This window comes from Eschrichtius robustus, chromosome 18 (assembly GCF_028021215.1).
Source record: "Eschrichtius robustus isolate mEscRob2 chromosome 18, mEscRob2.pri, whole genome shotgun sequence".
In the NCBI taxonomy this organism is placed as follows: Eukaryota; Metazoa; Chordata; class Mammalia; order Artiodactyla; family Eschrichtiidae; genus Eschrichtius; species Eschrichtius robustus.
In genome coordinates, this window is record NC_090841.1 from 54747171 (window position 1) to 54819259 (window position 72089).

Consider the following 72089-nt stretch of genomic DNA (forward strand, 5'->3'; position numbering starts at 1 on the left):
TCAGTAGTTGCGGCACATGGGCTTAGTTGTTCCACAGCATGTGGGATCTTCCCGGACCAGGGCTCGAACCGGTGTCCCCTGCACTGGCAGGAGGATTCTCAACCACTGCGCCACCAGGGAAGCCCATCAGAGATCATTCTTGATTAGAAAAGAGACCTCGAGCCTTTGCCCCCAGGGAACATATTCAAAGCAGATGTTGTCCATTATTCTTTTTCTACAGGAAAGAGATGGAGCAGTGACATTTGGATTACCTTTCTACACCAACAGGTATTAGCTGAACAGGAGAAATTATTTATTCCTCTTTAAAATTGGCTACCCAGAAACCCTACATGTCATAACCATGACTTTGCACTGCATTAGGGAGACTTATGGCAATATGTGGCACTAAATGACCTGAGTGACAAATTGTGGCTTCATTGGCCCAGGAAAAAATATCTCATGTTTTGGATTAGATGGCTTATTTTAGGTCAGAAAAGGGTGCAGGTGAATTAACCAAGGCATCAAGGGATTTGAATGCTCTTAATTAAGTGGTCACTTTGGTAGAGTTCTTTATTTTAAAAAGAACTTGTTTGCTCATAATTTAACACTGTAATTGCTGGGAGGAAATGCTGTTATAGCGGAAAGTTTATCTACCCTGCCGCCTGCTGCCAACTGTGAAACGCTGTTCTGGAAACTCAAGAAAGCTCTGTAAACAAAGCTGGATTAAAATGCTCAGGAACGCTGGATGCAAAGGAAACATTTCCATAGCGGAGTTAGTTGGGGCTTTAAATCCTCTATCAATTCTCCTGGAAATTAGAGGGTGTGAGCTGACTTTAAATTATAGCTAGAAGTAATGGCTAAAGAGACCATTTGTGTTTCTAGTTCAGGCAAATGAGGCTCATTTCCTTTTTATTGGGGAAAAATATATCTTGCCAAAATTTGTCTTGTTGGTAAAAAATGCTTGTCAGCAAAAGAAAAATAATTTTGGAAAATAGAAAAGCTTCCTTTTCTGCCCTCCCTCAAAGTGTCTTAAGTGTTGTACACGCGTTCCAAGGTCATTGAAAGTTATTATGCCTATTTCACAGATGAAAAAAGTACTGAGAATTGAATAGATCTTTTATGTTCTAAGAAGGAGAAAAGAATCTGCCTCTTTTAATCTGCAAGACCTATATCCTTAGTTTCTTTTCCTTTTCATGGCCTGGTTTGTAAAGTGATGTATTGGCTCTTAGCCTGGATTCTGGGACCTCATTTACTTGAGTCAATAGTTATATTGCTCTGTGCTTTATTCTCATTGGTTAAAAAAAGAGATGATGGTAGAGTTATATTACAGCTATTCAGAGATATAATTAATATTTTCAAAGTGCTTTAAGAACTTTGGGTGAAAGGAAATGCAATGGAATGCAGAACATTATTGTTTGTTCTTTTGCATTTTTATCAGGTTTGAATAAAACCTCCTCTTTATGAAAGAGTATTAGCAGCTGAGAGTGACAAAGACATTTTCCTTAGGAATCTAGAGGACTTGAAATAGATTATGTGGTATTAAAGGGCAGAAAAGGAAAGAATGCATTTTTAAAGTATACTAAAACATGTTTCAGATAACATGATGATTTTGCAAACATACTTCCTGAACAAAGAAAAGATCCAGGGACATTCTGGGTCTTAGAGTTGAGTCTGTGTCCAGATGGAAACCTGCCCACCCAAAGTTTGGATCTATGCACAATCACCGATGTGTTCTCCTCACTTCTCCCTGCTTATACCTTCTTCTTGCCACTTCGCCCTCATGGCTGCTGTCCAGCTTCATTCCGTTCATATAAATATCCCTCCACCAAGCTCAGGTTGTTGCACCAGCCCACTGGCCCTTTCTAGAGTTCTCAGATCCTCAGTAAGCTCTCCTTCTGGAAGCAATTATTTCATGAGCAATCTTCCTGCATCCTTGTATATTTTCATTGTTATGTTCTTTTTTTCTGGTGTTCGTTTTATCTCCCTACCCTCATCAGATGCTCACTGAGGCAAAGATCATATTTCATTCCACTTCTAGTTCTATCATGAGACTATATTATTTTTTAACGTACAGGAAAAACAGTTAAATTTATCCACCAATTACATCCTCTATACTTAATAGGATGTGAATAAAGAGAAAGAGTAAAGAGAAAGAAAACGTCTTCCAACAATATAACATGGAGAACAAGTCTCTACTTCTACAAGGACAAATTGCTGCAATTTAGGGGTTCAGGGAAATGGAACTGCCACTAGCTGGTTTTCTGGCTGGTTTCCTTGAAATGTGCTGTGGGATCTCGATCATTTTCCTAGTGTCAGTTTGGGCCCTTAGCTGTAGAAGTGGCCTTATCAGCCTTGGTGATGGGAGATATATCCGGGAGAGCCCATGTGGCTTCCTTCCCTGTGACTCCATTGAGAAAGCCCTGGGCTGCCTGGAGGAGCAGGACGACCACCACCCACCAAATGGCCCATCTTGTTCTCACTGAGCATCCAGGGAAACGACCACAGGATATGCTCCAGTCTCACTACTGGAACACAAAGGAGGTGAGAACATTAACAGCTGGCTATTCTACCTTAGCTAGACCTTCTTCTGCAGGGAGTGTGCTCTAGAGAAACTTGCCATGATGTACCATAATTTCAGGCCTTGAACCCATTCCAAGAAGTCTATTCACATAGCCCTTTCTCAACATTTCTAGTCACCAACTCCCAATACGTCTCTTTCCAAGTTCTTGGTCATGGAACCGGATCAGTAGCCGCTTCCTAGGAATCAAAGGAGTTCATGTCCTTGGACCTGTTCTTCTAGGCAAAGTGGAGAATGAAATGTGCACTGAAGATTACTCTGTACCCCACTGTATTTCAGGGTTAGCCTTGGAAAAAACTTCCATCCCATAGCACTCTCCTTTCACCTAGTATGTGCCCACATCACCTCTAAGCCAGGCCAAACTGGGCAATTCAGTGATAATCTGATAACAAGCAACGTACCTGCCCATTCAGAGGCTTTTTAATTGCACGAATCTCTTCAATGTCTCTCAGGGAGCAGTATTGCTTCATGTACTCATTGTGTAGGGAGGAGTTGAACCAATGAATTCCACTAAGCCATTACTTTAAGGGCTAAAGGCCACTGTGGGGATTCTGGCAGTTATTGAGGATATCCATCCATTTCATCTAGACACTGGAAACTAGGGCAATGATCACAGGATATGTCTGAGTCTCCCTATACCTGCTGCAAGGACAAGGGAGATCAGTGTTAACACCCAGCCAAAAGGAAGTCTGACAAGTGAAACCCATAAGTTTCATTCTGAGACCCCAGGTCTCAGTGCTACCTTAGAGGCAGTATCCAAAAGAAATCACAATTTTTCAGGATTTCCTTGTCTGGGTAAAGGACGGGAACAAGATTCACAGTATAACAGTGTGGTGGTAAAAGAGAGCTAACCCTTGGAGCTGCCCAGCCTTTCTTTTATGCAAGCTGCTCTGGGCTTGAGGACTGACTAGGGTCTGGCACCTGGGGAGGTGCCAGGACTCTCTAGAAAGGCCTCTGTTTGTCACAGCTAGAGGTTCTGCCTGTCACATAAGGCCATCAACTTAATACCTACATCCCCGAGATCAAATAGCCACAGTAGGACACATCTGCAGGTCAGATCATTTTCTGAGATCTGATTTCCAAATTAGGCGCTCTGCCTATTTTTATGATTATACCCACTTTTCTTCCTACTTCTTCTCTTCTCCATTTCAAATGAATACAATCAACAGTCCCAGCACTAAACTCAGTTATTAAGTGCATTAAAAGGCTGGATTGCTACCCTCCTAGTCTTTTCCTTATGGTAAAGAAGAAGGGCCCTCCTTGGGCCCTCTTGAGGGACTGATGAGAAAGTGGGTTGAGCGTTCCAATCTAGTTTGGGAATCCAGAAGTTCTCTAAGTCCTTTAAGGCCTCCTTCCACATAAACATAAGGACTTTCTGGCCTTTTGCTATCACCTAGTGCAATCCTGTGCTTAATCTTGGTTTGAGTTAGCTAGCCCAGCAACTGATTTGAACTGTACCCAGCTGCCTAGGCAAGCATATTGAATGCAGACACTATGGCGATTACACTTTTATCATTGGTGGTTGCCACCCTATCCAAAGTTATGTTCTATCCTCTTTGGTTGAACATCTTCAAAATGTATGACATTATTTCCCCCCAGATTTTTGAAAATATAAATTAGAGAATTGCTGTCATTCTGTCTGGGAATAGCTCCTTATTTGGTGGCCATGCTTTATCTTTTGGACCACACTGAGGTCCAGGGCTGGCCACCCAATTGGCAACAATGAGGAGAAGGTCTTAAAGGAAATTAACAAATAAGAAGCACTTACATATGGGTTGGAGTGCTCTTTAAGTCCTCTGAACTCTTGTAGATAGCCAGTCCTATTCCAAATGTACAGATGCCCTATTTTTCCAGTCAGTGCCTTGCCTTTTACACAAGAGACCTAGTGAGTTTGTTATTTTGATTGGAATCATAATTTAGCAATTTATAATTTTGAGTCAGTATCTAATTTTGGCTTCTGGAGTTCCCAGACCAGTGTCTACAATGGTAAGGAATTCTTTTTGAATGGTCGCATTTTCTCAGAATCATGCTGGCTGCAGGAAGGGACTATGGATTGAGGGTGGAGGTGGGGAAGAGTCACGACAAGAGACAGAAAGACCAGCTAAAAGACCATTTCAGTGGTCTGAACGGAAGAGGATTTTGATTTAAACTAGGGTAGTGGCACTGGAAAGAAAAGGTATGTATAGTAGTAAAAGATGTCTGGGAAGTAAAATCAGTAGGACTTGATGAGAACTGGATACAAGGTGTTCAGAAAGAAAGAGGTTTCTAGCTTGGATAAACAGAGTGGATCTTTGCTGAGGCAGAGGACATAAAAAGAGGAGCAGAATTGGCAGAAAAGGTGATGAATGAATTTAGCTTTAGACATGTTCAATTTGAGATGCTTACTAGCTCTTCTCGGAGAGAATCTCAGGGAAGGTCTGGGTATTATATTTTCATATATGGACTCCTTAGCATATGGAGGACAGGACAAAGCATGTGTCCTCAGTTCCCAGTCAAAGGATGTCACCTATCCCTATGACCCTGTTTTTCCTTCTGTTTGGACACAGAGGGGTTCCTACAGAAGATCTAGAAACTTTTCTACTAATTTTGGTCCAATATTGAACATGGCTTGGGATTCCCATATATGGAAATTTTCCTGTGACAGCCAGTCATTTTTATTAGCTTAACCAAATTTTCCAGGTACCTGTAGCTGGTAGGAAGTTGATAAATTAAAGAATTTGGGATCATCTTGTGCACAACACATTTCTTCACAGACCTTGTGTTTCTAAGGCTGTTTCCCTTTCTGATTAGTGGCTTTGAAAATTCAGCTTCACCCTTTAGGGATCTCAGATGCAATTCTTTCCTTCAGCCTAATTGCATCCTGACTCTCCCTTGATTTTGAAGCTAACAAAACTTTCCCCAAGCACAGTTTACTTCTAAATATTTTCTCCTAGACACTGAAAAAAGCTGAAAGCTTCATCTTGCCGTTCCCTCAGTAACTTCACAATGTTGTCAGCGAGAATGACCCTGAATTCTGTTTTGGCTGCTGGTTCTCCCTTGCTGGTCTTTAACATTCACAATCCTTCACAGAGGAAGCATGAGAAAAAAATGCGGTGTATTGTGAAAAGTTGTGTTTCATTCATCATATTCTACCTTGGCACATAGAGAAGTTTGACCTGTACACACCACGCAAAACCACTGTGGGTTTTTATATATGTTTCACACAAAATATTTCTGGTAGTTGAATTTGTTTGGCTGATAAAAGATGTTTGTCATTGATGTCTTTAAAAAGTCTCTGCAGTATAATTCTTTCGGTGTTAATGCCTGGCAACGGTTTTGGAGAGGGAGAATGAAATCTGGCTTGGCTGGAATTTACAGATCGCAAGCACAGTCTGAGAAAGGGCTATTCCTATGTTCTCCATCTCAAAAAGATTGTCACGTGATTCTGCACCCACCAAGCCAGGATGCTGAGAGCCACGAGAGAGGCAGCCAGGAAAAACATTCCCCCTCTTTATTTCTTTTGGATTCAATTTGTCCTGAAACATCTAGAGACAAAAACGACTTCTGTTGTTTTAGTAGCAGTATGTGAACAGCACTCTTCTCAATACTTTTCTGTAAACCATGAGCTACGCATTCTCTCACTGACCGCTATTCAAAAGGTCAAGCCCAATGCACAACTCGTGCTGCTAGATTCCCGCCGACGCAGTTCTTTTTCGAAAGTGTTTGCTTTATTAAAAAAAAAAAACAAAACATTTTTAATGAATCTTCTCTGGAAATGTATTGAGGGTGGGGTGCAGCAGTGGAGGGGTCCTTGCATCTACAGTGAGCACTAACTACATCCTGGCTTAAATGTGTGGTTTTTGAAAAAGAATTTATGTTTGTGGTCAATGGCTCATAGAGGCATACTTTTGGAATATACATACTAAACATGAAATAAATGTCGAGGAACTTTAGGTCGGCTGCCTGATTCAGCTCTGTCTATATACTCAGACCACTGCTCAAGGTCATTCGAAGGTCAATCTTGGATTTTCCCATCCCAGCCATTTTCTGTAAGGCCCTTAAAACTGGTCTGTATTTAAAGCAAAAGTGAGTTTTTCCTTCTGTTGAGTGTCACTGAACCACAGAGAAAATAACTAATAATGAAAACCGCACAACTACTATATTCTAGGCACAGCACCAAACACTCTCCTTGCTTAATCTTCTTTAACTGTGAACAAAGGCAAAGGGTCACGATGTCATGATGTGCCGCCCAGGATGCTCAGGTGAGGGTAACATTTAGATTTGGGTGTACCCTAGGGTCATGGGAGGGAAACGTTGGGAGCTGACCTGGAAAGGCAAGCCAGCTGACTGTTAAAAGACACCCATGACCCATGCTAATTACCCCAGCCCATAGGGATCACTTTCTCCCCATTTCGTCTTCTTTTCTTTGGTCCTTATCGTCTCATATTTCATTTCTTTAGTTCCCATTCTTTCTTCTGCCAGTGACTGTGAACCCTCAACTTCCCTGATTCCCTCGGGCTCTGTATCACTGTCTGTGGGTTCTGATGGCCGTGGCCGCTCCCACTCTGCTCAAGCCGTTTGCGGTGAACTGTGTCAGTGGAGCTGGACTCTACATAACGTCATCTTCTCCTACAGGGATTGTGTATGATATTTGGGTGGAACTATATTCTGGCCCCGAAACATTCCAGCATGCTATATGCCTTGATAAAATCTTCCCTTCAGCCATATTTGGAGCAGGAAAGTAGATGTCCCGCTGTACTGACATTCTTCACTATAACCTCCAGGGCAATGGAGAAAGGCCCACTAGGAGGAAAAGATGCTGTAAGGTTTGCAGATGACAGCAAGAGACTAGAAATACTCAACTTCTGGTTTTTTTCTGATTTTTTTTTTTTTTTTTAATCTGAGAGATGTTCTGCGGCTGAGGGTCACAGGTGTCAAGGTTAAAAGAGAACTGATGTTCAAGAAAGGTGAGCTGATTAGAAGAGTGATAGGCTAAATATTTAAACTGTTCTATTATTTTTGAGGGTAACCAAGGAAATATGGCCTCTGAAGCACGGTCAATAAGCTGTCAGGGTAGCTGTACTGCACACGTCATGTGGAGCGTAAAAAGATGCAACAAACATAAACCCTGAGGTTAGAGAGCTGTGAACTTGGTTTCTACTCCCAACAAAGCAATGCTCTGGATTACTGCAGAGGTGGTTTGTGATGATTTACAAAGAAGTTGTGATCACTAAAAACCACATTCTCTTTCACTTAGATTCACTTTGAATCCACATTAAACCAGCTGCATTTCTTATTTTGGAAAGCACTAGGTGGGTTAATCAGGAGAATCATAAAAAGTCTGTATTTTTTGCATGTCATTTGATAAAATCTCAATGAAGAGTTAGGTGGACAGGCTCTGGAGTCTTTGTGAACTAAGTTGAAATCCTTCTGCCACCACTGTCTGACTGAGCATCTTAATTGCTCTATGTCCTAGTTTCTTTATGGGTAAAATGAGAATAATAACATGGCCTACTTCATAGAGTTATTACAAAGACTAAATGAGCTAATGCACGCAAACCTCTTAGAAAAATACCTAGCCCTGAAAGACTCGCAATATACGTTAGCTGTTATCATATAAACATGATGCAGATGCTATTTTTGTATACCACCTGAAGAAATGAGGGCATTACTATGCATTCCAGAGAGTTATAGCTCCTGAATAGCGGTAGACCTAAAGAGTGATGGTTGTTTCCGTGATAATCAACTTTACGTGGGATTCTCTGGTGACCCTTAGTCTGACATTTTTCCCAGTGATTTGTATTATGGTATAGGAGGAGAAGTAGTTATCTAATTTACAGCTGAAGAAAAGTGGAGGCAGAGTAACTCTGTTGAATACTAGAGCTGGAATTTTTTTAAAAAATGGAAAAGTTGAAAAGAAGGCCTGAGATTCACAAAACGCGGCTTAGTGAGTCTAAGTTCAAAGCCTTATATTTAGGTTCCAAAAATTAGCTGTGCTATTCTCGAGTAGAAGGCATCTGATTCAGAAGTAATTCTTATAGAAATTAGAAATTAAACATTTTATGAGTCGCTAAAAAGTAAAGACGTTCAAAAGCTAACATGATCTTAGGCTAATTAAAATAATGAAGTGCTCATCCTTGCACCATGGTCTGAGCTGGTTGGATCCTTGGGGAACACTGCACTCGGTTCCTGGTCAGAAGGGATCAGAAGGGGGCACTCATGGGCAAGGACTCTGTAGGAGAGGGGAAGGGAGATGGGGCCAACACACTTGATCAATGGTTGAAGCAATCTGGGATAATTGGCCTGGAAAAGGGTAGTAATCAAGGACTTGGGACACCTATTGTTAAATACCTGAAATACTCATGGAAAATGATGAGTCAATGTAGTGCGTTGAAACTTGGAGGGCAAAAGTGGTCCACACATGTGAAAATTATAGCCAGGTGGATTTTACTTAGTGATTAGGAAGTACTCTGTACAACATGGTAATGTCTAAAAGTGGAAGGTATTGCCTGTAGAGCAGTGAGCTTCTTGTCACTTGGGGTATCTGAATGCAGTCAGGAAAACATGATTTTGGAGAGAATTTTGGGCCAGATTAAGGTTCTTTCAACCCTAAGGTTTTTGAATTCTCAATCCAGTAACCCTCCCTCTCACTGAACCAGCAGCAAATAAAGAGACAAATTTGAACATAATTGATTATGAGTCAAGTGACTGACTAAGTGGACCGCTTAGGGGTGAAGGCAGAAATGCAGCCAAAAACACAGAGCTTGGAAAATGCAACCCTCCCCAGTAACCACCCCTAGAGAAATACCAGTAAGAGTTAACAACAAAACAAAACAAAAAGGAGTCCCCACATAAAAACATGATTCAAACAAACAAAATCTCAAGAAGCTCATTTAAGAATTGTGTAAAGAAATCCAAGAGATTGTCGGGGTGGGTAGAGAGATAAATAGTTTGCAAATGAACCATGAAACTAGGTTCAGAATAAGTAGATATAATCAGTGTTAAGAGTACAATTGAGGAGAACAATCAACCCACACAGCATTAAGATATAGAAGGTAAGGAATGCCAGCAGAGCACAAAAATTGGAAAAGGCAGAATTAATCTTCATGAAGGAAACCAGCCTATGCTCAGAGGTACCCAGAGGGACAGAGTTGGGTGGGCTTTTATTTGATGCTTTTTGGAAGAATGCCTGGAGGTGAGGCTATTCTCTTCTTTACCTGCCAGAGGTATAGACAATGTGCAATTCTAGCTGGAAGATGCAGATTACTAGACATTCAAAGGGAGGAGAAAATAAAACCAACTCCAAAGAAAGAGCAGTTAAAAAAAAATTGGAGGAATAATTCCCTCCTGCACTCTGTAAGGACAGGATGTCTTCAGAGGTGAATTAACAAAGGTGAATTAGCAAGGAGGATGCCAAAAGCAATCACCTAAGCAGCAAAGAATTTGGAGTCTGGTTTCAGAAGCCTGGGCTGAAGGATAACTCTCAACTGATGCCAGGGCTAGGAAGTTCATTAATAAGGGAAAGGGGACAAGTGGAATAGATACAATCTACTTACAAGAAAGCAACTTTAATAGACAGAATAAAGCAAGGCAGGTGTATAATAGAAGTAGAAGCAATTAACTTTGAAATGGCAGGATTTGTGGGGGGAAGGGTAAGCAGACTGAATAATTTTGTTTGGAACAGGAAAAGAGGAAGGGGATGGAAAGGCTGATAATTACAGAGCGAGAAGAATGTTCCCTTTCAGGATACAAAAGATGTTAGGAGACCTGCTTAAAAAAGATGGCTTGGAAAGAAACATGCTGAAATGAAATCCTCACGTTCAGGATGATGGATCAGGGTGCAAAGTCAACTACACAGGTTTGTTGAGTAGCTAATATGTCACAGGCCCTATCTCCTAATAAAGAGTGCTCTCCTCTGAGAAGTTCACAGTCTAGGTGAGAATAATAGTAATAATAATAATGGTTATTGAGCACTTCCTGTATGTCATCTTGTGATAAATGATTGACATATTTAATCCTCACAATAATCCTTCGAGGTAGGCTTTAATTCAGTTAATATTTCCATTGTACAAATGAAGAAGTGGAGACAGAGCGGGGTTTAATAGTATACCTATTTTAACACAATGAGAAATTGGTGAATTAGGAGACTAATTTGGGTTCTTCGACTCCAGAACCTATGATCTTAACCACTATTCTTTTCTGCCTCTTGGACAGAGAGACCTTTAATGGGGTCATATCAGGGGGCTAAAGTTTTCCCTTACTCTCAAATATCTCCTCTGAGAGAGTAGCACATAGTACCAGAAATTCCATCATGAGACTTCTCTCATTTAGGGTCGATTCAACGTGGAAGAGGAAATGTTGAACTATTACTGTCCACTTACTTTGGAAAAGTTATCTCCATTCATTGAACAACACTTTCCTGAGTATTTACTAGGTGCCAGGCCTGTGCCACACATTATAAATGCAGAGATGAATTAAATGTTTTTCCCACCTTGAAGCCCTGCATGTTTAGGATACTGGCCAGCCCCCTGGTCCAAGCCGTCACCAACTCTCCCCTGGATTCCTACAGAAGCTTCCGACCTGGTCTTTCCACTGTGAGCCCTTCCCATTAACTCCCATGTGACCGTCACAGTTGTCAGTTTAAATGCACATCTCAGCTTGCCTCTCCTTATTGGAATCTTTGACAGCTTCCTGCTGTTCTTGGGATTAAGACCCAAATCATTAAAATGACCTTCAAGGCTTGGTATGATCTTGCCTCTGTCTAACTTTCTAGATTAACCTTGCTCTCTTCTGCCCCTTACTTCTCCGATGTCTCCATGCTATCATGGTTCTTTCCCTCCTAGCAGCAGGTATTAGTTATTCTTCACCAAGATCTCTACTTCTTCTGCTATCAATTCTCCAGTGTCTTCACTCTAATCACCGTGTATACCGAGGCATGGATTCTGTTCCCACGGCCGTGCATAAAGTTGTATCCCGCCTTCTTGCCTTCTGCTTTGCTCTACTGCCTGTTCTCCTCTCTGTATATCTGACATTTAACCTCCCCGAGAGATTCTTACAATGGTTCAGTTGGGTATTATCCAGTATAGACAAGCATTTGGGCTGTTTCTTATAAGTTGCTGGAAGGCAAATAGATGGCTGCATTTGGATCAACTGCCAATTCCTAATCCAAACAAGTATGGTCACGGTAGCAGGGTCTCAGAGGACAAATCACTGAAATTGATACGTAAGGAATCACCTGTACCACCTTCTTTGAAAGAAATCTTAAACGTGGAAGGCTTTTGGAGCCAGCAGCCAGCATGGCGTTTGGAAAATATTACACACGTAATAAGTAACTACTGAATGGTGAGTGATTAAATAAATGAGAAATGACTAGGCTGAGGACATATAATAGTAATGCCAGAGGTTGTATCTCCTGATTATCTTTCCATGGCTGGTTTGGGCTATACCATTTTGCATCTAACGATAAAATGAAATAATGAAAAAGTTGACACCTAGATAAAGCAGGCAGGCCCTGAATATAATGTTAGCATATTGTAAAGGACCACTTGTTTTGCTTATTTGTTTGCTTTGTTTCCTTGCTTCCCAATGTTACTCCCTTCTAGCTCTGGAAGTTCGTTGTAGACAAGGGTGGTCAGAGGCTTTCTTGGGGTGGAGAAGGTCATCCCTCCACCATCTACCACTCTCTGGAATACTTACCCACCCACGTCATTTGGCCATGGTTTTCTGCACACTTTGTGTTCCCTGGTACAAATTATGGATAGAGATTTTCCGGATTCTAAACACAGCAATAAAATTTTTTAAAAATTTAAAGAAGAGAAAGAAAGAGCTTACTTGATTTTGTATTTTAAAAGATACTTTAGAGTAGATGAGCTAAAAAAGAAAAAATAAAGTCTTTACATAATCATGTAAAATAAGAACCAGGGAGGACCAAAAACAACTGACGTACAAGTAAGACTCCATCTATGATTGGAAGGCTGAGGTCATTCTTTCGATAATTTATTTTTTTACAATGATTTTGTAGACATTTAAGATAAATGAGGTTATTGGGGTATTCTTTTGGGGACAGGTTATCCTAATTATGCAGCTTGTCTCTACTCTTTTCTGTAACTGTAGAGACACAGAAGAAATACACTTGGCTTGTCTCTTTTGAATCTTCTCTCTTGAGCTTTGTTTTGTGGGAAGTTGCTCTTGACAGTTAACTTTTTTTTTTTTTTCTTTTGCCCAAGGGAATAAACCCAAGCACGGCCTTTGGGGCAATAGTGGACTTTTTGTTCTCCCATTGAAAGCCTCTGGGATTGGTGGCTGATGAATCACCCGGGTCAGATCCACAGACAAAAGCTCTTGTGATTGGCTGTCACTGGGTCAGTTTCCCACCCCGTCTTATCTCTGTCCCATCCTTGTCAGCTAACAATAGGTCTGGGAATGGGGCCGTGTTAGTTTAAGGAGAGATAGTGGGGCCTAGTCTGAGCCTTTGCCTGGTACTAGTGATGTCAAGTAAGACAAGAGATGGAAAGGCACTTTGCAACGACTGAAGTGCCATATACAGTGAGGGCTATGCAGGCAAGAAAGAAAGCTACCTATGGATAGGACCCCTGTGACCTTGAAAAGCTCGCAAGCTGTCTGCTGAGGAGTTTGAGGAAATTCTTTGGCAGACTACTTTAATAGAAGTGGCTTTGCAAACACAAACTTTACATAGTGAGCATTTTAAAAATGTGGGTTACTGCATCTGAAAGCTGCGTTACATTAAAAGTCTCAGCCGGGTTAAGAAATGACAGGGAAGAACAGTTCCCTAATGTACATGCAATTTCTGCATTTGCTAACAGAGAATGCAGGCTCCAATAAAAAAGCACATTTGAGAAAATGTGCCCCAGCTATGTTTAAGAGAGGAAGAAATTGAAATCCAAGAGGCTGAGGGACTCGCTCAATGCCACCTAGCAAGTTAATGGCAGAACCACAATTAGAACTCAGATCTTCTGACCCCTGGTTTACTTGTCATGAAAGGACTACCAGCCTAGGTATCTGAGACCTGAATCCTACTCCTGGCTGTACCACTTACTGTGTGTCCTTGCAGCTTTCTAATCCTCCAGCATGGTGAGGGACAGTCCTACTCTGCTTGCCTCTCACGTTGGCTGTAAGAGTAATAGATGCCAAAGCATTTTGCCAAGAGTTATATAAGTGCATGGTTATGTTGCATTTGTTTGCTTAATTCTAAGTATTACCATTTGATACTATCTCTTTGATAAAGGCCAACTTTGTAAATAATAAAATAATGGAGATAAAAACCTGTTTTGTCATTTTCTATCACACTGTAGAGTCTGGCAGCTGTGCTGGGCACACACTATGTAGAGTAGAGCCCTGTAAATACCTGTTGATTTATTGAAGAGCAAGATTTGTGAAATTCAAATGTCCTTGTGACAGCTGAGCTTCCTTGAAAGAAATCTGGCTTTCAGAGGATATGTGTAAATAGACTGTAATCCCAAATTAAGATTGCTCAACAGGGTTTTTCTATATGATGTATGGATATTAGTGAGTTTTCTTTTAAAATGATCAAGGAGGTAATTAATTTCTTGCTTGCCAGGAAATATTCTGTATGAAGAAGTCACAAAATTTGCCCTGATTTCAGGTCCACACTCAGATCAGTGTCACTTTATCAGGATATCACCACATTCGACATTGTTATCCACTCTGATTCTCTATAAACTCATCCTAAGCTTAGCGAAAAACTATGGAGCAATTGTTGTCGTTTTGAAACATGTAGAGAGACAACATTCACCACACTTTTCTTTTCACAGACTTAGCAAAAACATGCTTTAGAGCTATAAATACTATGATATAAAATTTTTTATTGAGTTGAAATCCAGATAACATAAAATTACCCATTTTCAAGTGGACACTTCGGTGGCATTTAGTGCCTTCATAACATTATGCAACCACCATTTCTATTTAACTCCAAACCATTTTCATCAGCCCCAAAGAAACTCTGTACCCATTAAACAGTCACTCCCCAATCCTCCCTCCCATACGCCCAGCCCCTGGCAACCACCCATTTCCTTTCTGTCTCTGTGGATTTATCCAGATGATCCAATTGTGTTGGCTTCTGTTGTTCTGCCTGGCAGTGTCTCCTTTAGCTTCACGCTGGCTCTGAGGAAGATGGTCAGTCTGTATTTTCATTTCCAAGCTATAAAAATAGAAATAGAACTAAAGAGAAGTTAATTGACTTGCCACTGGCCACTCAGAGAGGCATCGCCAGCCATGCCAGAAATATAACTGACCGTGACAGATTCCATGTGTGCTCAGCAAGGAGAAGACTGCATGTTAGCTTTTGTCAGTTTGTTCATACTAGCCCATCTCAATTGTGCTGTTGAGTTTCTCAATTTGAATAGGATGGGCAACAATGTTCGTTCGTTCATTCATTTGCTCGTTCACTCACTCATTCAACAAAGAATGAGCGCCTACATGGTGCAAATTCCTGGGCTATGTATGATGAATAACTGCTGTGTGCATTGCAAGTCATAGTTTCTAAAGCAGATAGTTTTCTAAGCACTGGTTTCTTGCAAATCACAACACGCTAAGTAAATATTACGTTCTTAGAGAGAAATCCTTTAAACACACACACACACACACACACACAATTTGTTTGTTAATATTTGAAAACCAAAGCTCTTTTAGCTGGACTAATGGTTTTCTCCTAAAATGGCTTTGCAAATGTCTCACCTAATGTGGGTGTGCATGGCAAAATCATTTTATCTCCTCTCTGGCCATAGGTGGGTGTTCCTCGATCCCTGCTGAATTGACTATTGGGCTGGTCAACTTGTTTGGGGCTATTTAAAGGCCCCTTCGTCAGGAGCTCTGCAAATGCGCATTTACTCACTGTAGTCTCCGACTGAAACAGAGCCCTTGACGCCGTGATGTCTAGCCAGGCCTCCTGTGTGTGTGTCACGCATGTGCAGGCATATGATGTGATGGAAACAGAGAGCTAAGTTTTGAAATGAAGAAAATGGGATGACCTAGGCAGGTCATTGATGCTGCTTTAAAAAATTATTTTTGGCATGAATTTAGGTTCAATTTAACCTATTCTTTATTTAAAAGGAATCAAATTATACATGGAACTAGGATCTGGGGACTCCCAGCCCCTCCTCAGTATCATGGTCTGCCTGGGCCTTCATGATAAGAAGTTTCAGGTTATTCTATTGAAAGGCAAGGGACCAAAGAGTGTTTGTTATCTGTTGCCTTTCAAAGGCCTCTAAGCAGTGAAATACTATCTGAGCAAGTGACAGAGACACAAGACCAGACTAGCAGGTGTTGATCCAAAAAGAGGTGAAAACACTCACAGCACAAACTTACAGGCAGTGTGCATTAATTTTTGTGCCTTCATGTAAGAAGGTTCCTAACAAATGGCACACTGTCTCCATTTTTTGTCTTATGGAATATGTTTAAAAATTTTACGGTATGCATGCTGAAAGAAATAGTTAATGGTATACCGCAATACTGAATTTTTTTACGTAGCAGAGGAAAGATGACATAAAGGTTAATATCAAAATGAATAATTTGTAGTTTAGGTTAAGAGATTTTCAGCTTGAAGAAATTTGCTGCTATGTGGTTCGTAATGTCGTCTTTTATTATTGAGCCCATTGCCTGCCCTTTGGATGAACGTGTGCACATTTCTCTGGTGTACCAGGGAAAGGACTCTTGTTTGACCTTGAAAAGGAATAAGGGAAATCATTCTTTTGGCAGTCCTTGTTCACTGTATTTTCCACTGAGCTATGGTGATCATATCAGGATTTTGCTTCAACTGGGTGATTAGTTTTTCCCCAAGTGATCCTAGGTTTTTGAAGACATTTACTTTATGCAAAGAAAAATATTTCTCTCCAGGAATTTACCTTTTTGTTCCTCTCTGATGATCTAGATCCTTCTTCTCTTTCAAAATCAAACTAAAAAAAAAATCTCAGTGTTCTTCATGAAGCCTTCTTGATTTAGCTCATGTACTGTGCCCTTAGATACAATGCCACACAGAATTCATTCACCTGAGTTGTAATCTTGTTGTTGGCAACTTCTTTTGAGGATATTATTTCAGTTTCTCCAACTAAGTGGATGCCTGCTCAGGATGGAAAGAGTCCTCCCCCAAAATTGGGGTCCAGGAGAGACCTGGTCATTCAGGGAATATTCAATGACTATTGACTGACTCAACTCAAGGCCAAAATATTTTCTGCTCTCAGCCCTGTTCTTGTATTTTATACATGTGCACCAACTATTTTTCAGAGCAATGAATGCCCTGCATAGTCATTGAGGGAGGGAGAGAGAGAGAAAGAGGGAAGAAGGGAGACAGAGAGAAGGAGAAGGAGGAGAGATTTTATCTCTATACAGCAGCCCCTGACCTGCCCCAGGGGTATATTAGACTACCTTTCATTTCTATATGAGAATAATAACTGGTCACAGTTTTCGTAGGGGAGATACTAGGTTTACAGCGAGAGGGGAAGGAGGTCGTTTCTTTGTAAGTATCACAGTCCAGATAAACCCTGGAATCTTGGCTGCTCATTGAAAAAATAAATGAGGAAAAGGGGGAAGAAAGTCAAAAGGACCCCACCCACTGCCTCAACAGTGAGGGATTTGAAACACCTCTCTAACACCCCAGGGCCCTAAACCTTAAGTCAGTTTTTTTAGTTTTACGGCCTTTTTCAGTATCTTATTTTCTATGGTTCCTCCAGCTAAAGAGACTTTGCAAATGCCTGCCTGGCTTGCTCTTCCCTTTTCTTTTCCAACACATTTTAGTTCGTTCATTTAATAAAGGTGTATTGCGTGTCAAATTTTGTATCAGGCAGTATGGGCCCAAAGGATAAGTGGCAGAGAAGACAGAGTAGTCTGCTCTTGTGGGGCTAAAATCGCAGTGAGCAGGGAGAGGCAATAAGTACATTATATAGGACTGTTTGTCTGCTTAACTACTATGTCTTCAAATTTTAGCTCTAGACTCACTTTCTCTCCGAGGTCTTCCTTGAAAATTATTTCCAAATGCTAGATGTCAAGTTCCTCTATCGAAATTTCTTGTATCATAATTTTACGTTTGTGCGATTATTTGATTAAAACATATATCCTCCACTACCCAGGAAACTGCACGGGGACAGAGATGCCCTTATTCCCCACCTCATTCCTAGCAGTTAGCACAGTGCCTCGCACGAAGTAAGCACTCAATACCTATTTTGGGAATGATTAAATGCATATAGGTGTAAGTGAGAAGAAAGTGCACAAAAAGCATAGATCCAGGCATCTTTTAGAGGTTTCAGGCTCCTTTAAAAACCCTGGAGACTGGGACTTCCCTGGTGGCACAGTGGCTAAGAATCCGCCTGCCAATGCAGGGGACACGGGTTCGAGCCCTGGTCTGGGAAGATCCCACATGCTGTGGAGTAACTAAGCCCATGCACCACAACTACTGAGCCCACGTGCCACAACTACTGAAGCCCGCACACCTAGAGCCCATGCTCCGCAACAAGAGAAGCCACTGCAATGAGAAGCCCATGCACCACAACGAAGAGTAGCCCTCGCTCGCCGCAACTAGAGAAAGCCAGTGCGCGGCAACGAAGACCCAGCACAGCCAAAAATAAATAAATAAATAAAATAAATTTATATTAAAAAAAAAACAAAACCCTGGAGACAAGTCTTATGTAAGACACTTTTGCCAAATGCCTTAAGCAGCTATGAATTCAGCCACCGTTAGCAGAAAGCCAGGTGAGAACACAATGAAGGAGTCAGGGTAGGCGACAGTGGGAGGTACCAACAGGTAAGCAGTGAACCTAAGAGCAAGACAGGACTGCTGTTGAGGAAGGTACAGAGCTTTCCAAGACAGGTGATGACCTTGTACCTGTTTCCCAAAAGGCGGCCAGATTTTCATGAGTTCTCTCCTGGTCTTGGGCAGCTCCTTTCTTTGGAATTACTAGAGCAGCCTCGAAAATGACTCTCCAAGGCTAGATGTGGTACACTAAATCGGCCCTGGTTCTTTCCATCTTGATGTAATTTCACACCATCCCCATCTCCTATTGTCTTGAGAAGTCTAAATGGTTTTCCAATTGACCCCCTTAAACATATAGGAAGTTATGTCCTGTTTAGAATCTGGACTCAATTCTCTACCTTATTCGGTGTCCAGATGAAGCCAGTGTGAGTTTACGGTAGCAACCTTCTGTATCCCCTTAGCAAATGACATTATGGGGAACTGCTGAAGAACAAGAGGTGAGTAGCCAGGGAACGATGGTGCAAAGTACGTGAGCTGATGTCTTTTGCTGGAGAATATTTATAATGGTGTATCTGTGAAGATTGCTACCTCACTTATAATTTGTTTTTTTAATGAAACAATGTTGGACATTTCAATTAAAAACAAAAGACTAACTCTATACTGGATTCCACTCTCCAGAATGTCTCTGCCCACAATGATAATCTTCACTAGTCACTACATGGGGAATAAAACTCACATTTATTGCCTGCAATTATGTGCTGGGAGAGAAGTACTATTCCCATTCTCAGTGTGGGAAACTTATACATAAAAATGGATTTAGTGAATGTAAGTACCTTGCCTAAGGACACAGTTGTTAAGTATCAGAGCTAAATGATAAACCCCAGATAATCTTTCTCTCCACAATAAACAAGCATCTCTGTAACCTTGCTGGGTATAAATCAGCAGTCCCCAACCTTTTTGGCACCAGGGACCAGTTTCGTGGAAGACAATTTTCCCATGGACTGGGGCGGGGGGGTGGTGGTTTTGGGATGATTCAAGCACATTACATTTATATCTATTATTATTACATTATAATATATAATGAAATAATTATACAACTCACCATAATGCAGAATCAGTGGGAGCCCTGAGCTTGTTTTCACTTGCCACTCACTGAATAGGGTTTTGATATGAGTCTGCAAGCAATTGATTTATTATGGTCTCTGTGCAGTCAGACCTCTCTGCTAATGATAATCTGTATTTGCAGCCACTCCCCGGCGCTAGCATCACCGCCTCAGCTCCACCTCAGATCATCAGGCATTAGATCCTCATAAGGAGCACGCAGCCTAGATCCCTCGCATGCACAGTTCACAGCAGGGTTCGTGATCCTATGAGAATCTAATGCTGCTGCTGATCCGACAGGAGGTGGAGCTCAGGCGGTAATGCGAGCGATGGGGAGCGGCTGTAAATACAGATGAAGCTTTGCTTGCTCACCCGCCACTCACCTCCTGCTCTACGGCCCGGTTCCTAATAGGCCATAGACCGGTAGTGGTCCATGGCCCAGGGGTTGGAGACCCCTGATATAAATTGTTAAAGGTATTTTGTCTTGAGTAATTATTGTTGTTTTTTTTGTCACTTGACAATTGGATATTAGGCAGGATATGTTCAAGAAAGGTGAAAAGACTCTTTTTATTGTTGTTTGTTTCCACAGCTACATTGAATTTTGAATTTTCTCCTTATAATATGAATATGAATTTATGTAATTACACATACAAAATTTAGACCATAAAAACATGAAAATTCATTTACCTAAGAGAAGACCCCTTGAACTTCCCAAATTGGAGTTTTCAAAGATCTTTCTTCTGATTTTATCAGTGACGTGGTCCTTCCCACAAACCCTAAGGAAAATTAGAAACAAAACAAAACAAGCAAATAAAACAACATTTTCAATGGAGACCTGAAACCATGATTCATATGCCCCAAACCTCTCTAAAACTCTAGCCAAACACTCTCTTTCCAGTTATCTCTCTTCAAATTTGGTGTTTTTGTGAAGGAAATATATCGTTTTTGTTTGGTTTTTTTTGCTGGACTTTTTTTTTTTTTTGATACCTGGCATCACACTACATAATTGTGTTTATACTAGTAGTCACTTGATCGAATAGCTGGGATACTGAATTAAAAAAGACTTAAGAGTGTCAGTAAATGAACTTATGAAAATGTCATATTTATGATATTGGACCAATAACTGACCTGAATTCCAAGCCCTGAGGTTAAAACTGTATGCCATTTTGAGCTCATGGAACTTCAAGTTAAACATATAAGACATTTTCTTTTGTTAAAAAAAAAATTTTTTTTTAATTTCTCGTCTTGATTACGGGTGGTAAGTTTCTGTTTCTATCATTAAATTATGTCTATAATAGACACTTTAGTCTTTCATGAAAAAGATCTTGGAAAAAACCATATTTCTGATTTATTTTTGGCTGGCACTAAATAGTTCTTGGGTTTTTTCCTGCAGTTAGAATTTACTTGATGAAATGTATTAGTCAGCTTCTTATTGCTGAAGGGACTTGTGTTAAAGGGAACCAAGCAAGCTCTCTGTTGATAGGCTCCAAATTCGGTTCACAGGTACACACAGGTACTGTCTCCTTGGAGAGCTTGTTAAGTCCCTAGTGAAGAGAATTTTAATCTCTCAGATCAACCTCTTTCAGAAACAAATAGGGAGGGGGTGAAGAAAGAAAAAGTACACACCTGCAATTTATTTCTTTTTGAAGCAAAGCTTTGAGCAGATGGAAGTTGAGATAGAGAAAGAAAATAGGCCAATTGCCAAGAGAGGTTTGTTTACAATACAGGCAAGTTCCTTCAGAAGCTGATAGAGAGCTGTTGTCATGGATATGAAGAGACATATTGCTGCAGGGTTTCAAAGAACAAATTCCTATGACCATTGTACCTGGATTTAAAGATGATGGAGATGGAAGAGGCACAAAGAGCTTCCTGAAGTTTTAAGTAATGCTTCTCGCCAGAGCTTTTCCATACATTCTACAGGGCCTGCGAATTCCTTGCCTTGGAGTGTGCAAGATAAGTAATCAAAACAAATGTTGCTGTTTTCCTGTATTAAACGGAATTCCTAACTGGAATATGAGAATTAGGCAGTGTTCAAGTGAAGAGTCAATAGTACATAATATATTTTAATTCTGGAACGTTGCCTATTGTGTATGAGACTTCTGAAAAGTAAATTACTATTATTAAAAACAAACCAAAAAGACATTCTTAATGCTGACTATAGTAGCCCAGGTGAAGTGCCTGCTACAGTACACTATTCTACAGTATGTGAAAATTAACCTTTAAAAATTAATTAGAACTTATCCCCCCGCTCCCCTCCAAAACCACAAAACCCCCAAATCCCTCAACTTTATAATTTGTTGCCTGCTTCCATCAGCATCTAATCTTTTCTTTCATTGTAACCACCATGACTTCCTATTTACATTTTTTGAAGATGGAGTAAAATGGGAAATCTTTTCACAAATTGTTTTTTCTGAAACGTAAATTTTTTCGTGGACAAAATTTAGTCCTGTGAATCCTCAGCTTTCCAAATTCTCTTTTAGGAAGTGCTCAGGAAGCTATTTTCTTGCTTTTCTCCTTTCTCCAGCAATTCTAGCCGAGGATGATGTCACTTTTTCCTTTTCCTCTCCCATCGCCCACCCTTTCATCCCACTATGTTTCTTGTTAGGCTTTAATTGAACAAGGCAACACCTGTGTTTTTTACATGACTTCAAACCTGTGTTTCCAATCCATTTTTTCAGCGGCCCACGAGGGTTGTCTCCATTGACAGCCGGTAATTAGCAACTTCACACAGGTGGAGGAAAACAATCTAAAAGCCATAGACTTTGCTGCCTATGGCTCATATGAGATTTAGATGCTGATAATGAAAACTTGACATTGTTTATTAGACACTGTAGCACAGGGTTATGGAAAGAGCAATAAACTCTAAGTTAGGAAACTTGATTTCTCTTCTTGTCTCTGATGTTAACCAGCCGGATAACTTAAAAAAAACTCGCCTCACGCCCTGTAACTTGACTTTTCTTAACTTCAGCAGTTGGAGTGGCTGATACCTTTGGTCTCCTGCAAAGTTACTATTCTGTAAGAATCATATACAATTCATATAACAATATGCATATTTGCAATATGGCTCATAACCTTCTAGAAACTACTATAAAATCATCATTCATACCTTTTGTTCTTTCTCACTCCTGTTCCCCACCCCCCATCTCTCACACTGGCACAGGCATCCTCTATTTCTCTCTCACTCACGTTGTCTCTCCAGATGATGCACAAGCGATCAGTCAATGCTATTTGACAACATCACGCCATCTAGTAGGATTTCCGGCAGCCACTGCGGCTCACTCCCCTGTCGCTATAATTTTCTTCATACTTACTCATGAGCATTCTCCCCAGAGAACTGTGCTCAAGGTCTGCATATCAGAATTACCTGGACTCCTCACCATCAGCATTCATTAAGGCCATTAGAAAATGGGAAGATTTAAGCAAAGGAACCAAAGCAGGTCAAAGTAGAGGTGGTTCAGTGTTCGCACCCACCTTCTTTTTAAAATAGTCATTGTGTCTCTTGAAAGCTGGCACCAGCTACTTAAACTATCTGTGCTTCTGTTTCCTCATCTAAAACATGGAACATGAATAGTGCTCATAGAACTTGGTTGTTTAAATGAGATAATACACATAGACTGCTTATAGCAGTGCCTGGAAAAGAACAAGCACTTGTTTAGGTGAGTTTTATTACTGGGGAAGGCAACGGGTGGCGGGGATCCATGGACATATTTTCTGATGCTTTTCAACTCCTGATGTTTCCAGAGTTGCTAGATCTTTTCCCACTTTTTAGTTACATTTTATGTCTCTGTTGTTCATTGTTTCCTTTCCTCATTTCTTTGTTTATTTTACCTTCAGGACATACATTTTATACTCCTCTTAAACAGTCTTAATAAAAGCAGAGGCTCCTTCCCATTCCTGCCTTATGATAGGCTTCTGAAAGGAAGGCAATTAGCTCATCTGACGTCACTGATATATATTACTCAAAGGCAATTAGCAGTTCCGTGGTTCAGGAAAACAGGATGTTGACTTTTTTTTTTCCTTTGGTCCAGTGGTGTAGTTGACGTGTTTATGTTTTATTCTGCATCGTGGGAACTCGGACGTGGGAACCCTGTTTCCCAAGTAACACCAGCCTTATTTTGTGTCTAATGGAACATTACCCACCCAATAGGAACTCAGGACATGTACATTAATCGTTTTCCTTGTTTTAAAATGAGGGGTTCTAAAACATGCTCCAAATAAGGTTGCTAATTTTCAAAAGCAGTAGCAAGAGGGACGGCGGAAAATGAGAAACTGCTTGAAGCCCCTTCTCTGCTGCACCCTTTCTCTGCTGCCTATTATTGGTCTTCTAGAGGGATAGGGATGGGCTTCAGTTATTACTGCTACTTTCAGTTAGTGGTGTTTCTCATTTACTGCTGGGCCCACTGAATTTGGAAGAGAAAATTCAAGGAGGACTGGGGCGTCTGTATAACAGATATATTTAAGGGGAAGTACCTATCCCATATTTTGGAAGAGTCACATTTTGCTCCTTAACATAGTCTAAGATAGGGTATCGAGAAGGCTTGAACCTTGCACTTTCCTCTCTGTGCCTCAGTTTCTTCATCTGTCACTTGGTGATGACAGCGCTGTCACACTGACGAGGACGAAATGTGTTTGCAAGCCAATGAGGACGCCTGGCCTAAAAGAAGTCCTCCTAAAATTTAGCCACTGCTATTTCTCTCTTCCAAATGGTACTTTCTGCAGCTCTGGTCGTGTGGGTGCAAAAGAGGTAATTGCTTATCCTCTCCTTGGAATCTTTCTGTGGAATGTTTATTGTGAGCCCATCATCCGGTGCTTTTTGAATGCTTGGTCTCTAAATTACAAACACTTCGATGGTGGCTCTCTCTTTCTCTCACAAATGAACTGGCAACCGGAAGTAAGAAACTAGTTGAAGGCTCTTATTTGTTTTGTAAAGTGGTATTGACTTTCTTTCACTTCTTGTTTGTTGATTTTCTAAGGGAGGAAACTTCTGGGCCCAGCTTCTTAAATGGATTTGAATCTTCTTAATCACCAGAGATTGATGTAGTTTCTCTGGAATAGACTTTAGTTTGTATTCTGATTTTATTAAACTTTTTTTGTTTTTTTGACTGCGTTGGGTCTTCATTGCTGCGTGCGGGCTTTCTCTAGTTGTAGCGAGCGGGGGCTACTCTCCGTTGTGGTGCAGGGGCTTTTCATTGCGGTGGCTTCTCTTGTTGCGGAGCATGGGCTCTAGGTGCGCAGGCTTCAGTAGTTGTGGCACACGGGCTCAGTAGTTGTGGTTCACAGGCTGTAAAGCACAGGCTCAGTAGTTGTGGCGCACGGGCTTAGTTGCTCCGCGGCATGTGGGATCTTCCCGGACCAGGGCTCAAACCTGTGTCCCCTGCATTGGCAGGCGGATTCTTAACCACTGCACCACCAGGGAAGTCCCTGATTTTATTAAACTTCTTAATTCCATTTGGAAGACAGAGGCTGAATGGTCGTCATTTTATAGCAAGTGTACTGAGCAGGGTAAGCTAGTTGCTGTTGTAACCCCCAAATCTCCCAACAGTCAGGTGCAGGGGTTCTGCTACCACACAATGCCTCTCCCAGCCACTCAGGCCACGGAATCCTGCTGCACTAGACTCTCTGCCTCTGATTAGCAGGTTCATGGAGGAAACAGTGTGGTGGGTGCCTGGCAGCCTTTCTGCACCTGCTCTGCCCATAATCCCTGATCTGGAACTCATCACAGGGCAACACCTAACTATGCGGAAGGCTGGAAGATGGATGCCAGCTGTGTGCTCAGACACACAAAGGAAACGGTTTGGTGAACGACTAGTTAGTTTCTGGCCAAGCAAGCTAGTTGGTTCCACCAGTTTTTTAAAATTATAAAGTATTTCTCATAGGCAGTGCAAACAAATATGTGGGAGATACAAAGAATGATAACATAAGTACCCTGTTTAAGAAATACTACAGTATATTACCAATGTGGCTACCTCCTACATGCCTCTCCATCTCTGTGTGTCTTTCTGTATTGCTCAGGAACAAACACTGTTTTATTTTTGTGGCCCTGGATTGTCATTTTATGACAGATCTACGTATAACCAAACTTTAAAAATTTTTTTGATTATTTTTGGGCTTTATACAAATTGTATCCTATAGTAAATGTTCTGTAGTGACTTAGTTTTTTCACTCCTCTTTGTGATTCTGAAATTCATCCATATTGAGGTGTGCCGCTGTAAATGATTCATTTTCATTGCTGCATAGGATTCCACTTGTTGGATAAACCACAGTAGATCTATCCAGTTTCACGGTCATAAGCATCTGGGTTGTTTTCAGTTTTGTTCTTTATGAATATTCTCGTACATATCTCTTCATTCACATGTATGAATTACTCCAAGGTATGTAATTTTCTGCTATACAGAACTCCACTCTATTAAAAATGTATACAGTAGCATAGATCCTTCAAGGAAAACTTAAATTATTTAGATTTCCACATGGACCAACTTGGTTTGTTTGCTTTTGAGTGTTGGCTTCATAGAGTGGGGGGCTAAGGCAGACTAGAATATTCCCACTCCAAAATCCATTATCCTCTTTTGGTTTTTTTTTTAAATTTTATTTATTTATTTATTTATTTATTTATTTATTTATGGCTGTGTTGGGTCTTCGTTTCTGTGCGAGGGCTTTCTCTAGTTGTGGCAAGCGGGGGCCACTCTTCATCGCGGCGCGCGGGCCTCTCACTATCGCGGCCTCTCTTGTTGCGGAGCACAGGCTCCAGACGCGCAGGTTCAGTAGTTGTGGCTCACGGGCCCAGCTGCTCCGCGGCATGTGGGATCTTCCCAGACCAGGGCTCGAACCCGTGTCCCCTGCATTGGCAGGCAGATTCTCAACCACTGCGCCACCAGGGAAGCCCCCTCTTTTGGTTTTTAAAGAAAATTTACAAAATACATGCCTGACGGAATCATTATCCTTCCATTAACTGTCTTACTTTGTGCAATGTAGCTAGATTATTTTGGGGGGTTTCATATTATGTAAGGGCGTATTACTTTTCTGAGCTACAGTGTTCTATGTGACAGAGCTAGGTTTATTTCAGAAGTAAAAAAGGAAGAGTCCCCCCAATTTTATTTCCTGCCCACTGACTAATTAACTGAAGTTCCAACTTCCCAGCCTCATTCTTCTGACTTAAGGTTTAACTTCCCTTTAAAAAGCAAACACAATTCTCCTGACAGCGCATAATAAATAAGCAAACTAATAGTTTAAGAAAAGCTGAAATGTTCTTAATTCTAGAACCAGGAAGAACTGCGTCCAGGGTTCTCAAGATGGGGATAATTTGATGGGGAAAAAATAATAACCTTGGTGGCGTCATTATAGCAAATGACGAGTGACTTTCACAGCCTATTCTCCATGTGCCTGTCCACACAAGCACAGGCACCACCCCGACATGACATCGGGTCACGGCGAACCCCCAGTGGGATAAATCTATGAGCTTCATGTTAAGATAACCTTCTTATAGCTCAGAAGAAGGGCCATATTTTCCATAATAAGAAAAACAAGTCGTGAAAAATCTGAAAAACAGTCTCGAAGAAAGAGTCACAGAGGAAAGAAACCTGTTCTTGTAGCTCAGCCCGATGAAGGTTGGCACACGTCTCATCCATCAGACACCCGACCTTGTAATTCCACACACATTTCTAGCTGCTTTCTCACGTGCCTCAGAGGTTTACCTCTACCTAGAATTTGCCTCTGTGGGGAAATCCTTCCAAACCTTCCAGGCTTAAAGTATTACGGAAAAACAACAACAACAATAACAACAAATGACTGATATTTAAAACTGCATGTTATTTAAACTACATGTTTAAAAAAACTTCTTCAATTTTATAGTGGAGGAATTTATTTCCCACATATAAAACTGTGCTGTTGAAAGGAAACAGAGTGAATAAAGAATTTCTCGGCTCCCTTTGTGATTTGCTTGCTAGCTGTGAATAGTTATTCAGTCCCCTGGCTATATAGAAGCTTGATATCCTAGCTGCCTAAGATGCAAAGAACTCGCACACAGTGGTCAGTGGCTAAGGCTTTAGACTCCAAATGCCTGAGTTCAAATCTCGGCTGTGTTGCCTTCAACGTGTTCCCAAATCTATCTGTGCCTCAGTTTTTTAATATATAAAATATGAGTGATCATGCTAATATTTACCTTGGAGAGTTTTAGTAGAAATTAAATAATTTAATATAGTTAAAAATACAAATAGGCTCTTTTTATTATTATCCCTCTCAACAAATATTAGTGAGCCTTCTTTTTGCTGGACACTGTGCTAAGTGCTAGTGATATAAAGATCAAGTTACTGCCTTGGGAAAGGAGTGGTGAACAGTTTAGAGGGAGACAGGAACTTTTTTTTTTTTGGAACTTTCTGAAGAGTAAAAAGTACAATTATATTTTAGTAGGGGCCATTCTTATGTTTAAATTTACTTTCTTCATGTAATCTTCAATCTTCCACAAATAATTTTAATATATCAGGTGATACTTTCGTTTCTACAAATATCCCTTCTGCAAAAAGTAAAGAGAAAACATATCTTCATCGTAAAATTTTGTTACTTCAACACATCTTCCTGGGCTTAAATCAAGGTATGGGCAGGAATGTGTTTCTTGTGGAGGCCCTCAGGGAGAGTCTTTTCTAGCTTCTGGAGGTCGCCTGCATTCCTTGGCTCATGGCCCCTTTCCCCATCTTCCAAACCCAGCAGTTTTTTGTTTTTTTTTTTTTTAAATCTTGAGTGTTACATCTATTTTTTTTTTCCTTTTAAACTTTGGGTTTATTTATTTATTTATTTATTCATTTATGGCTGTGTTGGGTCCTCGCCTCTGTGCAAGGGCTTTCTCTGGTTGCAGCAAGTGGGGGCCACTCCTCATCGCGGTGCGCAGGCCCCTCACTATCGCGGCCTCTCTTTTTGCGGAGCACAGGCTCCAGACGCGCAGGCTCAGCAATTGTGGCTCACGGGCCCAGCCGCTCCGCGGCATGTGGGATCTTCCCAGACCAGGGCTCGAACCTGTGTCCCCTGCATTGGCAGGCAGACTCTCAACCACTGCGCCACCAGGGAAGCCCCAAACCCAGCAGTTTTAATAGCATCTTCAAAATCTCTCTCCTACCCTGACACTCTTGCCTTCCTTTTATAAGGCTCCTGTGATTCCACTGGGCTCACCTGGATAATCTAGGGTACTCTTCCCATCTCAAGATTCTTAATCACATCTGCCGAGTCCCTTTTGCCATATAAAGTAACATATTTACAAGTTCAAAGGATTAGGATGTAGACATTTTTGAGGGTGTATCGTTCTGCCTACCACAGACATTTTGATAATCTCTAAATTATTTTCTTACATGTTTCTATTACAAATTAGGTTTGGAGATCTTAGTACTTTTCACATTCTCACTTCCTTATAAAAATGCAGCCTACCTCATGCCAAATGAAGTCCTTATACCCGCCTCTCACATCTTGGTTCTTATCCTCTTCATTCTTGCAAAAACCCATTACTAACTGCCCTCGCTTATGTAGGTTCTTGATTCTCTATTTAACGTCATTATTAGACAAGCCCAGCTTCTAATTTCTTCAAGTCTCTTCTGTTGTTTAAATTATAAATACTTAGCCTGATACACCGTGTGCAGTATAATTCTTGCTGATGTTTTATCTTATCAACCCTACTTATTCACAAATGATGGGACAATGACTTAGCCTCCCTTTCTCAATACTGTTAAAGGTAGTTGAATCTAGCAAAATCTCAAGGATTACAAAAATGTATACATTTTATTTGGAATAATCAACTGGGTTTTAGGATCAGAAATATGCGTTGATGTGCCTCTTGCCATCAAACTAGATTCTTGTAAAACATTATAGCAGACCTTCACTGTTGAAGACATTTGCAGAGTGCTTCTGGAATTTGCTAATTAACATGAGCCCAGCTTCCCCTTCCTATTTCTTATCACATTGTTTGTCTTACCATAAAATCATCAAATGTAATCTCATAAACACCAACATATGTTTCCTTTATTTGTTCTGACTCTTCTCATCAGGGCAGAATCTCATTTTTGAACAGCTGTATTCCTGAGTTTTGTCTTGGCTGACATAATGCTCTTTTCACTGTGAATGAAAAAAAAATGGAATGGGAAGTATCAGAAATGGTGGTATTTTATCAAGCTTTGTTCAGACACTTTTGAAGAAGACGGTGCTCGATTCTTCATCTAAAAATTCTCTCCCTCCCATTTAAGTGTCTGCTTGCTTCGGCTAATAGTAAGATAATGAAGAGACCCACCCCCGATTCTCTGAAAATGGAGCAACTGTGGTGATGACTAAATTTCTTCTCCTGACACTTGGAAAAGAAAGTATTTTCTCGTTACTGTGAGAGCACAATTTTCAGATCTTTTCAATAGGGCTTGAGTTTCACTACAGTTCTTCAAAGAGCTGCTATTATTTGAGGGTGCTTCTGGCAGTTCCCATGAAAATGATAAACTGCTGGGGCCTGAAGGCTTGAAGCAGACTTATCACTAGAAGTGTGTGTGAGTGTGTGAGTGTGTGAGTGTGGGGGCGATGGCAGGGGAGGGGGCAAACAGCTTTGATAATGTTAATTACGTGATCCCTCCTGTTGCTTAGAATTTGTGAGAAATCAAGGTAGAAATCATGCGATCTGCATCCTTGCAGGAATACATTACATGGAAAGAAGGGAGGCTCCTTCCAACTGTTTTTCTTCAATCAGAAAAAAAAAAAACCTGAAAAGCACCCTAGGGTGTGTAGAGCCCCAAGTCTGCAAATTTTTAGTTTTTGCAGGGCCTGGGTCTACAGAAGGATGATTTTTTTAAAATTCTATTACAACAGTCATGAACTTGTGCACAGTGCCTTATCAATGAAGATTTAGACTAATAAGTAGAGAAGAGGTACTTATTTATTGTCAATGGAAAAACAGGAAGGTTCTGTGTAGTGTTTAGTTATTACCTCTTTCTGTTCAGAACCAGGCACCATCTCTTCGTGTTCTTGATTGTTAAGTGTACTAATTCCCACCATGAGAATAATGTCTCAACTGAGTTATCCCTCACAGTGCTGTGGCTCTTCGGATCCAGTTCGTATTAAAACAATGTTGATCTTTTTGCCTCTGAAATTCCCATGTATCCCATTTATTTGAAGCTGGTCCCCATCATTATTCACTATCTGCCTCAGGCTTCCCGCTGCCATTCCCACTGCCCACAAATACTGCTTCCGAAGTTTCTCTCTAAGGTTGTTAATTGGGCTTCGGTAGTGATGGCCACAAATGCAAGTCTTTTTCAAAGTACACAGAAAATGTGAACAATAATTCATTTTCTGGTCCTATAGAATTTATTGTCTGGAAATTTGTGGCGTAAACATAAAACAAATACATCTCTCAACCACATTATCTCTTGAATTCTTAATCAAGAATTAAATCATAATCACTGCATTCCTAGATTTTTTCATCTTGACCATCACCCTGCCTTCCACAGGAAGGATACATAGAGAGCCATGGTTACCAGCAGGAAGGATACATAGAGAGCCATGGCCAGAGCGAGATAAGTGATTCCAGCCAGGAAAATATGTTCCTCATCTGGCTTAAGATCAACCCAGAGAGCACGCTGTGACCACATCAATGAGGAGGGCCTGTTGGTGTTGGAAACAATGAATGTCCCAGGAAGACAGGTGTGGCTGTCCTGGAGGACTGCCTGCCACATGGTGTAGGGCAGTGGAGGGGGCGGGGTGACCATCCTGGGTGCCAGCCTGGGGCAGGGAGGGGCACACCTGTCAAAAGATGCCAGCACCACCAGGTCATCGTCGGTGCTGTAGACCTAAGACCATACTGTAGCTGGCACATGCAAAGGACTCACACAGATTCCTCAAGCCCAAGGGTGAGCCCGAAACCTGACATTGCCCTTTGCCTGAGGTGGATAAGAATCTATCCAAATCAGCATGGCAGCAGTGCTATTCTGGCCTCCCAGTTGCCGTACTGGGCAATGAGAATGACCTGCTTGCTTGCCAGGTCACCCTCCTGGAACCTCGTCCCAGCCACAGAGCTCCCAGACTATCCCACCGGCACAAGTCCTGGAACTCCTGGGGCATTTGACTTGGGGGAGGTGGATTAAGGCGGTTAAAGGGCTAGAGAACACCTCAAAGAGGAGGAACAGAAATTGGGGTCCCTGTGGGTCCTGACCAAGGCTTGGGGCACCTGGCCCAGATAGTATTGTGACCCCTGCTGGCCCCAGGCACAAGATGGGGACTTGGAAGAAAATATCAAAGATGACACTCCAAAGAGCAGGGGCCCCTGAAACGCAGCAGCGGTCCCACTTCTTTGGGTCTGATGACCTCAAAGGGTGTGTGGTGGGGAGGGGAGGGGAGGTTTAGACTGATGATGTGCATATGATCTCATGTATTTGACTGCTAGCTGGCTGGTTGCATTCTCTTTCCCTCTCCCATCCGTCATCCATCCATTCACAGTGACTGACTGCCTTTCGTATGACCAGCAGGGCCAACTTACCCAATAGGCACTAAGATCAACAATACTTTGGGGAGCCCAGAGAAGTGTTCTAATTGCTTTTATAATCACAAGAAAAAATGAATTTTTAGGTCCAAGAAAACATTTTAATATAGAATTCCTCTTTTTACCAATACGATCATAAAATATCACTTTAAAAATTATTAATTTGAGGGAGGGACCCTAAAAGCCTATAGTGCCCAGAGCCTAAGGAAGTCATAATGCAGTCCTGGTGGCTAGCATCTCCCTAGAAGCTGGGACTGCAGCAGGGAACCAGAGACAGTCTCACCTTTCATGATACATGAGAGTGCAGGAAGACGGAAAAGAGCACAGAAAGTTACATCATAGTACAATATATTCTTCCCGCAGAGATACGCCTGGGGAACTACGGAAGGCTTGGTAGCAGGGCTGGGGGTATGTCTGTGCAAATCAGTGACCGCTGGGAGATGATTGCCTCATTTCACTATGCTGTGTAGCCAGTTCACCAGAGTTTTTACGTATTATCCTTGTAATTGATGCAGATGATGATCTGATCTATTATAGGCAGCTATTAAAGTCAGCTACTGGTAGAGATTTAACTTTGATACTGACTGCTTTGAAATATAAGCATCCCATCTGAAAGCATTTTCGAAATAATTGTGAAATGTGTAATAAATATATGTATAATTTGCTACCTGGCTCTGTGTCCATGATTACTTCCAGGTTCTTCAAACTATCCAAATCAATGGTAATCCTAACAAACCACATTGGAGCTGTGGAGACTGGAATAGACATCTCCAAGAGATGCCTGTTTAAATACCTCCCGGGGTCGTGATCTCATAACCTCTCAGCCTGGTCCACAAAGAATAGCTTTGTATCTTAGTAAGTTTCTCTTTGAAACATCCGACTATAAACAACAACAACAAAAATAACAAAAGCCCTTTGGTGTGTTTGTTTTGCCGTAACAGGCAAATATACATTTTGCAATATATATTAATATATGTACTTACATATCATATAATATATATTATACATGTATTTTGCCACATACATGCCTCATTAGTTTGGGTTGTATTTGATGATACCTGAGTTCCCTTTAAATCATAAAAATCTAACTTATTTATATTTTATTTAATGGAGACAAAGATTTGGCTAAAGACGTGCTTTATACAGTAAGCAAATATTTTGTGAACATCCACTACTGTGCCAGACACTGTATGAGGCACAGCAGTGCCTCATAAATAAACAACATACAGTTCTTATCTTCAAATAACTTATAATTTAGAGGGAAAGATGGGCAAGAAAATCAGTGGTTCCAGTACTGTCATGGTCACTTTCAACGGCAGATGGACCTTCCACCCAAAGTTTAGTTCAGATGTTGAGACTTCTGACCCGACACACACCAAGAGGGTAGGAAGAGTTTTACTGCTCAAGTAATTGAGGTCTCTGAGGCGAGCAGAGCAGCCTCTCAAGCAGATCTGAAATGCTTGAAAGAACAAGGGAAGGAGACTGGCTCGGGTTTTGATTGTGATGAGGGGGTGAGGCCAGAGTGGGAGGTCCCGCCTGAGGATGTGAGCTTGCATGGTTTGACTCTCCTGCCGGCGCCAAAGGAGAAACACCCTGGCTTTCTTATCAGCTTGTCCAAATGTGGGACACAAAGGAAAGAAAGAATGGGGCTTAAAAGCTATCTGCAGTCAAACACCCAAAAAATAGAGCCAGACTCTTTGCTCCAAATACAGTGTGATAAGAAGTGCTGTCCAGGAGGTTTGCAAGAGGTGCTGACCTAAGATGAGCACGTAACCCAGCTTTGGAGGTTTCAAAAGGGTTCCTGGAGAAAGGTGCTCTGGGGTGAATCGTGACGAGTGAGAGGAAGAGTGGGGGTGTTAAACGTGAAGATCAGCTCAAGGCAAAAGGATATCATGTCTGAAGCGCCAAGTGGGAACGGTGTGTAGTCCCTTAAATTAGAGTGAGATTATATGATGGGGAACATGTAGAGACACCGCAGTAGATGAGCCTACAGGCTGTGAAGTTAGAGCTTCATTCTGAGATGAAGGAGAGTCACTGTAGGTTTTAATCAGAGCCGCATTTTAGAAGGTGACTCTTCTATTCCAAAAGCTGCCTGAGGTTGAACAAGAAGGAAAGAAATAAAAACCATTATCAGCAAGAGGTGTGTGACTTGATTAGTTGACCTTCTCTTGGTAATCACAGGCTTAGCTTAAAGCCCTCATTCCCAGCATAATCTCAGGATGTTTCTAGGAGGGGTGTGTAGTGAAGGAAGGGGAAGAGGAGGAGAATAAGCACCTCTTGGTCAGTCTTTTCAAATTATAGAAATCACTCTGCTCTTCCAAACCATTCTGATACATCTCCCATGGGAAGGAAGTCTCTGTGGTTTAAAAAAAAAAAAAAAAAGAACTTTCTGGGTGTTTTGGTTCTATGTCATCTTCTGCCTCTAGAGGATTACTGGACTGACAACGCTCCAAGAGTGAGTTTCAGGCTTGGGTTTAGCGGGGACAAGGTGTTGGGGTAGAAGATGGAAGCGGAGGGATGAATATGCAATGCTTTCCCAGAGCATTCAAATCACAGAAAAGTCTGCTCCACTGTGGTTGTAAGAGGAATAGGGGACCCAGTTGTAACTCTTTTTTTTTTTTTAATTGATTTACTCAATTAATTTTATTCTAATTTTAGTCATTCCTGACCACACATAGAATTCCTTTCTTTTTTTTTTTTTTAATAAATTTATTTATTTATTTATTTATGGCTGTGTTGGGTCTTCGTTTCCGTGCGAGGGCTTTCTCTAGTTGCGGCGAGCGGGGGCCGCTCTTCATTGCGGTGCGCGGGCCTCTCACTATCGCGGCCTCTCTTGTTGTGGAGCACAGGCTCCAGACGCGCAGGCTCAGTAGTTGTTGCACACGGGCTCAGTTGCTCCGCGGCATGTGGGATCTTCCCAGACCAGGGCTCGAACCTCTGTCCCCTGCATTGGCAGGCAGATTCTCAACCACTGCGCCACCAGGGAAGCCCCCCAGCTGTCACTCTTTAGAACTGTTCAACTTAATAGAGAAGAAAGGGGAAAAGGATAAACATCATACACAGAAAAGAGCAGTAGAGAGAACTGGACATTGCCAAGAGGAGCTAGACCCAGGAAGCCAATTCCTGAGGTGTCCATCACACTAGACTTCCTCCTTCCTACCATTGACCTGAGCACTAAGGACTCAACCTTCAGGACATTCGAGAATGGAAGAAAAATATGAATCAGATATCTGTGATACGTAGTCACAGTTTCCTAAGCAGATCCCCTAGAAACTTCTCAGCCAGTGGGCTTTGAGGTCTTGTCCCCGTTTCAGGTAGCTCTCCTGGAAATCCTTGTGTGACCGTGGAATCAGCTGCCAGCCAACCATGGGCTCTGTGCTGCTAGAGGCCAGAGGAAAGAGCAATAAAAGTGGAGCTGGTCTGCTGAGCAAAGGCTTTCTTTTTTTTTTTTTTTTTTTTTAAAGCAGGAGACTAAGGAGTAGGGGAGGGGGGATTTGATTAAAGGAAGAAAACCTTCTGTGACCAGGGCAACCAGAAGGCCCCCAAAAGCCTGTGGGAGCTTTGGGGGAGAGGGATGAAGAAGTCCTGTAGATTTGTTACATCAAGATGTTAATGTTTTTAATCAAAGTTCCTAGGTGACCCTTAGGCAATTAACTCATGGTCCAGTTCTCCCTTTATGTGTCTTCAGCTGATTCTTCTCTTTTGTATTCTCTTTTCCTGATGAACAGGACTAAATTTGAGAAGTGGTTATAAGCTGCTCCATTCAGCATCAATTTAATCCTAGTGCTTAATTCATTTATTTCCCTTTTATAGCTGATTGAAAAAAAGGAGAAAGTTATTTCAGTCAAGGATTTATCCTCTTGAGAGAAAAGGGAATAATTTAAATGCATGGTATCTCTAAAACCAGGGCAAGTAGCCTAATAAAATAATCCTCACCATATGAATGAATCCACATTTCATTTTCATTGCCAGCTATGCCTAACTGGAACTGATGCAGCTTTATAGATCAATATTCATTCAAGTGATTACAGAAAAATGGTTATAAAGGTGCCGTTTTAGCAAATCAAAATTTCAAGGGCATAATTACATATGCCTCAATAATAGTAGGCATTCTTAGGATCACATGAATTTTAGAACAAGGCAAAGTGACAGTTTGTAGTTAATCTTACAGGTTGCTATCAAACCAACTTTGAACTGAAAATAGAAGTAGAGAGAAAAATAGGTAGGGAAGTATTTAATAACATGGCATTTAAACAGAAGAAGACATATTTTGTAGCTCAACTTGCTGTTTAACATTGTTCTTAAAATATTTCACAGTGTACTCTCCCACTCCCGTCCAGTACTATTTAAATTCTTACTCGCCAATTAGTTTGTAGGAGATTAAGAGACGTGGTTAATTGCGTATTATCAATGATTCATCAGGACATGCACGTTTCGTTAATGAAAAAGGGTCCTCTGGATATAGCCAGCACAGAGGTACTAAAAATTCACAGAAAATAGTACATTTTTATTGAATAAGACTGTCAAAAGCAGAGACTTTGCCGGCTAGACTGGATTTACAATGTCAGGAACTTCAGCTGAATTTCTAAGAGTTAAGTTTTCCAGAGGAGATGATACTCAGGCAAAGTGGAAATGCTCAGAATTAGAAAGAAAAAAAACTCTGTGCCCATCTACTGCTCTCTCTCCAGCATTTCTAGGGCACATGATGGCTAATCTGCTGGCTTCCAGGTGAATTCCTGTAGATGGTTCACTTTACAGCACTTTGGTCTTGTCAACTACAGAGCAAAACGGGCAGGAGGGATGAAGAATGAATCTTCTTGGTGAGAAGTGTCCTGCTTTTCATGACATTGCTCAGTGTGTTGTGAATACTTTTTCTACGAACAGTGATAGATTTGCACACATGTACCCACACTCCTTCAACTGTCTTCCCTATTGCTAATAGAGATTTATGAGTTACGCTTTTCTAAGCCTTGGGAAGGTATTGGGACTACATTTTAGAAAGAAGCCCAGGATCAATCCAGACCTCAAAGGACCCTTGGTCTCATTAGCACCTGGCTATGAATAATCTATCCCTCCTGTATGCGCTCTTCCTTGGTGAAAAAATTAGTGATGTGTTCACCATTTCTCACTGTTAAATGGATGCGTCAGATTTAAAATTACTTTAACCAACCAAGAAATTGAGTTGGAATCTCAGAATCGGGTCTGAGGAGAGACAGGGTACATGTAAGCAACCAGATTTGGGTAGTAGCTGACTAAAGTTTAACAAGTCATGACCGTCCCCTCAATAATTCCAAATATATTAATGCTAGGGTGTTCTTGGTTGTGTTCTTAAAATAATTGCACTAATTGGTTTGATCAGGCCAAATCCAAAGCTTAGGAATCCCAGGTGTCTGAAATTCAGGTGTCTGAAATATGGTCAATGAAATTATGAAAATAATGAAGTCACTGCTATTTAGTGAAAATATTATTAAACCTCATAATAAAAATGTCCTTTAATCACATTGAAATATATTGCATTTTGGCCTGTAGCCTGTTTTGTTAAGTTTGACGTATTTGTGTTACACAAATAGAAACTAAATAATTATTCAATGAAATAAATAGTGTACACCTGGTAATAGATATAATTTATTTTTCAGAACATTTTTCAGACTAGTTTAATCAGTACTCTTATTCAGTAGATTGTCTTTTATTAGCTTGCTATACCTTTTTCCTATTTTTAACCTTTCCTTTATTCTCACTCTAATCACCGTTTCTTTTCAATATTTGAAAAGTATGAATATATTCTGAGAATCTCTAGCCCAAGTATCTTCGGATAAAAAATATTGTTTTACCCAATTAGCATGCTAATATAGTAGCATTGCTAAAATTTTTGTGATTTCAGTAATAAACATTTTGCTGTTTATTTCTATTAATTATCTGTTCAAGAGTAAGGACTGTGACATCTGATCTCTTGAGTATGGTCCATGAGGCTGGGGTGGCTCTTCATTTCTGCTTCGGGCCACACCAGCTGCGAGCGAGGATGCTTGTCTTTCCTAAGTTTCTCAGAGAAAACACCTCTCTGTGTTCCGGTGTAATAAAGAAGAAGCAAGTAGTATGAACTTGCCCACTGGAGACAAACTTTTAGTGACTTAACAAGATATACAGACTGTGGTTTCTGGTATCAGAAACCATAAACTAGATGTGCATTCTTCTGATGATACGTATAGCTTAATATTTGCCACTGAATTATGAAAATGAGGGATTTGATAGTTAATGAAATGACATAGTCTTAATGAACCTGCCTTTTGAATCTTCCTTGAAAGCAGAAAAAAAGGGAGGCATCAAACAGTATTTTATTATGCTCATGTATTTTGTGGGTCACGAATTCAGAAGGGACGCAGCAGAGATAGCTTGTTTCTGCTTTACCATGTCTGAGGTCTCAGCCAGGGAAGAGTTGAATAACTGGGCATGAATCAAACCCCACTGGAGGCTACAACCATCTGGAGGCTTCTCCACTTATATGTCTGGCCCCTGGGCTGAGATGACTTGAAAGCTTGGCTCGGATTTTTCTACCAACCAGAGCCCAACACGTGGGCTTTCCGAGTGACTTGAGCATGGTGGCCGCTGAGTAGTGAAACTTCTGAGGTGGTGGCTCCGGGCTTCTGAATGTACGTTCCAGCAAAAAAGACAGAAGCCACATGGCCTTTGCGACCTAGCCTTGGCAATCACATGGTGTCACTTCTGCTTATTCTGTTGCTCAAGCCTGTCAGAAAGCCACCCAGATTCAAGTGGAGAAGAACAGACCTCATCCCTTGGCCGGGGGGTGGTTCAAAGAATTCCAGCCACGCTTTAAAACAGCCAAAGGAGGAATGGTTTTCCTCTAACAAAGCCTTGTTCAAGTATTGTGGATAAGGCTGAGATCGGTTACTCCTTGCTTCCCTGTGGACTCTATTTCATGCGCATTCAGTTCTTCTCACTCAACATGTGGTAAATCCTTCCCTTACATGAGAACAGAAGGTGAAGAACTAAATTTTGCAGAGTTCTGACTGATCACATGTGTCATATTGACTCCCACTAAACTCATGTTAGCATTAACTATGCCTAATCTATGCTGGGAGTAAAACTTCTTAGAACCCTTCAGGGGGGCTTCTTGCCAGAGTCAGATTTTGGAGAGGGTGTGACTTGACTGGCTCAGTTTTCTCTAAGACAATGCATCTCCGACCTGCTAAATGTGTCTGACCACCACTCCTAGAGAAAGTCTCTCAGAGATTCTCTCACAAGAGTTGATTTGAGTAAATTAGGATGTACATAAATCGCACCAATGTTTTCTTAGGTCAGTCTCCCAAGGCAATAGAAATAAACAGTAAATTAGGATCTAGAGGATAAAAAGGAACTCAGACTTCTGTTTCTGTGATAAATATTGGTCAACATTAGAAAAAGAGATTTATGAAGAGCTAAATTGTCAAGTGCTTTATAAGAGGATGTGGGACCTTCCAAGGAAAGGAATACAGTCTTTGTCCTTAAACAAATTTACCATCTTATGTGAAAGGTAGACAAGCAGATGCACCCTCTCAAAAATGCACGGCTGTTGCTACCGTATATTTGCAATATGTAAAGCTACCCATAGTATGTAAACATGGAACTAGGTACAGAATGCATGAAAGATGGGAGCCAGGTGATATTAAAAAGGAATGCTCAATGGTGAAGGTGAATCTGAAGGGGAGGAATCAGGTTCCATGGTGATGAGGTAGAGAAATCACAGTAGGAGGAAGATCCAGTGGTCTCTCTAGGTTTTAGAAAGGGTGAGATATTTTGAAAGTCCACTTTCAGAGATGTGTGCTTTTTGACCAGAATGAACCTTTGAGTCTAATTCTAACTGCTTGGAAATATTTCCTACATAATATATTTCCTTCTGCCAACCCACACCTTCTTCCAGCTACCAAGCCATAGATTTCATCAAAGCAAGGCTCACGTTCTGCTAGCCTTGGTGTATTCTGCAGAATCCAGGATGTGCCAGTTATATTTTAATGGAATCGGATTACCTTGAGCCAGCCTAGCCCTTGACATCTCATGACCAGCCCACACCTTCTTAGGCCTGTTTCCTGAGTTCCCCAGAAGTGCCCTGGGGATATTCTTAGACCTGTTTTAAAATCTGAAGACTTTGCATAAAACAATACTGTTCCTTTGGAAGTCTACACAGCTGTTTTTATTGAGCAGTCATATTATGCTGGTTATGCTTTATTATTTTGGAGGCATATCAATCTTTGTTGAATGAGCCCAGGGCCTAAGCCAAACTTTTTGGAAAAAGTAGAAAAATAAAGTCCCAATGGATGTTATTTTTTCCTCGTGGAAGGAAGAATCTGAAAGTCAGATATACATATCTGCTTTCAAAATATTCATAAGAATATGTAAGAGAGGCCTCACCCAGGTTGTATAATTATTTCTCTGTCTCCCCACTTGATACATTTTTGTTTTTAGCATTTTCTTTTCTCATCTCCTGTGGAAACAGTTCTAGGTTTCAAGGCCTGCTGCTGCTTCTTGTGCAAGTGCATTTCGTACATTTCAAATCCAAGGGCCTTAGTCATTGTCATGAAGCCAAAGGGAATGAAAATGCACGCATCACAGTGGTTCACAGGGAGGACTGGCCCACAGAAGCCCAACTGGCTGCCAAGGCCGGTTCAAGACTCTTTTCGCCAAGATGTTGCTGCTGCTACCAATTCCCTGCTGGCTCCTTGGAATAAAGCCCAGAAAGGACAAGTTAGTTTGGGACCTGGTGGTGTTATCAGAAAAGCCCTAACACCAAAGACTCTAACTCTGACACTTAGAATCCTTACAATAGAGTCAAAACAAAACAGAAAGTGATCCTGTTCTTGTAATCTTAGCTGTGCCGAGGTCACCATCTAGCCTGGCTGGTTTTGTTGATGGCAGCATAATGTGACACTGATTCCAAAGGTGGAACCGTCTCCAGGACCAGGGAGTGGTGGATGATATAACCAACCTGGGGTAGTGTCAGGTTTATCAGAGGCTGATAACTTAACATCTCACAGCTACTTGTTTTGCCAGAAACATTTGGAGAGATCTTGTTTTTCTCTGTAAGGCAGAGTAAAATGGTTTGAAATTCTACACAGTCAAATGAATACACAGTTTGTTACGATTTATTTTCCATGTCAAATCTATGGTTCATTTAAAAACACATTCCTTAATAATCTTTTTTCCAGCTGTGCATCTACTCTTTGTCAAGGCTGGTGGATGGTGCAGGGAACAATATGTGTAATAAGACCCCTAGAATGCTGGGAATCACAGGGGAGACAAAGGATCCATACATGGGTGAATTAGCAAGTAGAAAGTGATTCTAAGTAATGTAACCTCAACACATACAGGCAAAAGAAGACAAGGTGCTAAATGTATAAGCAGCAAAACATATATATGTATATTTTTAATAAGTAATAAAATCATTTATTTGAGATACAGAGAAACATCAAACAATTTAGCAATCAACACCTAGGACTGAGAGTGTTTAGTTCTATGACTCCCTCTGGAAAGGATCTGGGGTTCAGGTGTGTCTAAAAGGAAGCAGTTATTAAAGATGTCTTTCATTCTTTATCCCACCTCAACCCACTTATCTGTGTTATGGCTTAAGGATGTTATTGACAAAGGTGAAGTAGGAGAGAGAGGAAAGAGTAGCTCATTAAGAGGAATTTGCCCAGATCTAGTCCCAAAGAGCCTGGAAGATCCTGCATTTACCCAGGTTTTTCACTAATTCAAAGGACTCGGGGAGATCTAATCTCGGTCTAGGCTCAAGTGAAAATCTAAAGTGACCTACGTCCTTACTTCTCTACACCGTCCTCCTGGCAGGGGGCCAGAGCCAGCCCTATGGCTGCATGTTTTTCAGGATATATGCATGTAGGGGATGATTGAGTGAGAAATTATAAAATTATTTTGACCTTAAATAAAACCTTGTATTATATTATTATTAATAATAGTGATATATAGGTAGAGAGCCTCATCATTTTTCAAGACATTATCACTTCTATGGCCAAACAATTTTTCAAAGTAGATAAAACATGAGCCCCATTTCATGGAGCAATTCACTGAGGCTCTAAAAAGATAAATAATTTACGCAAGATAAATTAGAAAGTGAGTAGCCCAATGCACTTTCCATTTAAGGATGTTTGTGACTCCTTAAAATGTGTTCCTTGGAACACTAGCCATGTTAGGCAGCATAACGACCCTTCAAAGATATCCATATCCTAATCCTTGGAGCCTGTGAATGTGTTGATTTACATTGAAAGGGTAGTGATTATTGCAGATGGAATTAAGGTTGCTAATCAGCTGACCCAAAAATAGGGAGATTATCATGGACTACCTGAGTGTGCCCAATATAATCACAAGGGTCCTTCAAAGTGGAAGAGGAAGGCAGAAGAGGTCAGAATGGTGCAAACATGAGAAGGACTTGACCTGCTCTTAATGGCTTTGACAATGGAGAGATGGGGCCATGAACTAAGGAATGCAGGTGGCTCTAGAAGTTGGAAACAAGGCGTGGAAATATACTCTCTCCTAGAACCTCCAGAAAGGAATGCTGACACCCTGATTTTAGCCCAGTGAGACTAAACACTCTCAGTCCTAAGTTTTGATTCCTAAATTGATTGATGTTTCCCTGTATCTCAAATAAATGATTTTATTACTTATGAAAATGTTGTTTTTTGTTTTTGTTTTTGTTTTTTTTTGCTGTTTATATATTTGGCACCTTGTCTTCCTTTGCCTTTTAGCTGAGTGTCAGACTCCTAACCTACAGATCTGTAAGGTAATATATTTGTGTTGTTTTAAACCACTCACTTTGTGGTAATTTGTTATAGCAGCAACAGGATACTAATATACTAGTGCTATCACATGTTTTATTAAGAAACGGTTTCTAAGACGATGGTATGCTGGTAAATGTTTAAGAACCAGCTCTCTAGGAAAAACAAACAAACAAACACCCTATTAGTGTTGTCAGTTTCTATGTTGTAAATGCTCCCACCATGGCTAATTTCAAACTCCCAGTGATATCTCAGAGTTGGGAAGAGAGGCCCACATCTCTCATGAGCTCGTACCGGCTAGTTGCAGCAGGCTACTGGAGTAAGTTTAAGAAACCGCATATTTAGCCCTTTTGGAATTTCACTGTAAACATTAGATTTATTAGCGGTAGCTCTTCAGATAAGAAGTCTGCTTAATTCTACTTAACTCAGCATTCCAAACTCATTTGACAACATTCTTTCTCCAGAATGGTAGACCTTATGTGAAAACTTGGAAAGTCGGTGATGAAGTAGTATCAGCCACTCCATCTACTATCTCCCAACCCAGATTTTTTACACTCTACCAAAACATGTACCCAATTCGTGAATACATTTTACTTTTTTCTTATTATCCATCTCATAATAATTGCAAAATATGAGTCTAGGGGTAAGAACATAGGAGAAACCAAGCCAGGGATAGGTATTTCTGGCTAACCCTCATCACTGACTACCCACTTTGCAGGGCAAAGCAAGTAGCAGCAAGCAGCTGATGAAAAAAATGATCTCTATTGACATCAAAGATTTACTGACAGAGCATCTCTTCTCTTCTACCGTGATATTCAAGTTGTCAACTGAGTGAGGGTCACAGTGCTTCAAAGAGACCAGCTTTTGAGTGCTGGGTGTTAGTGTAATAGGATAAAAGACATTTGCCCTGTGACTACTACTTGGTATAATTCCCTCTCATAGGCTTTTCAGAAGCTTGGGGGAATCTTTTGATAATGATTTAATTTTTCTCTTGAGCTTGTTAACTCTGCTTATTAGTGGCATAAGGGTAGGGGGTGGGGTGCTTTAATCTTGCTAGTTAACTGCATTTCTGTCTCTTCCTGTTTAGATTATTTCTTTTGGATGACTCAGTCTCTTTAGGGTAAATGTTCAGTCTTTCAGACTTCTCAACCGTTTCCCTTCTCTTCCCCAAGATGCTGTCATATGTCTCAATGTTGGGGGTCGGGGGAGATCGTGTAATCCCTTGGCAGCGGGCAAGTGGAGCATCTATGAATGCAGGTCCTCGTTCTGGGTGCTGTTCTCAGGCTCTGTGGTGAGGGAGTTAGTCTGTGCTGGCCCCCTGGGGTCTGCTGACATGTCCCTGCTCCATGTGGTTTCTGGAAAAATCATGTTGATATCCACACCTGACGTTTGTGGGCCCAGCCATTTGCTTGCAGTCTCTAGTCTCTATGCTCTGCTGCCCTTGCTTCCAACCCAGACTCCCGCCAGACTTCTCGACACTTCCGCGTGCTCTCTTTGCAGCTTATAGGATCCAGGCACGTCCCATGCTGAAAAGTCCTCCTTCAGGCTCTCAAGGGACATCTCTCCTCTTGCTGCATCGTCATACTGGTGGCATATTGGATGAGACACAGAGACAAATCCATCAAGTTAAATCAAATTTTCCATCCTTCAAATTATACCAGAGAGAGTGGGTCATTAACTCATGTTCTTGGATCTTCCAAGATGTTAAGGGGTGGTAGGGATTAGACACTTAGGAATCTGGTTCTGCCATTATTGCCTAACTCTTCTCCACTTTTTTATACTCTACCATGCTCATCAAGTGGCTTTGCATTGCACTTTCTTTCTGATTGAAACACTTCTTAGGCCTCATCTATTTCGCTAAGCCTCATGTCTTAGCCTTCATGGGAGCCAGAGATATCCTCTTTGTACAAGGGAAAAAACTCTAAAATATGCATTAGCCAGGTGTGGTTTTTCATATAAGGAACCATGGAAAAACTAGGAAGTAAGGATTATCTAGGAGGACAGCACAGTGACTTAATATCCTGGCTATTCCCATTATACCTGCCAATAGAACTGTGCTAATGAAGATGTAGAGGTCTCCCTGACCCCCATTATGATATCACTTAAGAATTTCAGTAAATGCCAGTTGAATTTTATACCTGATTGTGTATATTAATTTGATGCATCCATAGGCGCTGAAGTGGTATGATCCTAGCGGACACCAGTATTCTTAATGAGCTTTTAATAGACTCAGAAGAAAGAATGTCTTTATTTTCCAGATGAAAGTCTTCCCCCACCATTCCACTAGTAATTTGTATTTTGTTCTATTAGCACGTATTACACCATATTGTAATTAGTTGTTTCCATATCTTCTTTTCCCTCCCCCAACATTTCTCCACAGGAGGCAGAATCTTGTGATATTTATGTTTCTGTATCTTTCATGTATGTATCTCAAGTACTGTGCCTGGGACACGTAACTGCTCAATCTATGAATGGATCAAGTGATTTGCTAAGCAACCTTTCAGCAAATAGGCAGCAGAGAAAAAAAATCTTGTTTCATCATCAGTGTCAGGTCTCTGGTGGAGGCATGTTACCCAGCACAGAAACTATCTCATGAGAAGTAAATCATAGCAGATTGAAAACTTCACTTTAAAAAATGGACCATATTCATCAAGTTTGACAATGTACATTGACTGTGTGAATACGAAATATCCAACCAATTGTGAATATTGAATTGGGCTCTAGAGCAATATTTTCATGACAAAATAAGCATAATTGGAATAAGCAGAGCGTATCTAGGTATGTTCTATCAACATCATTGTTATTGCTGTTGTTATTACTACAGGATGTACTGCTATTAGCTCCAATCAATATTTCTTTTTAAAATTTAAACTATTGAACTATTTAAACTATTCTATTAAATTTTAAATTAAAAATGAACACCTATTTATTATACAAAAACTTAGCACAGGTAGGTTGCAAAAAATAATCAATATACTATCTGAAGACAATCACCATTAATAGTTTGGTCTATACATTTGTTTCTTTAAAAAAATGACATCATGCTGTATTTACTATTTTACAGAGTGCTTTTGGTGTGGCTTAATAATAATAATATTTTGACATCTTTTACATAGTTTTCTTTTTCTGTTCTAAATGCTAAATTCTACTGACTTTAGTATATCTTGCTTTCAATTTTATGAGGTGTTAGAATATTTTTTTTTCTCCTGGTGAAGAAAGCATTTGGCTTTATTTAGCAGGATTTTCTTTCCATTATGTCCAAACAATCTTTTGTGCTTTTAGGGATTCCTTCTTTTTTAAACATGAGAAATGATTTTTATTGGGCTATGCAATTGATTAATCAATTATGCCCTGGGCCTGGCTTTGAGTCATAGGCTCAAGCATAACTGTTAGACCCACATTCTGCCATCGGATTGTCTTCATGCTGTTGGAACACATTAGCCAATTCTAGTGTCTGTTGTCCTGAATATAAATGTAAGCTAATTTGTTTAAAATATGAACAGAGCTCATGCTGGGGCTTCAAGTAAAGAAAGCTTTTAGGCTGTAAACATGCTCTTCAGAAGTGTGAGTGTCCAGGAGTGTAGAACTGGTTCTGCTCAATACATGAACCCTAAATGGCTTCGGCCCATCCATCCAAAAGTTTGCATAGATGCAGGCATTTCTCAAGTAGGAAATATCTGTGTCTCAGACCAAATTGATTTTCCTGGAGGCTAGACTGAGAATTTAAACCAAAATAGAACAACAAAAATTATTCCCAGTACACGGCAATATTGTAAGAAAACAGTTGCCATTTATTTGTAATCTGAGATAAATATCACAAACTGAGCCAGAGAGGACCATTGTATTTTGTGTAGAAAGGGGCTAAAAGCGCATTAGTGAGAAAAACCAAGGTAAGTGGATGAGCGCGGAGAAATTTTGGGGGGGGAGCGGATAACAATAAGCTCTTCATCAGGGCACTCTATATAAACTATATTAATTCTATACACATTCTTCAGTACACCATAAAGTGCTACGTAACCTCTATCTGCGAAAATATTCTGGTAACATCTTTTGGCTTGGTTTGGTTACTATGTGAGTTCAAAGATAATAACATTGCATTTATTTAAGCATCCTGTATAATTAATCTGGCTATCAGAAATATCTCTTTTTATAGTCTAATACAGTTAGAGCTAGGGAAATCATCAATTGACAGTGAGTACATTTTACTATCACTATCTTGGAAGCGAATTTGTATTCCTTTTAATATCGAAATTGGGAACTTGCAGTAGAACAATATAATCTTTGAGTAGCATAACAGGTCGCACAATTCAGTATAATCGGAGGTCAAAGATTGTTTGGGAATGGAAAGCAAAATACAAAATGACTAGTTGCTTAGGAGTGTTTTCTAATTTTTCTACAAAGAGTATTGATAGGATAATACAAACTTTGTAAAAAATATCTTCTGTGAATTAGGTTTTCCTATAAAACAGTTAAGTACACTTGACACTACATTTTTGTGTGTGTGCGTGTGTGAATGTGCTAGGTCACCACGCAATGCAATTTTCAATGTCTTCTGAGAAACAAGCTCATAAGGAGTTGGGCCAAATTCTGGGGTGAATTATTCATGGAAAGTGACATCTGCAAAGTTCAGTATCTAATAAAAACACAAGGCAAATAAGTAAATGTTTCCTTTCCTTACGGACATTTTTTTTTTTTTTTTTGGTATGAGACAGATGTTATTACTTTACCTTATTCTAAATGACTACTACAGCGTGAAGGACGAAAACAGCATTTTACTTTTTATGTTTACAAAGTGAAGTGATCTAATTTAATTTGCCCATTTTAAATAAAAGACATTTTAATAGTCCGGTAAACTAGGATTCTGTTAATTAATGGAGAGTGTTGCAGAAATAGAATATATTTCTGGTTATCGCTGCTGTAGGCAAAGATTTACTAATAGCTTTAAGAAAATAATTCTAAATGACCATGATTATATTTGTTGAGTGTAGAGTGGGTGCATTGGGCTCATTGAGGTCTAAGTTCCATTGTGCTTTAAAATTCTCTTTGGAGTTATTACTCAATGAAGTTTAGCATTTGCCAAGTTGTTTGAGAGGAACAATTTTCTAGTTTTTCTTCAACATTGCTGAAACAGTGTTTATATTATTTTAAAGTCCTTAAATTACAAACGAACTGTTGTCCCATTTGTGCAAGTGAATGCACAAAAATACACAAGAATATTTGCTGCAAATTAAACTATTACGTACATATATACATATATATATATTTTTTACCCAGAGTTAACCATATTTCAGCTATGAGAAATTGAAATGTAGACTTTTACTGAGTTTAAGTAGCATGGCAGAAATGACCCAAAGTGGTAGGACAATTTCTAGAAAGTCTCAGTGTAGACGTTAAGACACGCAGGCTTTGGCACACTGGCCCTTAAGACCGAAGGTGAGCCCGGGGAAAAAAAGAGTTTGCTTTCAAATGTTCCATTCCGGCAAGCTCAGCACTCACCTCTGATTAGAGGGCTGGAAACAGACTGTGTTCTAGCGAACATTTAAATTCCATCCAGCGACTATTGTCAACAAGGTCACCAGAAGTGTTTTGGGAGATTGGGACTTGGCCACAGGCTGTAGAAAGAAAGAGTTAGAAACTAAGGATGAGCTAGAAGCCAGTTTCGGGGTTATGTTATAAGGAAACTTCACTGATTCTGTCAACAAATAGCTGTTGAAGAGCTGCAAAGTAGAAGACAATTGTGCTATGTCCTGTGGAGGGTCTAACCATGCTGTCCGATATGCAGCTACTAGTCAAATGTGACTATTTAAATTTTAATTTTAATAAATTGAAATAAATAAAATTAAAGTTCGGTTCCTCAGTCGTGAAAGCTCATTTCATGTGCTGATAGCCACACGTGGCTAGTGGCTACCATACTGAACAGTGTGGATAAAAACATCTACACCATCACAGAGGATTCTACAGGAAGTGCTGGGGAACAGCCAAAGACATGGTCCTGGTGCTGTCCATGTTGGTAGTCCATTTGCAGAGATTATGTAAACAAATAGCTTCAAGCTGTGTTAATTCTGAGCAATTTGGGAAGTAAAGATAAGACACCTGAATAAGGTCAGAGGAGGAAAGATCAAAACACAAAGAGTACTCAGAAGAGAGTTTCAGAAAAAGGAGAATTTGAAGTCGGAACTGAAGAAAGAGTGTGAGTTTAGCAGCCAAAGATAAATCAAAACATTCTCTACACAAAGGAAGACAGGAGTCCAAGTGCGGAAAAGGATGGCAAGCAGGCTGTGTAAAGAGACCATGAGAGATGTGGGCACCCGAAGCCCTTGGAGTTCTGGCTCTGAAAAGCCTTGAGGGCTAAGAGTTTGGACTTTTTCCTAAAGGGATGGAGAAACCACTAGAACTTTTGAATGGGAAATGTGATCCAAGTATTATTTCAGGAAGCTATTTCTGGCAGCAATGTGCAGACTGGATCGGGTGGAGAGAGAAGGTGACAAACCACATTAATGCATATTGAAAATAGGCCACATGTGCAACCGTAAGGACCTGAACTTGAGTATCAGCAGTTCACTCTGGACACATATTACAGTGAATCTTGATTAAAATAAGCTTATTTTGTAACAGCATTATTAGAAATCCAGGTGTCTCTATATTTCCCTAAATGCCTAACTTCTGTATACCTCTCTTTCGTTATCTTCATGGTCAGAAGGATGCAGGTTCCTCAAGATTCATAGCAGGATGATAGGAGGGACCAAGGACAAGTTGGTAAGATCAGTGGGATAAATGAAAGGGATGGAAGTAAGTCAGCCTGAAGAGAAAAATAGAATCCAACAATTTTAGAGTGAGATTGACTAGAGAAATCCAGAGAGCCAAAATCTTCCTCTTAATCACATCTGCCCCCAGGGCTAGTTCCGCTTACACAGTGGTACAGAGGAGCCGCTTGTACTGGTATGGCTTCTCAATTTTGCTGTCAATGAAATCTCATGGTGGGAGTATTTACACCACGGAAATTGACAAATGCTACAAATCAGGGCTGCTCCCACCCCAAGCTGTGCCCACAGAGCTGTGTTACCACTGCGTCCTCAGGATCCACACAGATAAGCTTGATGTGTTCTTTTAAGCTTGATCTGTTCTTTAAAAGACAAGACCGAAACCAAAGACACTGTTGTACCTGAGCTGTCATACGAAGGGCAGGGAGACTGGTTCTTCCCACCTAGAGCTGATAATTCTCAGCACACACATGATCTATAGTGTTTTGTAATGTCGTGTACGTCTTAAGCTACGTATGAAAATACCTCAAGTGTACTAAGTGTTTAAGGTTTATTTTTCCTTTCTTGCTGTGTCATGGAGCTGTTCAGGAGTCACCCAAGAGAGTGCAGATTCCCTCTTCCTGGTTTCCTTGAACATACTTTATGTAGCTTGACCAGTGATTTATGGACAGGAAAGCCGTCTGCATAGTTACACTCTTACTAATTGATGTGTATAGCTCATCTCCCTTTAAGTTTAGAGAATATACTCCTTTTTTTTTTTTCTTTTCTCTCTTTTAAAGGGCTTAGGCCCCTCTGTAACTGTGTACTTTTCTTACTGCAGCAGTAGTGAGAATGCCTGTGATCGCTACTATTTTGCTGTAACTGCTGGCTGCCATTGGTTGAGTACTTATTATGTTCCCAGTATTATCCTAAGCCACCATCTCATTTAATCCTCACCACCATCCTTTTAGTTAGAAACTATTATGTTCATTTGCCAGTTGAAGAAATGGGATCAGAGAGGTTAAGACACATGCCCAAAGTCACATAAGTGTTTGATCTGTGATGTCAGTTCGAATCTCTCAGACCCTTCACCACTAAGCTGTTGCATGGAGAAAAACTCTTTCTTGGCAGTGATAAGGGCTATCAGGAGCCCTGTGGAGTAAAGAATGACAGCCTCAAGGGCTCTGGCAACCAGGAAGGAGGGGCGCAGAAGTGAAACCTTGTTTTAGAGATCTCACATCCTCTGAAACCTCACAGGTGATGAGTGGATTTGGTGCTTTTAATAAAATGGCACTGAGAATTGCCTGACTGAGTCAGGGTCCCCAGATTGAGAAAATCTATGACCAAATCTTTCCAAGTCTTGCCTCATTCCAAAGCTCTCATATTTAAAACAACAACAACAATAACAAACCGTTCAGGAGTTTCTGAGATTTGTAAGTAGGAAAATAATTACTTTTGAGATGTCACCTACACCTAGAGCTGTGGGGAAAAAAAGCACTTTGTGAATACCTAGAATGCTGCAGAATGGGGAAATGACTAGGGTCAAAAACACACAAAACAAGCTTGCAAAAGGACCCAATTACAATAGCAAGTAAGGTTTGTGGAACTGATGCCTTTTCATGAATTGGGTGTGTAACGTCGTGGCAAAGCCATCTGCTTTTATAATGTCATGTTTGTGTATGTTCACACTTACGCACGGACATGCATCTATTATAGTAACTCCGTAAAATACCCAGAGGGTAGGGAAATTCCTGCCTAGACTTGGGTTTTTAGACATGCTTCCTTTATTCTCAATACCCGTGCACATGAGAAACTGCAGCTCGAGCAAAGACTTGGCAGGCAGAGCCCGTTCACTGTTTTCTTAAACGCTCTTCCTTTCTCTTCAGTGGTACCTATTTTGGGGGCACTAAGCAGCCTCACACTCGCCTCTCAGGCTTCCGAGGGGTATTGAAGACTTGTTTGGAGCACATAATTTATGCTGAGCTGAAAAAGAGCCGAGACTGTAATGGTGCCCAGAGAAGCCAAGTTTTCTGAAGCCCAGGATCACATTAATATGCAGTATTTCATTTACAACCCCCTTCTAAGTAGGTTTGAGAGGATAATGCCTTGTTTGAATAATAATATGCCACATTTTACCATTCAAAGTGCTTTCACATAAATCCTCCATCTCATTTTATTTTTGAAACAATGAGGGAGATAAGGCCAGGATGATTACCTACAGGCAATCAGAAGCTCAGAAAGGTCAAGTGATTTACTCAAAGTCACATTGCAAGTTCTCAGCAAAACCGAGATTAGAAGCTGTGAGTCTTCATTCCCAGCTTAGCTGGGGCTTTTTACAAGAATGTTAGTGCCTGTAGCTTCATTGGTAGAATACTGAAATTCTCAGGCACAGCCTTTTGCCTCTAAGCGTTCTTCTCTATAGTTTGCTTTTAGTATCGTTTAGATTTTGTGGCCTTATAAGATGGCAGGGAATTTTGAATAAAAGTTTATAATTTAAACTTTGGACTTTAAAATCTGACCTGAAAGCATATCAATTTCTTAATCTAAATTTGCAAAGTTGGATACAAGTTGCATATAATGACAGTGATTTTTGCTGTTTTTCATCCTTATATTGAATCATAGGCAGGGTTGTGAGTTTTATGTGAGACAATTCATGGGAAAGCATTTGGTAGTCTCTAAAGCGGTGAATAAGGACAGCTGACATAGGTGCTGTGTCAGAAATTGATTCATTTAGTTCGTAATTTTAGTAGTTTCAACTAGTTAGAAGTAGAATTTTGACTTGTTCACACACCCCTTTTCATTCAAGCATACCTTTAAATACCTGTGTATTATTTTGCATAATGTATAAACATGTTATATATGTGTATAGCTGTATATAAGCTAGAGGTTTTTAGTGTAGAACTTTTTTCTTATACTTTTTTACTTGTGATCCCTTCTCTCTTCTCACATTCCTCTTTCCTCCCATCCAGTGACCCATAAAAACATTATATTCATTCATCTTTTATATATCTTACCGTGTCTAGGTAATTGCAAAAAAATATATACAGATATACATACATGCACACATAAATATATATGTAATACATACATACATATATACACACACACCTATGCATATGCATAATGGGGATATTTTTTATCAAGAGATTGTATCATAGAACTTTTCTGCAATTTACTTGCTTACTTACCAATACCACATGAAAATACTTGTACCCTATCCAATGGTCTACTTCTATTTTCTTATCTCTAGTGGCTGCATAATATTCCACGGTAGGGTTTCACCACCTGGATTCAACCATTCACTTATAAGCAGACTTTCATTTGTTTCCACTTAGTTTTCTTTTTATCTCTTGAAACAATCCTAGGTGAAATATATTCAAACAATGTTGCATGAAATCCTTATGTAGTGTGTATATATATATATATATATATTTTTTTTTTTTTTTCCTATAGGATGACCAGAGAAGGAATTTTGGATTGAAGAGTATTTTTAACTTAACACATTGTTTCCAACACTGTGGGAGGGGTTCCCTTTTTTTATTCAAATCATATTATTTCCTTTTATCCAAATCTATAAAAAGTGTTCTTATTTCTAACTTCTGCTAGTTTGAGGGCAAATCGATAAAGTGATACATTTTTGTCCCATCCCTGACTGTTAGTGAAATTGAGCATCTTTTCATACGATTGTTAGTCATCTGGATTTGCTCTTCCATGAGCTGTCTACAGTTATCTCATTCGTATAACTCAATAGTTCTTTTTTCTTTTATTGGTAATATCTACCTACTTGTCATCTGCCTATCTATCTATCTATCACAGTGAACATTATGTATTTGCCCTTTATTATTTGATTGAAAACTATTTTTTTCTATTCTAGGTTGGTCCTTTAACTCTGATACCCTCTGCCAATTTAGTTTTTCTAAAGTACAGCATGTCCATCTTTTCTCTTAACTTTTGTTTCCTGTGTTGCTTAAAATTGCACATGAGGTCTTCTAGATCTTCTTCAAGTATTTTTTTTAATCAATGTATTATTTACTATTGTCTTTAGTCCATCTGAATTAAATGCTGCTAGATTGATTTTCTTTCTCTGTGTCATTGCTAGTGATTAAATAATCCATTCTTTTCCCAATGAATTAAACTACTACTTTGTCTTTATCAAATTCCCATATGTACTGGAATTCTCTCATTTAATTCTCTGATATGTTGTTCTTGCTGTTGTTGTTTTTAGCTTCTTAAAACTGATAGAAAATGTATCCCTTAATTCGTCGTCTGGCACCATAATCTGCCTGATGGTAACTCCTGGAATTTCTAGTATAGATTGTAATAAATAGTAAAATATCTCAAGGGGCTGCTCTCAAAATGCAAAAGCCATCAATTAAAGGCATTCTGTGACAATTACCTGACATTCAGAGGAAAAGGAAGGCATTACAACACACAAATGTAAAGTAGAGGATTAACATCACAAACAGCCCAAGGGCAGGGAAGTATGAGGGAGCCTGCCACTGGCCACATGTTTCATGACTATGAGCACATGGCAGTGACCATGTTATTGTCGGTGAAGACAGGGGTGTGAAGGTATGTGTCGTGCTCGACACGAGTTGGATGGCATCGTTCTTTCTGTTCATGAGTTTTGACCACGTCAATCTTCATGATTGTTTAAGCTCAGCTGTGCAACTGGTGTCAGCTCTGAGACTGGTGTCATAGTAACAGATTTACAGTGACAGTAGACTCAAACTGTATCTTTGTCAGCAACGATTTGACAGAGTTGGGATATCCTTGCATATATCAAAGAAAGGCAGGCTAGATGAGACCATACTGCAAATGAAAAGCCCACATTCCAATGCTGTTGATTACTTAAATGAAATTATTCTCTTACTACTGAATTCTTCCCTTGGCCATGGATTTAAAATTTTCATCAAAGTCTTGGGTGATAACGTTGAGGACAGGGTTATCACATACTCAGGTGACACAGAGCACTGAGGAATGATTCCATGACAGGTAGAAAGGTCAAGATTCAAAATCACCTCATTAGGTTATAATCAAATAGTGAAATTTACCTGGGGTATCAGTAACGTTCCTCATATCATCAAAAAAAAAAAAAAAATCATGTAGGTAAACATTGCATTTGAGCACGGTCGCTAGGACCCAGAATAGATATTATAAGGTCTTTATGCTTTTATGTCATCTTTTTTAGCCACAAATGAGCTGTATATTCTGGCTAGAAATACCTAGGTAAATATAAAATTTCTCTACTTCGTTTTGAAAATAAGATTCAACCTCGGTACTCTAAGTATTGTATTGAAAGATATTTTTGTAAATATTCTTGTTCCAAATCACTTGATGTCAGTTCAATTCAGTAAATGTGTGACAGGTGCCTACTATGACTCAAACACTACGGAATATTCCAGGAAAAAGGACGTGAGTAAGATGTTGTCTCTGACCTCAAGGAACTCAGAGTCTAATGGGGAAGGCTGACCCGAAAAACACACGACGTAAAGGTACTCACAGGAAGGGCACTGTGGTTACCTAGCTATCGGCTGTAAAAGTTATTAATGGATTTTCATTTTCATTCATACTACTTTTACCTGAAAGATGTCCCTGGCTCCCTTTTAACTTTGCCATTTAAGAGTGAGGCAATGAGTTACTCTCACATGCCCGTGGAGTCATAAGTCCCACTTTCCTTGACTAATGGCTATAAAGCAGCAAGAGTTTCCTGACTAATTGGCATTTCAAAGAACAATAAGGATCATTTAAACATAACATGTTTATTTATAAGACTATCAACAAGTACAGGTTTGGTTTGTTTGACCCCCTAGTAATTGGCACTGATTTATAATAGAGTTAGGTTGCTCCAAATATTTTTGTTATTATTATTCCTGTGGCAAAGAACCAAAGCAAACAAAGCACAAGGGTACAGTTGACCCTTGAACAATGGGGGTTAAGCCCTGCAGTCAAAAATTCGAGTATGCATAAAACTAAAAATAGAATTGCCATATGACCCAGCAATCCCACTCCTGGGCATATATCCAGACAAAACTCTAATTCAAAAAGATATATGCACTCGAATGTTCATAGCAGGACTGTTCACAATAGCCAAGACATGGAAACAATCTAAATGTCCATCAACAGATGAATGGATAAAGAAGATGTGGTACATATATACAATGGAATATTACTCAGCCATGAAAAAGAATGAAATAATGCCATTTGCAGCAACATGGATGCAACTAGAAATTATCATACTAAGTGAAGTAAATCAGAAAGAGAAAGACAAATACTACATGATATCAATTATATGTGGAATCTAAAATATGACACAAATGAACCTATCTATGAAACAGAAACAGAATCAGGGACACACAGAATAGACTGGTGGTTGCCAAGGGAGAGGGGGTGGGAGAGGGTTGGATTGGGAATTTGGGATTAACAGATGCAAACTGGTATATATAGAATGGATAAACAACAAGGTCCTACTGTATAGCACAGGGAACTATATTCAATATCCTGGGATAAACCATAATGGAAAAGAATATGAAAAATAATGTATATATATGTATAACTGAGTCACTTTGCTGTCCAGCAGTAATTAACACAATATTGTAATTCAATTATACTTCAATAAAAAAATAAATTAAAAAAAGAAAAAAGAAAAAGATACCATTTAATAAGAAAGGGATCATAAGAGAAAAAAAAAAAATTCGAGTATAACTTTACAGTCCTCCCTCCACATTGGAGGGTCTGCATTTGTGAATTCAACCAACTGTGGATTGTACTATAGTATGTATTAATTGAAAAAAAATCTGCGTATAAGTGGACCCATGCAGTTCAAACTCGCGTTGTTCAAAGATCCACTGTAATAGCAACATTATCTTCCTGGTGGAAGCAAGAGTATAAAAGAATACCTGTCCATTTGCCTTAATCTCCTTTCTAAAGGTAAATCCTACTCTCAATCAATCTCGTTTGGATTGGGAAATAACTTCCCTGTTGTTTAAAAAGCCCCACTTTCATTCACCTTTCTCAAACAGCGAAAGCCTAACAAAACCCTTTAGATTAGTATTTCCCCAATTGTTATTGTCAGAACAGTAAGTCTGAGAGAATTGAATGGTAAAGGGATCCAAAAAAGTTAGGAAAGCATTTCGTACTTTTTCCTCTCTTAGAATTTCACAATGCATATTATCATATTCAAGAAAGTTACTGGATTTAACCAAATATGTTCCAAAATGATATGATCAAAGATCTTTGTACAAAAAACACCTATGAACATCCCTGGGAACTTGGAGGCTACTTTAGATAATAGAATATGGACATCTTGATAGAGTTTGATAACTAAAGTGCTAAAAAGTTTGCTTGTATTACCTATTAGGTATTACCTATTGATTTGTACTGCTTTCAGAAGTTCAGCATTACTGCTATTGATGACATACACCTAACCAGGGAGGAAATTATATAGGGAAAAGTCCTCAGAATTTGCAATGGGAAGAGGAAATGTGTGTGTGTTGGGTGGCGTGGAAATTGGGTGAGAGAATGTGAGAAAATATTGTAGTTGCGTTTTCCTTCACTTCTAGGGACTTCACTGTTTATAGAAATTAAAATAACACATGATATAATTAAAACCAACTTAAAGTATTCCTTTGGCAGATAATGCGGTTACAAACTTTTCAGACTCGTGAAAAATATATAGTGTCATTTTCAATAGGTCAGCAATCACTTCAGAAGGACGTTCAGGACCCTTAGATTCCTGGCAGTGGGTAAAAACCATTATCCCAGTTTTACAGATTAACAGGCACAGAGAGGTTAAGAGACTTGCCCAAGGCCACAGAGGAAGTAAGAGGCTGAATCTGGAATAACCTTTCTATTCTCCACTCCCAGAGGACATCACTAAACCAGCTTAGAATATTTGACATGGTCATCTGGTCTTTTTTTTCTTCCCAATGACCATGGAAAGCCTTTCTCGCTGATGTGGTCAACCCAGACCTTTTCTTTCTCAGCCTTCCCCAGGCTTGGCTCTCTGGACCTGCCGCAGCCGCCTGTATTTTCTCTGCTTGGTTTAGGAAGCCCCTTCTTCAGAGTTTCTGAATTGCTGGCCTTTTGGTGACATCTGAAGTAACCATCCTCTCTACCTGTAACCCACATCCCTGACCTCGGTGCTCAATGAACTTTTTATTTACATGCACAGTCAAATTAAATTTGCCTGGCCTTTGAAAACTTGCATCTGTTGAGTGTCTAATTTGTATTGCCATTTGTTCCACAGATGTGTAACAAGACAAATACCTGTCCAGGCTTACATGGGATTCAGAAATGCTTACGTTAATCATGCTGGTGGAAAGGGGTTAAGGGCTAGACAATAAATCAGCCTCCAAATGGTTTCACTTGGAAAGGCCTGGGAGAACAGGGTTATTTTTATCCTAGGATGCTTTTAATTTGAATCAAAAATGCTTTACCACATGTTCTGCCACAAGTTCAAAAGGATTGGTAACAAACATTTAATCTTTTTCTTCTCGGATTGGCGCTAAGCCCTCATCAAAAAGCGTATGCAGTCAAGCAGCTTATCTCCACTGAGCTGCTTCCCTTAATGTGTTCCTAATTATAATCGTATATATTGCTCACTGTGGCCGATTGAACAATATGGCAGTAATTTCTTTACAGGCCTCCCTGCTCTTTGAACTGTGAGTACAGAGGGCTAGAACAGAACCAGATCAATGGGATTTGAGTGCTGGCAAATCAAGCCAGATGCGATCTTTAGAGAATGAATCTCCAGCTGTTTCCCAGAAAGGAATTTCAACCGACAGCTGGGGACCTTATCATTATCATCATGATCATGATCATCACCATTCCCACAAAATAGACCCACGACTCTAGGAAATGTGCAACTATTCTCATCTCTTCTTAAATCACTACCCACCGTAGAGTCTCCTAAAGGCTTTGAAATGGAGACTGCGTAACACAGATAAGGCTGTGACTGATGATGTGGAATGGAAACATAATAATATTATATTGACACAATATATTTGTCAGTGCTGTGTGATATGTGGCTGAAAGCAATATCTAAAAGTCATTTTTCAAGTATCAAATGCTCACAACATTTCCGAGTGTTTGTAAGAGGGAGATAACCTAATCCTTGTTCCCTTGGTCAAAATGACATGTTATGGCTTTGTGTCCTCCACATTACTGTCACCAGGGCTTGTTTGAGGTAGCGTCCAATAACTGTTCCTGGGAGGAATGAGTCTTTGCTTAGTATTGAGTCTTGCGCTGCATGGGAAGAAGGCAGGCTTAAAAAATCCAAAGGAAGTCGCCGTGACTGTGAGATGAGGCTCCCAATCTAAGAGAACTAATACATGAGTTTAAAATGATAATTATTTTAAATAATTTAAGAATCATTCAAGACAAAGGAAATATCCAATGGGAGTGGGACCCACAGGGTTTCCTACATGCAACTCTTAGAGTTGGCTGCCCTCTATGAAATGATTTATGCCTCCCTCAAAAGCCTACCTCAAAAGCCTGCTCTGGGGCTTCCCTGGTGGTGCAGTGGTTGAGAATCCGCCTGCCAATGCAGGGGACACGGGTTCGAGCCCTGGTCTGGGAAGATCCCACACGCCACGGAGCAACTGGGCCCGTGAGCCACAACTACTGAGCCTGAGCGTCCGGAGCCTGTGCTCCGCAACAAGAGAGCCCACGATAGTGAGAGGCCTGCGCACCGCGATGAAGAGTGGCCCCCGCTCACCGCAACTAGAGAAAGCCCTCGCACAGAAATGAAGACCCAACACAGCCAAAAATAAATAAATAAATAAATAAATTTATTTAAAAAAAAAAAAAAAGCCTGCTCTGGTGCTCCCAATTCCTGCTCCTGGCCTCCCTTTCTCAGGACTTTCTGAGGATATCTCATTTCTGTTGGGTTACGCCATTATATTTCCAGGAAGAACTTCAGAAGAGCCAGGATCAGTCAAATTAAACTCATTATAACCTGTTGTCACCTAAATGAGGTTGGTCAGGTAAAATACATACAGAGGAGTACGAGGTGGGAAGTCAAGGTCAGGAATACTTAGGGACTCCCAAGATATGAGCAAATGAGAACAAGACTAGCGATCTGTTTTTTTGGAACAGTGGCCAAAGAAGAGGAAATCTGAAAGAAGTAGAGAGGGATAGTCATGGAGAAACCATCTACAAGGCTTTGTTCATATCTTGCTTAAAACTTTCTCCATTTTATTTCAGTTTGTATCTTTTTTCCAATAGCTTGTAAACTCCATGAAGACAGGAATCATCAATTCTACTTTGTTCATCACTTAATCCTCATTACTTAACGCTTGAAACAAGCAAACACTAAATAAATATTTATTAACCTTTGTATCTTCAGTGTATCATAGTAGGTGCTCCATAAATATTTGAAGAATATATAGCTATAATTTTAGTTTGACTATCCTTAACTGAAAAATTCTTCTAGATTCTGATTCTCAAAAACAGACAAACAAACAGCCTTTAGGACTGAGAGTGTATTGTACAATTAGTCCTTCCATGTGGATTTTGGCACTGAGGGTAAAACAGTGTTTTAAATCTATTGCAAGACCTAGAGTGTGCAGGTGATGAATCAGGAAGGTTTAGTACTATTTGCTTAGCTGAGCTAAAAATTCAAGGAAGTATATCACTTTACATAGGTGTAGAGGAACATACTTTATTTTAACCAGCCAAATATATTGGTACATAAATAGTACCTGAATGTGATTTAAATCACATAATATGTCTTGAAGCTATTTTTTTCTTAGGTCACACAGATAGTAAACGTGAGTTGTTTGGAGCAGTGGTCTCCAACATTTTTTGATTAAAAACTGTGATGTGTTTTAAAAAATTGTGAGCATGTATCCCCTATATTCATAAGTTATACATGTACTTCTATTGATATTTAATCTATTTCTTCTTAGCTTTAGATAAAAATAAATTTAAATAGCAATTCAAATGGAATTTGTCCACAACCTAATGGCTCATCTTCCTCTGTCCTGGGTGTGAACACCCCACTTGGGAACAGACCACCGCTCTAGAGAAGTGGCTGGACAGTTGTGGATCTCATCATTCTCGATTTGTTCTCCTCTTTAGGACAACGTAGAGAGTTAGAAAAGGGCAGAAACCTGCCTTTGGCCATGCGGGGAGAATGCCAATGACCTGCCTGTGCAAGGGAGGGGACTAAATTGCTTACACAATCAAAAAAGCATGGGTTTTTGAAGCCTCTACAATGTCCGCCTCTTCTTGGCCAACACTTTAGTAAGTTTAGTAAGTATATCTCTGCAATAGGGTGGAGAGGACCAGTGCCTTCTGAAGAATATGTGAAATCATCACAACCTCACTTAAGTTTGTGCTTTGCAGAAAATTAAAAGTGAAACTAATTTCCACTATGAACCTATTACAGTGTTTTCCTGCTCCCAGGCCACATGTCTGTGAGCAAATTTGAATTAAGTCTTGGATAAATTGTTCCTTCTGAGCGGGAAGGGCAGGTAATGTGATCAGGGATGGGTAAACAGAGGGCTTCAACTCTCTTCGTATATTTTATTTCTGTGGATGGGTACAGAGACGATTGCTGTATATTCTTGTTTTATTATTGAATATCTTTTTTTTTTTTAAGTGGATAAAGAGGAATAGTAGATATTATCCTGGAAATATTTTAAGAAATTTAGTCCTCGAAGTGGGTTTACTGGAATGATTTAAATAATCAGGTATATAGGGATTGGAGACACTTAAATTACTCTGAAGTGACTTGTTGTAATGAGGCCCAACTTGATGGAGCATGTTGTTAGAGAATTTGGTCTTCTTCCTTTTAAGTCCAACTTTGGAAGGATGAACACTGTGGTATTAAAAAAAAAAAAGTTTAACTTCCTTTTAGGAGTGCATACCAGTACTTATAGCTTGTATAAATACTCTCTTTTATGCCAGTTGGCTAGTCACTGGTTCTATAAAATCCTCCATTATAATTTTCATGGAAAACAAATCAATTCTAATTCAATTCAGCAATTACACATTGATCGCCTAAAATGTGCCAAACATAATACAGAACATGCATTTTACAGGAAAATTGGACTGCACTAAGATATGCAGTAAATCATCCGCAATTTTATGAAAAGGGAAGCCAAGCACGTTAATGGAGTTTGTTTTTATAAACATGAAGTGTTTGGGCATGTTTGATTTTTCAGTTGGGCTGCTCAGCCAAGCTTAGTTAACACCTTGTAAAAAGTGAGTTGCTTCTCATTTCCTTAATGGAAAGCGGTGAGAGTCATAGTCAAGATGCCTCCTATCAGCTGGAGACCTTCTGCAGCATTCCTTAAGCCTCTGAGGTTGGATCTAGGATGCAAATCCATCTGGATACTTGAGACCAGAATGTGTGTTTCTCCAGAGACTTAAAACTCTCTCCCCATCAATCTTAGACAAGTAAACTATATAAAAGCAGATCTTTGTTTCAAATTGCTAAGTTGGAATAAAGGTGCTATTGATAAGCTTTTACATCTTAATAATTTCTTGAAATATGTAGCCGGATCCTCATTTTCACAATCCATTTGGCCTTCAGTACGTACCATATTTCTGCATCTGCGTGGATATCACTTTTCTCAGTAATATAATGTTAACTTAAGAATGTGATAAAACAGGAAACATGCTGGAACTTTTTCTTGTCCCGTGGCCTTAACAAGCCACAGCTGTATCAGCAGCTGGTCATTGAAGGAGCCTGGTCCGAGCCTCTCCCAGCATCCTTTTTCAACTAGATCAAAAGGCAATAGATGAGGCAAAAGGTTTTATCATCAAAGCCAATAGAAATCTGTGGGAACCAATATTTCCATTTAGATTGCTTTAGCCTCATCAGACTGAAAAGATTTTTCTCTAGTGAGAAGCCGTTGTTAAATCAGCCAATTTGAAAAGCTTTTTTATCCTCACAAATTTATCCTCACTGAGTTTGTCAAAGAAGAGGAGTACGATGTCAAAAAGTTTGTTCACCTCCCAACATTCTTGGCTAAGTTGTCAGCTTATTCTCTTACCAGTTATTTTAAAAGTTGTATTAAATACCTCTAGTGATTGCCTAGATAGCATTTTCACGGCAAATAGCTTGCCATAGATTTAATAAATGAAATTCAAACTTCTATTTCATTTGTAGGTAGAGCTAAAGAATAAGTACCATGAGGGAATAAATATTAATGGTTTCTAGAGAGAAGTCAAATAAACTTTGTTTCATTTGAAGCTGTTAAAAATAAATATCTTAATTCTTTCAGCTGACGCTGTCTCAGTGCAATTGCTTGCCCATCCCTACAGGCTAAGTTCAACTTATCATTCAGTGGACTCACTAAGGCCATAGAGAAATGTTGAGAAATAGTCTGTTTATTTTTTGAAATCTTTTTTAAAGACTTCATTTTCTTTAGAGAAGTTTTAGGTTCACATTAAAATCGAGAGAAAAGTACAGAGATATCCCACATACCCTCGGGTCCCACACACGCATAGCGCTTCCCCCATTATCAACAAATCCCCATATGGTACATTTGTTACAACTGATGAACCTACATTGACACATCATCAACACCTATAGTACAGACATTAGGGTTCCCTCTTGGTGTTGTCCATTCTATGATTTTGGAGTTGATGGTTAGGATGTGGGGAAATTGGATCCCTTGGGCACCACTGAGGGGAATGTAAAATGGTGCACCTGCTGTGAAACATAGTGTAGAAGTTCCTGAAAAAAACCCCCAAAAAACCACAGAATCACCATATGATCTAGCAATTCCACTTCTAGGTATATAACCCAAAGAACTGAAAGCAGAGACTCAGACATTTGTCCACCCACGTTTATAGCAGCATTATTCACAATAACCAAGGACTGCAAACAACCCAACTGTCTTATTAACAGATGAATGGGTACAAAAAATGTGGTATATACATATAATGGAATGTTATTCAGCCTTGAAGAGAAGGAAATTATGACACATGCTACAACATGGATAAACCTTGAGGATATTAAGTGAAATAAGTCAGTCATAAAAGGACAAATATGGTATGATTTCACTTGTATGAGGGACCTACAGTAGTTTCATAGAGACAGAAATTAGAAGGGTTGTCAGAGGTTGGGAGGGAGGGGATAATAAGGAGTTATTGTTTAATGGGCACAGAACCTCACTTTTGTGAGATGAAAAGTGTTCTGTGGATGGATGGTGGTTATCGTAGCACAAAAATGTAAATGTACTTAATGCCGCTGAACTGTACACATAACAATGATTACAATGGTAAACCACAACTTTTTAAAGAGTAAAACAAAAAACTTTTCCTTTTTTTCTATTGTAGTATACTTGACTTAAAATATTGTTAGTTTCAGGTGTACAACATAGTGATTCAATATTTTTATGGATTATACTCCATATAAAATTATTATAAAATATTGGCTATATTCCCTATGCTGTACATCACATCGTTGCAACTTATTTATTTTATACCTAGTCATTTGTACCTCTTAATCTCTTATACCTATCTTGCCCCTCCCCCCACTCCTCTCTTCTCTGGTAACTGCTAGTTTGTTCCCTCTATCTGTGAGTCTGTTTCTGTTTTGCCATATACATTCCTTTGTTTTACTTTTTATTTTTTAGCTGCTGTAGCTGCCTTTATTAATTTTTATTGAAGTTTTACAATGTTGTGTTAGTTTCTGCTGTACAGCAAAGTGAATCAGCCATACATACATCCCCTCTTTTTTGGATTTCCTTGCCATTTAGGTCACCACAGAGCACTGAGTAGAGTTCCCTGTGCTATACAGTAGGCTCTCATTAACTATCTATTTTATACATACTAGTGTATATATTTCAATCCCAATCTCCCAATTCATCCCACTCTCCCTTCCCCACCCCGATATCCACATGTCCATTCTCTACGTCTGTGTTTCTATTTCTGCTTTGCAGATAAGTTCATCTGTATCGTTTTTTCTAGATTCCACATATAAGCGATATCATACGATATTTGTTTTTCTCTTTCTGCCTTACTTCACTCTGTATGACAGTCTCTAGGTCTATCCACATGTCTGCAAATTGCACAGTTTTGTTCCTTTTTATGGCTGAGTAATATTCCATTGTATTCCATTCCATTGTACCACATTTTCTTTATCCACTCTTCTGTTGATGGACATTTAGGTTATTTCCATATATTTTCTATTGTAAATAATGCTTCCATGAACATTGGGATGCACAAAACACTTTAAAAGCAAAAAGAACACAAGTATAGTGTTCAGATCTTGGTTTCTAAATACCATTCTCCAATAAAAGGAACCAAGACTCTTTTGAGAAATGACTGTTTCTAGATTTGGGGTGGTGAAAGTACAAGATAAGCCTGGAGAACCTTGCCAAAAAGTAATGAAGTGCTCAAAGAAACAAAGGGAGCAGAATGAAACAGAACAACAACAAATGATGGGGCATGTTAAGGGGACACTGGAGTCAACTGAAAAAGCCAGCTGGCCAAAGATGGAATAATTTGAGCAATAAAATAAATAATGTAGTAGTATTGGATTCTAACCCAAAGTATGAAATAAACATCTGTGCGTGCATACTAATATAAATCAATGTTTTATAAATCAATAAATGGAAGAGATGGGGCCAAGCTTTCTTATAGAATAATTTTAAATAATAAATGTAGGTGCTCTCTCCCCTAGGAGGTGAAGGTAGGCTAGATTTCATGACTGGCTTGGTGAATAGAGTATGGAAGAGGGAAGAAATAGTAATTTTGCAATGGGGAAACCTAGCAAACACCACCTTAATCAAGACTAACACCAGAGACAAGTAAGGCTGATATCACGAACTCACACATACGATGTGATAAGAAGGGCACTTGTCTGTTGCATTCTTCTCCCAAGCCCATAACTCTAACCACGAGAAAAACATCAGAGAACCTCAAACTGAGGCACATTGAGCAAAATCCCTGACCAGAACTCTTCAGACTTACCAGGGTTATCAAAAACAAGACTGAGAAACTGTCACAGACTGCAAGAAACTAAGGAGACCTGAGGACCAGGTGCACTAGGGTACCCTGGATGGGATCCCGGGGCAGAAAAAACAAATTAGTGAGAAAACTGGAGAAATCTGGATTAAATCTGGAGTTTATTTAATAGTATATAACAATGTGAATATCTTAGTTTTGACAAACGCATTGTGACTATGTACCAGTCAAATTAGGGGAAAGTGGGTGAGGGTATATAGGAATTCTCTGTACTATCCTTAGAACTTTTCTATAAAACTTATTTTTAAAAAAGAAATTTAAGTTACTTGCCTTAGCATGATAAACTATATCTACTTCAAACCAGTAGCTAATCAGATATAAAAGGATATTGGAGATTTTTTTTTTAATTAGGAAAAAAATCTAGGAAATAATGAGCTAATAAATAATATATAATATTTATGAAGAAATTATGAGAGGACCTAGCACTATTTCATGCTCAAGAAGTGATAAATGTTATCACTTAACATTATTTTTGAAGTACTTGAGTGTGAAACCAACAAAAATTATATTTTGGGGAAGAGAAAATATTTCTATTTACATTATTTTTATTATATATTATTTGTACTACATCCTTGTAAACAGTAAAGAATCAACTGCATGACTATTATTAGTAGAAACTATAAGTATTTAAAAAGTTTAGTGAACTGACTTGGCACAAGATAAATACATTTAATAACTTTTCTATGTATCAGCAAAAATAATCTGCATAAACAGAGTGGCAAAAGAAATCATTAAGAAAATCAAGCAGCATAATCTATCTAGAAATATATGTGTCTAACAGTAGAGAAATCAAAGAAGTAGTTTATGGTTTATCTATATACATGGTGGAATATTATGCAGACATTTATACTTGTGTTTTCAGGAGAATTTGTGATAATAAGTCAGGTGTCTACTATAAAGTTAAGTAAAAATTCAAGATGCCAAATCACATACTAAGTAGATTCACAACTGGCAGGAAATTATGCAAATATAAAATCTCTAAAATCGATTCACTTGTTACTTAGATCAAAATGGTTGAAGAGTAAAACCTCTACGTAGTGGTGGGACAAGAACAAATCCTTTTCATAAACGATAAAAAATTTGGTTCTTCACATGTACCATGAGGGTTTTTGATGTGAGCTGACATGAGTCAATCTAGCCATTTATAGTTGTCAGCTTCTTTTCTGTGAAATTCAGGTGGCCAGTATAGAAATGGGAAGGTGAATGAGAAACACACTAAACATACAAAAGGAGATCCTGAGTAGGCAATTGAGTGAAAAGCAGGAGAGAGGTCAGGACCGGTGAAAGAAATTTGGAGGTCACCCAGTGGTGGTTAAAGCCACAGACCTAAGTGAGATCAACTCTGAATGTGAGGACAGAGAAGAAAAGTGAGCTGACGACTGAGCCCAGATCCTTCACCAATTTTCCCTTTTACTTCATCTCAATAACTTCACATAGAAGTAAAAACACTTACTGCTTTTGCATATTTCAAGTGATTTTGCATGTTTAAAATTATGAATGATTTCAGATCTAAATTGGCAAGAGTGTAAAACAATGGTAACATGTACACAATGCTGGTAGAAGCATAAGTTGATACAACCACTTTGGAAAACAATTTGGCATTATCTAATTTTGTGCAGGCTTTTCTTTTCACTTTTTAATTTGTTTTTGTGGCAGGTGGTTCTTTCCTGTTTTTTCTTCTTTTGAAATATAGTTGAGTTACAATATTGTGTTAGTTTCAGGTGTACAGCAAAGGATTCAGTTATACATATGTATGTATATGTCTATATTCTTTTTTTTTCTAGTCTTTTCCATTATAGCTTATTACAAGATATTGAGTATAGTTCCCTGTGCTATGTGGTAGGTTCTCGCTGTTTATCTATTTTACATATAGTAGTGCGGATCTGTTAATTCCATGCTCCCAATTCATCCCTCCCCCCTTCCCCTTTGGTAACCGTAAGTTTGTTTTCTATGTCTGTGAGTCTGATTCTGTTTTGTAAATACGTTTTTTGTACTCCATATGTAAGTGATATCATATAATATTTGTCTTTCTCTGTCTGACTTACTTCACTTAGTATGATAATCTCTAGGTCCATCCATGTTGGTGCAAATGGTATTATTTCATTCTTTTTTACGGCTGAGTAATAATCCACTATATATATACCACATCTTCTTTATCCATTCATCTGTTGATGGACATTTAGGCTGCTTCCATGTCTTGGCTATTGTAAATAGTGCTGCATTCGGGTGCATCTTTCACTTTTTTTTATTAAGTAGTAGTACTTAATTTGCATCCAGAGACAAAACAATTATTTACTTTTATCTGTATGATTGAACTAGTTTGAATGTTCCTGCCTGCCTAAAAAATCATTTTTCCCTAATTCAATATAGCTTAAGGGGGAAAAAAGGATCATAGAGAGATATAAAATTAAACCATATGATATATTTCAAAGACTCTACAACTCCAGCTGACTTACTACAACTACTAACTTTTAAGGTTTACACAGTAAGAGTTGACTAGTGGTCACAGTTTAGTGGGTAGTGGTTGGTCCAGAGGATCTAGGTTGGTTGGGGTCTGACTTATATAGCTAGAACAGATGAGGTTGGGGCATCTATCCAGAGGTTGAAGGGAAAACGGAAGAGGGGCAAAAGTATTTTGACAAACTCTGATATTGCCCCTCAAGCTTTGCACTTTATCCCAAAGATCATAACATATCCATATTCCCGTCAAAGCTACTTTTAACAAATTCCTGCTTTAAAAAAAGCAGGCATAATATTTTGTACTGGAATAAACAAACAAACATTTGTACAGTAGTAGCCTCCCAAAGGAAAACTCTGTGCCAGAGGGTAAAAGAGATTGAAAGTTTTTGTCCAGTGCATGCACAATTTTGGTTTTTTGCAATTTCTTATAGAGGATGTTGAACAGAAGTGGAAATTTGCTGTGACAAGTATTCGATAATAACACTGTCCCTCACATGGACATTGCACTTGAAACTATGCTGTAGAATCTTAACAGTGCGGTGTAAATTGACACCATACCTCAAGGCTGGTCTGAGCCTTAAGTCATTACAGTGGTCCAAGTAAAAGTTTTCCTTTCTTCCCCCTTCCTCCATGCTCTTCACTTATGTGAAACTTCTTTGTAACTGTATGCTCTGTAAAGTTAACAGCAAGAGAATGCCAGTTGTGCCAGAAAGAATGAAGAGTTCACGAGCTTACAACAGAAAGCGAATTTTACTAAACTATTAAGCTCAATTAACAAGTGAAAAATGAACTAAGTTGTTCCAGAGTGATTTTCAATTCTGTCAAATAAAGAGGAACCAGACTGCCGGGTAAACTCTTATTTATTAGTTTTGGTTAATGAGTTTTTCCATAAGCAGAATTTCTTAAATGTTATTGAATCAATAAACTTACCATTTGGAAATCTGGTTTTTCCCACCAGAGTAGGATTTTAATTGAGCGCACAGCAAACACCCAAGTGCTGTAAAGTGACTGGATGCAGGTGATATTGGCCTGGCAGGCAGGGTTACAGAAGTCCCTGATTTGAATGCAATCTCTACTATGTACCTCTCGTGTATTAATTTTTTTTTTTTTAATTTTTATTTTTGGCTGCATTGGGTCTTCGTTGCTGCACGCAGGCTTTCTCTAGTTGCTGTGAGCGGGGGCTGCTCCTCGTCGCGGTGCGCGGTCTTCTTATTGCGGTGGCTTCTCTTATTGCGGAGCACGGGCTCTAGGCGCGCGGGCTCGGGAGTTGTGGCGCACGGGCTTAGTTGCTCCGCGGCATCTGGGATCTTCCCAGACCAGGGCTCGAACCTGTGTCCCCTGCATTGGCAGGCGGATTCTCAACCACCGCACCACCAGGGAAGTCCCTTGTGCATTAATTTTTATCTTCAGGGTGATGGTATTTTCCTTGTATTTATTACCAAAGAATCATTGTAAGAATAGTAATATCAGGGCCTCCCCTTGAAGGAAGAACACTATATCTTCCCTTCTAGCCTCTGAGAGGACAGAGCATTCTTCATCACAATGTAGAGCACCTTGAACCTCTCCTAAGAAGGATGGAGTCTGGGGTGTGTTTGCCTCTGTATCATACAGATAGCTTTGTAGGACACATCCTGCCCTAGTTGGTTGCTTTGTGAACACTTGCTTTTGTTTATAAGAGTCCAGGGAGAAAAGTATGAATCTGTCCCCACAGTTTGAGAACAGTATGAAGCCTGTGCTTTGCAGATAGTTGGTCAATACAGCAGACCCCTACTTATCCAAGGGGGATACATTCCAAGACCCACAGTGGATGCCTTAAACCGCAGATAGTACCAAACTCTGTATGTACTATGTTTTTTCCTATACATACATACCTACAATAAAGTTTAACTTATAAATGAGGCACAGTAAGAGATTAACAGCAAAAACTAATAACAAAATAGAATAATTATAACAATATACTATAATAAAATTTATGCAGAGGTGGTCTCTCTCTCCTTCCCTCTCTCTCTCAAAGTATCTTATTGTACAAATGTAATGCCTTTTCCACCTTAACTAAGCACTTACCATGCACTGTGGCTGTAACTTTTGCAGTTGGAAGTGGGACAGCAAAACTAGCACAAATTTCTTTTTCTTTCTTCACAATTTCATGGATAGAAGATCTGTTCTGACCGTAGAGCTTAGCAGCCTCAGCATATGATTTTTTTTCTTAAGTCGGGAACTTTCACCTTTCTCTTAAAGAAAACACGTTATGGCTTCTCTTTGGCACATCTGAGTTGCCAACATCACTACTCTTGAGCTTCGGGGCCATTATTAAGTAAAATAAGGGTGACCTGAACCCAGCTGCTGCTAAGTGACCAGCAGGCTTGATACTCTGGGAAAAGAGACGGTTCACATCCCTGGCTGAATGAGGCAGGGTGAAGCAGGACGGCACGATGTTTTGTCACGTTACTCAGAACGGCATGTGATTTTACACTTGTGAATCGTTTATTTCTGGAATTTTCAGTGTAATATTTTCAGACCATGATTGACTGCAGGTAACTGAAACCACGGAAAGTGAAACTGTGGATAAGAAGCGACGATTGTATTTCCTTCCTTATTTCGGAAGCTGGTTGGTGGAAAATAAAATTCCGACAGTGTGGCCCCAAGTCCTCACCTTTCTGTTTGCATTATATGTTTTTAAAGACAAAAAGAAAAAAAGAAGTAGTAAGTACTTAGGGATTGTTAACTTACTCCTAGGAGAATGCCTAGATTAGGCGAAAGGCTTCTGCCCAGATCCTTTGTTAAATGAAAGTTGTAGGATGTACCATGACAGTCATGTAGTGGGGATTAGAAAAATTGGATTTCAGCCCTATTCTCCAGATCATGTATTTACCAACCAGATGGCTTTGTGTGAATTCTACAGGGCCTCAAGCCAGACATATCAAGAAAGCAAGTCTACTTCCCTTCCCTCTCCAAAAACTTTCTCTATAGTGCCACCTCATAAATGGTAATCCCAGGTGTGGATTCAGGTTTTGTGGGATCTGGAGCTTATAAAATTTGGGGATGCTTTTAAGAGATTCACTTGAAATTGCTGTCTACTGTACCATGCTGACTACAGGGATGACATAGATGTTAGATTTATCCCACTGCTCTAGAGAGCTGTGCTTTTGTAGTGTTTTCTCCAGCCCGGTAAGCCAGCGGACCACGGCCCTCAGAAGATGTCCCCAGGCGTGAGAGGATAGTCAGGCATGGCTGCAGCTCGGTAGCCGTGGCTGGAGGTGACAACAGCTTCATCATTACTTCCCTGCTTAAGGGTGTTTGTCATGGAAGCTTCTGCGTCCTGTATTAGGCTTATGCCCTAGTCACAGAGATTTGGCTGGCTCTGTTGCTAGCTTGCAAGTACATTTTCCATCCTCTGGTAATCCCGGGCGTGAGGCCAGGTGCCCTAAGTATCCTCTTAGGTACATGAGAAACCTCTCTGCTACTCAACCCCCTTGGTTAATACTTCAGGGTCTAACCCAGAAAGTTGAGTTAAGAGCTCTGTGGTGGCCTCCGCCTGACCCTCAGACACCCCGCTGGATGCTGGACGTGTGTTCCGGATGAACCAGCAGTCTCCTGGGAGCCTTGTTCTGTTACATATACTTTCTTCCTGAAAAGAATGAAGTTTAATTTTATAACATGTAGCCATGTCAGCATTATCAAAATAACTTCTGCCTTCAGATTCTTCCACAAACATTTCCCACTGTCATTTTTTTTTATTCAAGAGAGAAAAGGATACTAAAAAAATTTTTTTTTTTAATTCATCGATTTTATTGGAAAGGAAAAAGCAAACAACCAAAACCAGACATTAGTTTCTTATGGGTCTGTCCTTCTTTCCGTGAATAATAGTTTTATGATTTTGCTCAGCATAAGCTAGAAATTTCTCCGCAGTCATTTTTTGTCTCTCCAACTCTTAATACTGATGCCGGTGTCATGATCGCTTTTCAAATTTGCTTTAGGAACTGGTTATTTATTCTCGGGGTTCCTTTCCAAGATTCAGAGCACAGGACTAATAAAAGCTTTGGAGGGGAGAAGATTGGGGGGAAAAGTTAAAATATTTACATTCTAACTAGTACAGTTATACGGTAGAAAAGATGACATGTCCATATCATTGGTATCACTCACTGAACCAACTTACTAAAATAATAACAATGTAAATCACCGGCCTTTTAAAGATGGGCTGCATCCAGACTTTCCACACTGGTTGTCTGGAATCATCTCCCTGAGTCTCTGGAATTGCAGTGCCCCAATCGATAAA